We start from the raw sequence: 72089 nt of genomic DNA, 5'->3' as shown, positions 1-72089 counted from the left end.
TAGAATGCTGCTATAAGGGATATAATTGTCCAAGGATTAGAGAAATAATCAGCTATTAGCTCTGACCACCACATGTAAAACTTACTCCTGCAATATTTATTCACTTCTTTGCACAAGTGAGGTAGGAAGTCATTGTCATCTCCAACATAGGCAATGTTCAAGCCCAAACCGTTGAAAGTAGAGGCAACTTCCTCTTCAGATCCCAATGTTTGTTCAATTATCCCACTTTCATTGAGTATCGATGAGGTAATCCATGAAGATGGCATAGCTGGTGAAATATGATCCAACAGTTAGGTAACTTTGCTCCCAGAGGACCAAGTTTCTTAGCAATGATTCAGTCCTCTTGTCAATAAGTAAATACGGGATTTCTAAGACACCTCTGTAAAAGGTTATATCAGAGAACCCAGGACTGATTTTTCTGGAACTTTATTCCAGCATCTTGAAGTCTTCTAGCAGAAGGAATATGTTCTACCATCTTTTGTTTGATCGCTGGTCGTGAAGCAGAGGTTGGAAGTTGATGTGGTGGGTTTGAAGGGAAAAGAGACTTTACATTGTTGAAAAAGTCTTTCTTCAATTTGCCAGGCTTAGAGGAGCTCTTATCTGGAATGAGATGGTAGTGAAAAGTGCAGGCCCCTATTAAAAATCAGAAAATGAAAAGAAACGCCCCAAATAACTTACCTGAGAGTTAGCTTTTGATGCTACTTCGGCTCTATGCCAAAATTTTCTCCCGTACCTCTGACTCGCTTACCCACAGCAAACCAACCATCTTCTCGAACCAGTCAAACCCGAAGGCGTCTGCTCAAAAGATCTAGTAAAGATTAGTAATAGAAGACGCGCTGTTGTTAGTCTTTATCTATTAGAAAGGAAGACCTAAAGAGACATCCTCACAAAATAAGAGTAACCTCTGACTCGCTTACCCACCGCAAACCAATCATCTTCTCGAACCAGTCAAACGTGTGCGGTGGCGAAGGCGTCTGCTCAAAAGATCTAGTAAAGATTAGTAATAGAAGACGCGCTGTTGTTAGTCTTTATCTATTAGAAAGGAAGACCTCACAAAATAAGAGTAACCTCTGAGCTTGTTTACTGATTTCAATGAAGTTCGGGACAAGAACATGTAGAAACGACGGTTCTGATGGCTCCAATCTCCATTGCAGAAGTCAGTGGCTTTATGGAGCAGATCGTTCCTCATGGGCATATATATAATAAAAATACGGAAGCGAAGAAACCATTAACCCTCTTCTTCTGTCGATCTGAGAGTAAAAATATTTTACTCCTGTCGTTGCGGTTCATTCATGTGAGTCTCAAATGTATCATCTCATCGTTTTCCATTTGATTAGTCTACGAGGAAATGTATAAATTAAATTGGCAGATACAGTAGTCAAAAGTAATACAACGAGTCTTTGTTCGGTCTTAATCTATTCGGAAAAGACGTGCCAATCTGAATTTGAGTGAAAATGGGCAGGTCGGCCTTGTTTGATAGCGACTCTACATTATTCCTTTGGAGTGCGAAGGATAACCCCGGGGTCGCTTCTAACCCAGCCGAAGGTGAAGGATAACCCCTGGCTGGCTTTGAACCGAGTCAGAGCGGCTCGAGTTCAGTTCTTATATCTCGAGTTCGAGATCTGAAATCGGCTCATTTAGATTAACGAGCCGAGCTCAAGCAGAATTAGGTTCGGCTCGTCAACTCGCGAGTCGACTCGTTAATTTAATAAACAGCGATTTGGGAATCGGGGGATTTGGAAATATTTTGGGAAAGAGAGTCCCGTCTCTTCCATTCCCTCTTGGCGCCTGCGACCCATGCTTCTATTCCATTTCTATGCTGTTTTATCATGATTTTTCCACGTCCTTCGGCGGGTATTCATGGGGGATTTTGGTCTTCAAATCCCTCGTTCTCCCTCTCCCTCTTCGATTCTTCAATTTCTGTAAAGACTTCGATTTTTTCGTCCAATTTCTTTATCTTCTATCTTCTTCCTGTTCGATTTCTTCGTCCGCCAGGTACCCTTTGTATAATAAGACGAATTCCATGACTCGGAATGCTCAATCCGACTTGTAAAATCGGGACCGATGTATCAGAGACGGCTTGAATTTGACGCCACGAAGAATAAAAGAGTTCTTTCGCGCCAAGAATGGAGTTCTTGCCCAATCTCGCTTCCCTTCTCTGATACACTCGATGCAATCGTTGTCACTTTCCTCCTCATCGCCACGAAACGATTTCCAGGCAATGTCCTCCATGTCCGAATCCGCTTCTCCAACACCTAGGACCGTCACCATCTCGTTTCCGGAGCTCAAGGTATTATTTCGATGGACGAAAGAATGAAGGGTTTTATTAGCATTTTTTTTTTTTCTGGATTACCAATGCTGTTTTCTTCGAGGAGTCTGATTATCCTCAGAGTATCTTGTTCTTGAATTAGGATTTATCGGTGAAGATTTCCCTCCTGCCTTTGGGCAGAAGCCTTTCATTATTCGACTTATTATTTTTATTCCAATATCTATATAAAAATTTATAAATATTTTGACAATGAGAGATCGAGAGAAGATGGAATAGTCTGGTTTTCATATCTGAGTCTCAGAAATATAGGCATTTTGAAGACGCCCATCAGATTATGGAAATGTTTGACTCCTTTAAAAGGGCAGCTAGCTCGTTGCAGCCTTCTCAGGGCACTCGGTTTTTAATATCTTAATTGGTTTTCAACAACAAACTAATTTTACAAACTTATCTTATGTCAACTATGAATGAGATAGTCCTCTCATTGAAGATTTGTAAATTAAAGATAATCCCTAGTTACACGTTTGTATACTTCTAAGCCAGTACCCTTTCACCTATCAAAGAGTGATCACGAAGTGCATTTCGAATCACAAAAGTAACATCTTAGAAAAGCTTGCGTATTCTATGGATTTTCATAAAATGGACTCTTAGGTCTAGGCATGAAATGTTTGATGATAATCTGCTTTCAGTGATAATCCCTTCTCTTCCATGTATAAGCTTTTCAGTTATTTGTATATGTTGGTTTTGGGGACATCTTTGTACGCTATGTGGACTGAGATGCTTTTTGCTTTAATTATCTGGTAGATGCTGGTGACTAAGTAAAAACAAAGCAAATTATTTCTAGGCAATCCTCTTTCTTGATAACCATTATACATCAACTCCTACCATCAAAGAGGGTGACTAAGCTAGAAGCTGCTATCAAAAGATGAGGTTTCTAGTAAGTAGTGAGGAAAAAAGGAGAGAGCATCAACTTTGTATGGGAAAATTATTGCATAACATCTATATTTTTCTAACTGCTGCTAAAAGGTGACTAGATGTGTTTTCTGTCTTACCAGGACATTACTAGTCCAACTTGAGAGTTGCTAGTTGTGTTTCTGTTTGTGAAACTCAATGCTAATGAATGTTGATACTAGTCCAACCAAGTGTTACACTATATGCTCGATTGGATTCATTATAATCTCCATCTCAGCTAGTAATATTAATTCTAAAATATTTATACTTGAAATATTCATTATGTATTTCATATAGTATTCCTGAGAGTTGAATTCTAGAATGTAAAGTGTTCAATGGTTTTTTTTTTTTTTTGACAAATAAAATGTTTTATATTTCCTTCTAGTCTTCTTTTCATTCTGCTGGAGCCTTCACAGGTGTGGGTTAAGGAAAAAAGAAACACTTTTAGATTCCAGTCACTAGTCTTCCTTTTCTCTTGGTTGGTCCTACAGAGGGAACTTTTCTGTGTCTGATAATGATGCCCTTGACAAGATGTTGATTCTCGGTGCACTGCTACTAACGTCGATGACATATGTTATACCCAATTCATTTTTATTAGTGATGCACTGCTACTAACGGCAATGACATATGTTATACCCAATTCATTTTTATTAGTGATTTATTAAATGTTGTATGAGCATGACCTCATCTATATTCCATACAGCATGTTGTTCTGCGGCCAACATTTTTATCAGTCATTTGATGCCTAAAGTTTTAAGTTTTAAGTTAATTCAGTATGAAATTTGTTACACTTCAGAAAAAAAACATTACAATTAAATATGATTTTTTTTTATATGGGTGAATATTCTCTCTAAAGCACTTGGGCAGCTATTAATTAAAACTATCAAGCAATATGTATTAGATGTTTTTTAGCTCTGTTTTTTTTTTAAATTTTGAAATCTTTTATTTTTCCCATTTGTTTTCATTTTTGTGTGCATCCTAACGAGAGAGGCCAATTTTGTTTTCAATGGCCACTCCCAATTTCTTCACTCTACCAAAAAAGATAAAAGAAATCCCATTTCATCGAATTTTTATTTTTCTTCTCTCTAACCGAATAGGGCCTTCAAGTGATCATCATTGAAACTTGTTTTATCCTCTTTCTAGAAGTAGCTTACGCTTATTCTCTCTTTGAACAGAAATTCTTATAGAAGCAGGAAAAGATGTGGTCCACGCAAGCAAATTTGCATTTGAATTTCATGGACCCAATCCATTTGTTGCTATAATTTGGAAACCTTTCTGTCAAATAGGTTTATTTGCTGTTTGTACCAAGCAAAATCGTTTGTATTCCCTGCCAAGTAGGATTAGGGTGTCCCGATAGTTAAAGGTGGCGAATGAACACCTTTATTGAACAAAATTCAAGCTCAAATGAACTTTCAGACTGGTCAAACATCATTTATACATAGAGTATGCTCAATTTTAATTAGAGGTTATGCCTAATCGTATACATGTATTTTATATAGTTTATGCCCAATTTTATGTAGAGGTCATGCCCAATTTTATGTAAAATGTATACATAATTTTATATACAATTTATTTGATATATATTTTTTGAAAAGTTTTAAATGCATGTTGAAGCTCGAGCTCGGTTAAAATTTTTAGGCTCGAGACGAGGCTCGGCTCAAAGCTCGGTTTGAAATATTTAAATCAAGCTCGGCTCGAACATAGGCAGGTTCAGGCTCGGCTCTGCTAGATGCCACCCCTAATAACTCGTAATAGTCGTTGAAGACCATTTCTGAGTAGTGGGTAACCACCAATTCCCATTATCGAAAATGGAGGCCAAAGACCAGATCGCACAATATAAATTCTGTTGTATAATTTTTATATAAATACATGTAATCAACAACATTCAAGGTGTGGTGATTTAGAAGTTTAATTAAATATTCTTATGGTATCAGGAGTCCCTGTCGATCTCATCTCCTTTTTTTTTTTTTTTTTGCCTCTCCATTACCTGCGAGGTCTGGCTCGCATTGGAAAATACCTTCAACCACCGTCAAAGGCTCGCAAAATCAAATTTGAAAGATGACCTCCAATAGTTGAAGTGCGGAAATCAATCCATTGCAGTCTACTCTAGCATTTTCAAGGATCTTTACGACCAGCTTCACCCGATCGGTAAACATGTCGACAGTACCAACAAACTCCATTGGTTTCTTCGTGGACTTGGTGCTGATTCTCCACCTTCTCCATCACCCAAATGGCCCTCACACCCCTCCCTTGTTTCTTTGACCTCGTCTCCAGGGCCGAGAACTTTGAGCTCTTTAAAACATCTCTCGAGTACTCTATTTTTTCCACTGCTACTTTCACTGCCACGTCCTGTGAATCGGACCGATCGACCCACCATGGCTCTGGCCAAACCCATGTCCTAACCAATGGTACTAGCTGCCATTATGTCAATCGGGACCTAACTCATTCTAGACAAGGGCGCTGCCCTCCTCGGTGCCAAATATGCAGTCTTGATAGTCACTATGTTGATCAATACAACCAACATTATATCCGTAGTGAGTTCAATGAATCTCATGTTCATCTTGCTGAGGCTTTCACTAGATATGCACCCTTTGATCGGTTCTTGGACACTGGGGCTTCTGCTCATATGTCCAATAACGTACCCATCCTAGATCAGTCTGCTCTGTACACCGGTAAGGACTCTATAATTGTGGGGAATGGTGCCTCCTTACATATCTCACACATTCGTATTCTCTCTCCTACCCAAAATATTTAGTTGTTAGTGTTAGAAGATGAGCTCAAACCCATACATCCAATGAAGAGAGTCCACATATCCAAGAGGTGGCATATTGGTAAATAAAAAGACTCCTAAAAAATATGGCAAGAAGATTTAATTACTTGTTGTTGGAAGATGGGCTCAAGCCCACAAGTTCAAGGTTAGTAAGCCCAAACGTCTAAGTGGTAGCATATGGGTAAAATAAGATGTTTTTTTCATAAAGATGGCATAAAGGTGTAAATACTTGTTCTTTTTATGTCTCTTCTTTTATAAAATTGTAGCCTTAAGGGCGTTGTAAAGCTATAAATAAAGGCATTGCTAAGAGGTAGAGCATTGAAAATCTCTCCTCCTTTCTCCAAAATTCGTCCAGCCTCTCTCCTTCACTTGGTCGGTGCACCCCTCCTTCCCCTTAATCCAAACTCTCTCCTTTGTTGGTTCATCTCTTGTTCTTCTTAGTTAATCTAAGTCCTCCACATGGGATCCTAAATTTTACATGGTAACAGAGCATGGAGTTTAGGATCCAACTTGATAAAGCATACAAGCAAATATTTGTGAAGTTTGTCCAAGAATTTATTCATAAAAGGAGTCCAACAATGAAGGGATAAGTCAATTCTGGTTATTATTTACATATTCTTCCTCTATTTGATGAATTCTTGACTTCTGGATTACGTAAGTCAAGATAATCTTCATATGAGAAGTTGTGAAGATTTATCTCTTGTGACTAAGAAGATGTTATAATCTTGATCTTCTTGTACTTAAATTACAAGCTTGATCAAGATTAGTTGCTACTAGTGTCTTATCAAGATTAATAACTTGATGATTTGTGATTCAATTACCTTTATGTAACTTGGATCAATTTTCTATGAGTTGGAATTCCAACACATGTTGTCGTAAGTTCTCTCACTTGGTGTTGCTCATGGGGTCTTGTTATTTTGTTGGATGACCGTCATATGGTTAAAATTCCAGCATCTACTTCTATTATTTTGTTGCTATTTCCACTCTCTTGAACTCCAATGATTGTTTTTTTTTTAAGTTGGATTATTCCCATGAGCTGAGAAGTTTTAAGCGTCCTATCTTGCTTCTAAGACTCTCAAAGAAGATTGTGGATCTTAAGTGTTTGTCCACGATTCGTTTTGCAGTTTGGATTAAGGCATAAGATTTTAAATCTATCATCTCTCTCTTTTTCTTTTTTTCTAAAAAGGATATAAGAGGAATTGATTGATGTCTGGATCGTGTCTCCACTTGACATAAGTACAAATATTTTAATGATTTAGTGCTTTCTCTTGTGGAGAAAATTTTATATCTCCCTTTTTCATAAGACTCCATATTCTATATTATTTCCTAGTGAAGACCCTTTTTCTCTTCTCGTAAAGGTCTTTGGGTGTGCTCGTTTTGTCTATCTCACATCTCCTAAAAAAAGTAAACTTTCTCCTTGCTCTATGCAGTGCATTTTCTTGGGTTACTCTCACACCCAAAAAGTTTATGTCTGTTACAATCATACCCTTCAATGGTTACTTGTGTCTAGGGATGTGACCTTTTTAGAGGATACTTCATTCTATTCCTCGAATGATGCTCCTTCAGGTCTGTCATTCCCTCCTTCCACTCCTCATCCATTTGTTCCCTTTAATGCCAATGTCACTCCGCCCCCCAAAGCATTGGTCGACACCACACCTATGGACTTTTAAAATCCTACCGAGGTAAGTCCTTCTTCCCCTATTCCATTTGGTCCACAAGTTCATTCTCGGACTATTGCTCTAAGAAAATAACCTTGCACTTGCACCATTTCTCATCCTATATCCAACTTTATATCTCACCATCGTTTGTTTTCCGCATGTTATCAGTTCCTTGCATCTCTTTCTTCCATCTCTATTTTGTAGTCCTATCAGGAGGCCTTGAAACATCCAGGATGGAAGGCAGTTATGGATGAGGAAATGCAAGCCTTATATGAAAATCAGACATGGAACTTAGCACCTGTTCTGGCTGGTAAGAAGCTGGTGAGTTGTAAATGTGTTTTTACCATCAAATATAATCTGAATGGGTCCATTACTCGCCTTAAGGCTCGCCTCGTCGCTAAAGGATACACTCAATATTATGTATTGGATTATGAGGAGACCTTCTCTCCTATTGCCAAGTTAAATTCAGTACGTATCCTATAATCGTTTGTCACTAACTCTTCATGGCCCGTCCATAAACTCGATTTTAAAAATACTTTTTTAAATGGTAATATACGCAAGGAAATTTATATGATTCAACCACCTGGTTATGTGGTTGAGGAGGAGTCCCTATGCCGCTTAAAAAAGTCCTTATATGGGCTTAAACAGTCCCCTTGGGGCCCGGTTTGATAAATTTAGTTAAGCACTACTACTGTTTGGATTTTGTGTCGATATTTGTTAAAGATACCTCAAAAGGAAAGATACTATTGGTCGTGTATGTTGATGATATTGTCTTAAAAGGCAATGATGTGAATAGCATACAAGAAGTAAAAAACTTGGTATGTCATGAATTTAAAACTATAGATCTTGGACTTCTAAATTATTTTATGGGCATAGAAGTTCTTCAGTCCAAGTATGGGATAATATTATCTCAGAGGAAGTATGTCTTGAACCTCCTTGAAGAAATGGGAATGATGGGGTGCCACCTAGCTGACACACCTATGGATGCGAATCTTAAATTATGTGCAAGTTCTGGAGAAGATAATGATATCGGAAAATATCAAAGACTTGTGGGCATACTTATCTACCTCACGACAACTAGACCAAATATATCATATATCGTAAGTGTGGTGAGTCAGTACATGCATCAACCACAACTTACCCATTGGCAAGTCTTGGATATTATGATACTTAAAAGAAGCCTCAGGAAGAAGATTGGTTTATAAGAAAAATGGCTACTTCAACATAGAAGGTTTCCCCATACGCAGATTGGGCTGAATCACTTGATGACAGGAAGTCCACTTCTGGATATTGCACTCTTGTTGAAGGAAACATGGTTACATGGAAAAGTAAGAAGTAAAATGTGGTTGTGATATCTAGTGCAGAAGCATAATACAGGGCTATGGCTCATATAGTGAACTCCTATGGATCAGGTCCCTTCTTACCAAAATAGGATTTTATAAAGGAGGATCTAGGGTCTATATTGTGATAACCAAATTGTTATTAATATCACTTGGAATCTGGTATTCCATGAAAGGACAAAAACACATTAAGGCGGACCGCCACTTTATACGGGAGAAATTTCAAGTGGGTATAATCTCCTTCAAACATGTTTCATCACAAAAGCAAGTACTAGATATTCTTGCTAGACCGGTTACGTCTAAGATCCTATCTTTTATATGTGGCAAGTTGGGTATTTAGGATGTCTTTTCTCCTCCAGCTTGAGGGAGAGTGATAGAACATGGGCTCAAGCCAACACTTCCAAGGAAGAAAGCCCACACATCCAAGTGGTGGCATATTGGTAAATAAGAAGACTTTTTCATAAAGATAGCATGAAGATATAATTATTTGTCAATTTATATCTATTCTCTTGTAATTTTATAACCCTAAGGGCATTTTAAAAACTATAAATAGAGGCCATTGGCTAAGAGGTAGAGCATTTAGTTCTCACCTATCTTCTCAAATTCATCCAAACTCTCCTCTCCCTTCTCTTGGAAGTTGATCTCTTAACTCTCTCTCCTTTCTCTCTTATTCTCTTCTTCTCTTCTTCTTCTCCTTCTTCTTCTTCTCCTCTCCCTCTTTTGCTCGAGATCATTATGAAGGAGTCCTAAATTCTACATTTTTCACTTGGAAACCTTACTATTTAGCCCAAACTCTCCCTAAACATTGAAATTTCTCTTTCGTGTATTTTCAAGCCCTCTAAGCTTTTTACATACAATTTTAAAAATTTGTGTTTCCTTCAAAGCTTAAAAGGAAATCAAATTTAGAAATTTTCTTTATTGAGCTAAGTATCTCATAGCATTTACTTTAAATCTCTACCTAGAATATCTTGCGCTAGAGAAACTGATCATGTACTTTGATATCATAGAATTCACTCAAGCATTTGATTTTAAAGGGTCTTTTGCATAAGTATATGAACTTTGGGACCGGAATTTAAAAAATCTAAGTATTTACATACTTTTACTTTTACCTATTGATTATACTTGGTCAACTACATTGAACTAGTTCTATTGCACTTTGAAACCATTCATTAAAGTGCAGATTATTACTCATGGGTTAAAATTTTAATTAAATTATTCAATTGAGTTTCTTTGTGCACTTTCCCCTATTTGAAAAGGCAATCCCAAATCTACTTTGAACTTATATTTTAAAACCAAATCATTAAGTACTATATGAGCTATTGTTACATAGGTACATTATTGTTGTGCTTATTATTCAAGTTGTTACATAGGTAGGCACATAGGATTGATTGTGCTTGTTGTTCATTCTTGAATTGGGATATGAACCATATTAAGAGGCTTTTGTATTTAAGTAAGATTTAAGCGAGCAACCCTTATGTTGTTTGTCGAACCTTGGCAAGGCAAAATCATCTCAACTTAATTTGATCGAGAGCAACCTGTGTGGCTGAGGAGAAAAGGTGGATAAACCTTGCTTGCTGGTGGGTGACATAAGTCCTTGTGTTGGTAGGTGGTGATAAAAGTCTCATGTGCATCTAGACTGGTATACCTAGTGAGCTATAGCAAATCCTTGACTGGATCCAGGCTTATAGCCCCTAGTTAGCTATTGAAAAGCACCTTTTTGGGTCTAGGTTGGATGACCTAGCTTCTATTTAATTCATTTATGAGAGTGAACTTTGTAAATTGGCTGTTATGGTTAATCGAGTGGCTTAAGTCGCAAGTTGGGTAATAATGTAATTGGTCTGGGAGGCAATTTACAGTAAATGTCATGTGGCAATCCTAACATAGTGGATTAACTCCAAGTTAAAAAATATCTTAAGAGTGGATTAGAAATCTGAGACATTGATGGATCAGAACCACTATAAATTGGTGTATATCTATTGTGGTTGTGCTATTTAAATTATATCTTATGCTTGAATTTTGTTTTAATAATTTTATTGTACAATAAAATTATACAAGTTTATAAACACTTATAAAAATAATTGAAGAAAATAATCAAAAGAAGTTAAAAAATACTAAAATTTAAATAAGCCTATTCACCCTATCCTCTAGGCTTATTTCTCCAAAGGGCTAACAAGTGTATAAGAGCAAGTGCACTTTGAAAATTTGGTTCTAGATTTAGTATTAAAGATTCTAAGTGAGCATTAGAATAGCAACACATTTGCATTTTCCATCCTTCTCTATTGCTTGCCAACTATTAGAAGATGGGCCCAAGCCCATAAACTCAAGACTAGAAGCCCACACGTCAAAGGAGTGGCATATGGGTAAAATATGATACATTCCATAAAGATGGCATAAAGATGTAAATACGTAATTCTTTTATGTCTTTTGTTTTATCAAGTTGTAGCCCTAAGGGCATTGCAAAACTATAAATAAATGCATTGGCTAAGAGGTAGAACATTAAAGCCCTCTCCTCTTTTCCCACAAATTCGTCCAGCCTCCATCACTCTTGGTTGACGTCATATCTCCTTTCTCTAATCCAAACTCTCTCCCTCTATATCCTTCTTCTTCTCCTCTCCTTTCTCTCTTCTTATTCTCCTTCCAAGTTATTCCAAAGTTCTTCTAATGGGATTCTAAATTCTACATGGTATCAGAGCATGGAGTTTAAGATCGCTCTTTATGAAGTAGTTATGAAATCTATCCAAGAATTTGCTCATAAAAGGAGTTCAGCCATGAAGAGATAAGTTATTATGGCCCTTATTTACATACTTCTTCTTTATGTTTTTTTTTTCTTCTCGGATTTTGAATCACATCAAGTGTGGATAATCTTCATACGATATGTTGTGAAGATTTATCTTTTATGACTAAGATGATGTTATATTCTTCAACTTCTTGTAGATTAATTACAAGCTTGATCAAGATCAATTGCTACTAGTATCTTATCAAGATTAACGATTTGAGATTAAATTACCCTTATGTAACTTGGATCAATTTTGTTTGAGGTAGAATTCCAACACATGTTGCTGTAAATTATCTCACTTAACGTTGCTCAAGGGATTGTGTTATGTTGTTGGATAACCGTTATATGGTTAAAATTCCAGCACTTGCTTGTCTCTATTAATTTGTTGCTCTTGAACTTCAACAATTGAACTTTTTTTCGTTGAAGTATTCCCATGAGCTGAAGAAAAATTTGTTTCTGAGTGTCTTAATTTGCCTCTAAGTTGTCTCTAAATAACTTGCTCTCGGTTTGTATTGGACTTTGGATTAAGGCCTACGAGTTGCATCTATCCTCTCCTCTTTGTTTTTCTTTAAGATTATAAGAGGAATTGAGTAATGGCAGGATCTTGTTCTCACTTGAAAAAGAACATTTTTTTTTATGATTTGGTGTTTTCTCACATGAAATATTTTTTTTCCTTTTCCCTCTATTGTTGGTGATTGCTTTGGTCCATGGGTTCTTCAAAATACATTGAGTAATTGTTATTTGAAGACGCCCTTGCAATTGACCTCAAAATTTGCCTTGCCTCATCATGGAGAGTGGAAATACAAGTAATAAGTGTGACATACTTTGCATTACTAGGATTCCACTAAGAGGTCTCTCCAATTACCTTAGCTGGTCACAATCAGTACGGAGGGTTCTCGTTACTTGTGGCCTTCTCAGTCATCTTATCAAATTAATGAAGAAGATGAAGTCTACCACAAGTGGGTTAAAAATGATAACATGGTTATCAATTGGCTCATCAATGGCATGGAAGAGCATGTAGCTAACAATGTGGTCCACATGGAAACAGCCAAGGACATTTGGGACACATGTGATAAGCTCTATTTTAGTACTGCCTCCTTACAACGAGTATACGATGTCTTACAAAGTATGATGAATACTAAACATGGAGATAACATTCATGAGTTTTTACCCCGGTTTTGGGGCCATCTCCAAGAATGGAAAATAGTTCACACATACTCTACAAACATTTCAGTTCAAGAACGTCAATGAGAGGCCTTGGCTGCAGCTATTTGCTTGTCGAATATTAAACTTCATCTTGAGGTTGCTAAGACCCAACTTCTTAGTTCCTCCGCTCTTCCATCCTTCATTGACATTAGTGCTACATTGATATGGATCCTGATCCATCTCCTTCATCTCCTATTGATACTCCATATGCTATATTCTCCGGCAATCGGGGTACATCTTAGTCATTCCGAGGATGTGGTAGAAATATGATAGGGGGTCGAACTAGATGTGATCAAATAGGTCCGAATAATTCCCGTACTGAGTCTCGCCTTTGCACTTACTGTGGTAGTCAGAACCACCTTATGGAAACATGTTGGAAACTTCATGGCAAGCCTAATTGGGCCTCGACTAACTCAGCCTCCATTAATGTTGAGAAACGGGAAGAAAAGGTTGACTCCCAATCCAGGAATGTGACTCTCACGGCTGATGACTATGCCGCATTTTAGAAGATGAAGTCATTAATGGAGTCTTCCATTCCTCCATTACCAACTTCTGCTACCATCATTCCCTCAGGAATGCTTTCTTCTTCGTCCTCCTCTTCTTGGATCATCGACTCTGAGGCCTCTGAACATCTATCAGGTAACAAACACATGCTTCAGTCATTATCTCCATGACTTCCTCAAAAAATTGTTGCTATTGCTAATGGTACCCAAACCAAGGTTCTTGGCAAGGGTTATTCCTCTCTTACGTCTATTCCTCTTCAAGATGTGTTGTTTGTCCCTCAATTTCCTTTAAATTTGTTGTCTGTTAGTCAATTAACAAAACAGTTGAATTGCTATGTCACCTTCTCACCATCTTCTTGTACATTTTAGGATCTAACTACGAAGCGGGTGATTGGTGGCGGCCATGGAAAGGGGGGCTTGTACTACTTCACTCTTCCATCATTAGCTGTCCTATCATCCACTACATCTGAGGCCCAACTTTGGTAGGCTTGGTCATCTATCTACCTCTTCCATTTGTTATTTACTTCAGTCTTTAAAAACATTTTCTAATTTCAGTTGTGAGGTTTGTCAATTAAGTAAACACATTAGGAGTTCATATTCTTCTCATCTTACAACTACCAGTGCTACTCCATTTGCGTTAATACACTTTGATGTATGGAGACCTTTATGTGTCTCAAACATTTCTCGAGTAAAATACTTTGTTACTTTTGTTGATGATTTTACTCGAGTAACTTGGTTATATTTATTTAAAGAACATTCAGAAATTCTCCCTTTCTTTAAAAAATTTCATAGTATGGTATCGACTCAATTTGGGAATAAAATTCAAATCCTTAGGTGTGATAATGCTAAGGAATATTTTTCTAATGAGTTCAAATAATTTTGTGAGGTAATGGGCTCATCCATCAAACATCATGTGCCTATACCTCAAAAAAATGGTGTTGCTGAAAGGAAGAATCGTCACCTTCTTGAAGTTGCTCGAGGCCTCCTCTACTCCATGAAGGTAACTTACTGTTATTGGCCTCATGCTATACTTACGACATGTTTTCTTATCAATAGGTTACCTTCATTGATTCTTCATAATAAAGCTCCTTACTCTGTTTTATTTCATGGTGACAATTATTTTTCTCTTCTCCTTAAAGTTTTTGGATTACTTATATCATATTTGAGAAAGACTGACACTAAAACACTTAGATCTATGGAGAGAACAAGGAAATTAGGCTTGCTTTTGAGCTTGAGAGAGCAAAAACTTCACAAAACACGTGAAAGATTATGGGAGCGTAAAAACCACTTGAGCACTTGATACAGACCTTTGAGACAAATTAATTTACATAGCATGCATCCTAGTGTTCATAAAACTAGTCGTTATGGTTAGAAAATGACCATTCATGATGTAGTAAAAATGATTCAAATTCAACTCTTGAAATTGTGAAAAATGTGCATTAAATTTCATTTTTTCTGTTGCATATGATGGAAGGCCACTTACAAGTTTTGGGGATCTATGACTTCCAGATTTTGGACATAGGGAGAACAATTTTAAAATACAAAATAAAAATCTCTATTCGATCAATTATCAATATTTTCTTATGAAATAACAAGAGATAGTGAGCACTGACTTCTTAGTGAACAATAAGCACACGAGACAAGACAAGATGATGGATATTCTTATTAATGACACATATAGAAAGAAAATTTGAGCAACAAATTTGACAGGTTAACTACTGGGCTGCTCATCCTCCAAATTCCCTCTTCTTCTTAGCATTAGAGCAAACAAAACCATCTAGAAGATAGGAACATATACAATTTAATCATATATATTAGTATTAAAATTTTATAAAATATAACAAGTGCATTCTTTAGAAATATGATCTGAAAAAACAATGAAATCACCTAGTCAAATGTGGCAAGCCAACCTATTATATTTTTAGAAATTTTAAAGATTTTTAGTTAAGCAAGATTTTTATATTTAATTTAGAAAAATGACTAGTAGGTGGGTATTGTATTAGTCCCACATTACAAATTTTATTGGGCATTTGTTAGTTAAGAAGGTTGACTAATATACCTCATAAGTAGCTAGTCATTTTGGGATCATGAAATCGACCTCAACCATAATATGGTAGTGGGCTAGATTTTACCCCAAACTCTTCTTCATGTGCCATATATGTCCAATCTCTTTGCTCTTTTGAACCTGCATGTGAGAGGAACTTTTAGAGTGGGCAATAAACCCACATGGAAAAATTGATTGGCTATTCGTTTATAAGGTTAAGTAATAGGTCTCTTAAGTAGCTAGCCATTTTGGGATAGAACTAGGCTCAATCATTATATATACAACTATTTTATTGTAAGAAAAAGATGTCCTCACCTTTTCTTTAACCTCGTACAAAAGAATAAAAAAGATTAAAAATTGTTAAGTACCAAATAGGGTAGATTTCCCCTTGCTACATACATCTTAGGGTTTGTGAAGAAAGAAAATGCTTTCCTATGTATGGTCTATATTGGATAGTTCATTTTGACTAAACTAAAGCACACCCTAAAACTTTTCCAATTACTATGTCCATGATTTATTTTTTCTTAACTATTCATAAAGACAAAAAGTCTATCTACCATTTTTTTTTCTCAAAGTTGTGACTTTGTTAAAGAAACTCTCTTATGGAGCAGTGAGTGTAAAGATATTGGGGTTTTTATTTGGGAAAGAGGCTTCATAACTTGGCTAATCACATAGGGGTGAGCCTTGAACCCAACTTCTCATGGTAACAGACTGCATGAGAGAAATAAACTTTTTGATCCTTGTTGCTTGAGGAGGTAGTTGGGTGGAAGGAGATGATAGTGAACTAAATGGAGCAACTGATGGATCTGGTCTGAGGGCAATGGAACAACCTTCTGGTTGGCCTGAAAAAACTCCTCAAATAAATATAGGCGGAGGTCCATTAAGGAGGGGTACAGAGAGTCACGATCTAGCATATCGTAAATTTTTTAAAGGGCAAATAAAGGAATTTGACTCTGAACGAGGAGCATGTTCGTGAACAATTCATGCAATGCAGTGGAACAAGATTGATCCACTTGTGGTGTCAGTCTGTCTTGGAAAAATAAGAGTAGCACTTCAAGTATGTGGCAACAACTCAATACCAAAGCAATCAAACACTTGAAGTCTACCTTGATTTTGATGAGGTAACACTCGCTCATTCTCTCTCATTTGTTTCATAGCTGAGAGGTAACGCTCAAAAGTGTTGTTACCATTGCAGGAGAGGATTGATTTCATATGTGCTAGCATGTGAAGATTATTCAAGCTCGACCTTTGATAGAATTCATCAAAGTTCATGACGATTTCAAATTACTGATACTGATCATCGTAGAGCTACGGTTTGATCTTATAAATACGTTCTGGAACGGCATAGATGGTGGTGGTTGGGTTCCAAACAAACAATGGTTGGAACCCAGATTTAAAGTAATCTAGAAGTTGCCTATCAAAACCTTCAATTCCTTCTGCGCCAATTTCTTTTGTGCCTACATATTGGTTCATGATAAATCGCAGAAAAAAAAGAACATGTTGAGATGCTAGCACCGAGAAAAAAGTAAAAAAAAAAAAAAAAGAATATCGATTTAAAGGGATAAGAGGCGCCCGGATTTAATGTTATCCTAGTGTGGCTACAGAAACCTTCTATTTCATTTGAAGGATCTCCAGGGTCTTCCAAACAATCTCCATGGTCTTCAGTGTTTTCTGCCATGAAAATATTATATGTCATTTCAGTTCAAACGGACAAGCAGACATAAAAATACATCTAGTTGAGAAAGGAAGTACTTCATATCAAAAAATACATCATCCAGACAACCCAATAATATAGTTTGATCGAACATGAGAAAGGAAGAATTATTATACGCAAATAGCCAGCCCAGAGGAGGCAATAAGAGTAAAAGGGTCAAGGAGTTAATCACATCACAAGAAGTCAACTACTTCTGTTTGAAAATAGCAGACCTATAGTGCCAAAGGTCATAGAGTGATGAAGACCCAAAGTAAAAAAGACAAAAAGAATCAAACATATAATTAAAAAGGAGTAAAAGGAATTTCTGAAGTTGGTGGTATAGCCATTTCCACCAACGTATTTTGATTCACTCAAAAAGGTGTATGTTTGCAGAAATCAGCTTTCGTGTAGTGCTCCTTTTTCTCACTTTCTTTCCCTCGAAGTCATAGCATTTCCATCATTGAACTCTTCATAAATCTCTTAAACATACACCAAGTGTTACAATATGTTAATGCAAATCATAATTTTTATATCAAGCTGCAAGAGGATACAAAAGATAAAAATTATCTTCCCCTTTCTCACCACAAGTTGCTTGGCATTGAATATAACTGTTTGCAAGCCTGTAATGAGCTGGTTGTAAATTGATTAACGTGATTATAGGAAACGGATTGTTTCCTTGATTTTAGGATCTAAATTGATCCTAAAATCAGTATGTAATGTATTATAGATTGCCTCCGAAATAGAGAAGAATACATCGTTAGAAAATCATTCTTTGAATCTCTGTTATTGTTTTTTGGTTCTCTTTGTTTCACATGGTATCAGAGCAAGAGAATTATCTTCTCTTTTCCGTCGCCTAAATTCGGAGCTAAGTGCTCCCGTAATCGCCGAAGGAGGAAGCCGGAAAAAGAAAAAAATCATCGGAGTTGCAGAACTCTGTTTTTTTCTGCAACTCCGTATTCCAGTTGTCCCAAAGCCAAAAGAACGTCGCCGACGATCGACGACGATCACTGAAGACTGAAGATGACCGCCGACGACCATTCCACCTGCCCTTTATTGCCGCCGATCACCACTGTCGCCTAGGGAAGCCGAATTGCCGAGAAAACATAGTTCTACGACGACGATTCTGTAGCCGAAATCACGTCACCGACGACCATTCCACCTGCCCTTTATTGCCACTGATCACCACTGTCGCCGAGGGAAGCCGAATTGCGAGAAAACATAGTTCTGCGACGACGGTTCTGTAGCCGAAATCACGTCACCGACGAGTGCCGACGATCACTGACGAGCGCCGACGATCGCAGACGATCACCGACGACGGCACCACCACCCCGTTGTCGCTGCCAACCACCGTCGTTGCTAAAGGAAGCCGACGCTCCGTTGCCACTACCGAAGAAGACAGATATTTTTTTTTTAACTTAGGAACTACTGTTCCTTTATTTTTCTGCCAACCGAACCGACCCAGACCGGTGGGTCAATCAAATCGAGCCGAACCGGACTATAACCGAACCGAACCGAACCATCACTGGACCAGACCAAAATTGAACCAAACCAGATCGTACCAAACCGGACCAGATTACACAAGACCGGACAAAAAATTTCAGATCGATGGCGTCCACTACAGGCGCATCCACTGAACTTATCCCATCACCACATATTATAGTCCACCAAGATAATTCTGCATTTCCAACTGGAATTATCCTCGATGAGACCAATTATTCATTATGGTCCCAACTCATGGAGATGCGAATTGGTGCACGCAACAAAGCTGGATACCTCACTGGCGAAACAAAAAAACCAGCATCTGGCGATGGCAATCTTGGAGCATGGATTACTGAAAATCAAAGAGTCAAAAGTTGGCTTATTGACTCCATGAGTCCATTGCTCATACAGCGATTTATTTGCCTCTCCACTGCCAAGGAGATATGGGAAGCAATATCAAAAACGTTCTATGATGGATCAAATGAAACTTGTATATTTGAGCTGAACCAGAGATCTTTTTCTACCAAAAAAATGATAGACCGTTATCCACGTACTACAATGAACTGGTTGCTATTTTCCTGGAGATTGATCATAGAACTATATCTCAGGAAGGAACAGTCGAAGGGCTAATCCAGTTGCACTCTGCAATGGCTCGGCTTCAGGTTCATATTTTTCTCAGTGGACTTGACTCCGAGTTTGATCAAGTTCGTGGAGAAATTTTGCGAAAAGACCCCAAACTTGATTTGGAGAGTACATATGCATATGTCAGACGCGAATATCAATAGAGGCAGACAATGGGGAGCTATCATCCAGTCTCAGATAACTCGGCGATGTTGGTCAATCAAAACCGACAAGGATCATCAAGCAATCGGAACCCTCAATCCTCTGGCAAAGGTAACAATCGTGTATGTATTCACTGCGGAGAAAAAAGATATTCACAACACCGGTGTTATGAGATTATTGGCTATCCGGAGTGGTGGGATTTCTCGAAAAGACCCCGTAAAAAGATTGTTGGGAAAGCTATGGTGACATCCATGGAAGATAATCAGGAGCTACCTACTGCAAATGTTGCCCATCTAGGTATTCTCGATGATGCATTAGTATTTTCTTTACATTCTAAGAATATACCTTGGATTATTGATACAGGTGCATCCGATCACATGACAAGGGATCCCAGTCAGTTACAATCTATCCTACCTTCTCCACAATCTATTATTTCAACAGCCAATGGTAGTACCTCTCCTATTACTGGGGAAGGATCTGTTATATTATCCAATAATCTGACATTAGATACTGTCCTTGTGGTTCCCTCTCTTGAATATAACCTTTTGTCTGTTAGCCAAATTATTTCCACTCTTGCTTGTACTGTAACTTTTTGGACCTCATTTTGTGTCTTTCAGGACATTCTAACCTAGAAGATTCTTGGTTATGGTGTTAGACGGGGCAAACTCTACTATTTGGAGTTGACAGAGAACGGGGGATCAAAAATCAGTCAGAGAAATCAAGCTAGCAGTGAAGATAATATTCAAACAACTGTATGGTTATGGCACCGACGATTAGGTCACCTTTCCTTTGGTTATCTTAAGAAATTGCGACCTCAAATTTTTTCAGGTTTGACTGATGTGCATTTTCATTGTGACACATGTGAATTGGCTAAGAGCCACCGTATTGCTTATTTACCGAGTTTGAATAAAAGTTTCGAACCTTTTGTGGTTATTCATTCTGATGTTTGGGGTCCAGCCATGGTTACCTCTATTTCTAGAGCTCGTTACTTTGTTACATTTATTCATGAATGCACTAGAATGACTTGGGTGTCTCTGCTTATACAACAGAGTGATGTGTGTCGTGCATTTCAGAATTTCCATACAATGATACATACTCAATACCAAAAGCAGATTCGTGTTTTGCAATCTGACAATGGTACTGAGTTTGTTAATGCTTTTCTCAAAAATTTTCTAACCACTCATGGAATTCGTCATCAGACTTCTTGCACATATACTCCCCAACATAATGGATTGGCAGGAAGAAAGAATCGACAACTTTTGGAAGTAGTGCGTGCCTCTCTCTTTGGCATGAACATGTCTCGATTTTATTGGGGCGAAGCTATCACAGCTGTTGCCTACCTCATCAATCGAACACCTTCTAGAGTACTTGATTTTCAAACTCCTCTACGCAAGCTGTAATCCCTGATTTCAATTCCCCATCTTCCAAATCTTGATCCCCGAATTTTTGGGTGTACCGCTTATGTTCATATCCCAAAGATCTTGCGAAATAAACTTGATCCCTGTGTCAAGTGATGTGTATTTGTTGGCTACTTTGAATTTCAAAAAGGATATCGGTGTTATGATCCACACACCAATAAGCTCCATGTGACTCTAGATGTCTCCTTCCATGAATCAGTACCTTATTATTCAGGGGGAGTTTCTTGGACATCTCTTCAAGGGGAGAGTTCAAATGAAGAGAATGTTCCACATGAAACTAACGGAGGTGCTGAGTTTATTGAGTTAGTAGCGGTGAATGAATTTTTCAAGTGTCATGATGTGCAACAAGACTGTGATCCAGTAATTTCACCTGAAGAACCCCCAGAGTTGCCCCCATTTGCACCAACAACTGAAGAATCAACCCAGAATGTTCCACCTCAGGTAAATACGAATCCTGTGTTTGATGAGTCTAATGCAACATGTCATCCTACAGAAAACATAACCCCTAGATATCCACAAAGATTGAATAGGGGAGTTCCAAAAAAATAGTATGAACCTGATCTTGAAGCCAAATCCAAATACTCAATCAATAACTATGTGTCCTCCCATAGGTTGACTAAATCGTATGCATTTACTATTGATCAATTATCCAGGGTTTCTATTCCTAGTAATGTGCAGGATGCATTTGCTGATCCAAAATGGAAAAAAGCGATAAACGAAGAGATGGAGGCTCTACAAAAAAATGCCACTTGGGAACTTGTACCCCAACCTAAAGGAGTAAAAAAAATTGGATGTCGATGGGTGTTAACATTGAAACTCAAACTGGATGGAAGTATTGACAGATATAAAGTTCAGCTAGTTGCAAAGGGATATACGCAAAGGTATGGGATAGACTATCAGGATACTTTTGCACCAGTAGCTAAGATCAATATAATTCGTATTTTTATATCTATAGCAGCAAATCAAGACTGGCCTCTGCAACAATTTGATGTTCAAAATGTCTTCCTCAATGGAGACTTAGAAGAAGAAGTCTACATGGAACTACCACCCGGCGTAAAAAGTGGTTCTTTGTCTCAAGGTGAAGTCTGTAAATTGAAGAAGTCATTGTATGGGCTGAAACAGTCACCTAGAGCATGGTTTGGGAGATTCTCGACTACAATGAAGGAGTTTGGTTATAAACAAAGTAACTCAGATTATACTTTGTTTATAAAACACAAAGAAGGAAAGGTAACAACTTTAATTGTATATGTTGATGATATGGTCGTGACAAGAGATGACCCAGGTGAAATACAAGCTTTACAGGAGTATTTAGCCACTAAATTCGAAATGAAGGATCTCGGACAACTTAAATATTTTTTGGGAATTGAAGTTGCAAAATCTAAACATGGAGTCTTCCTTTCACAGCAAAAATATGTGTTGGATCTTCTAGCCGAAACCGGAATGCTTGACTGTAAACCAATAGAGACGCCCATGGAAATGCATCATAAACTCAGAATTCTTCCAGATCAAATCCCAGCAGACAAAGGGTGTTATCAGCGATTAGTTGGAAGATTAATCTACCTATCACACACAAGGCCCGATGTAGCATATGCAGTAAGCGTTGTGAGTCAGTTCATGCATGCACCAAGTGAAGAACATATGGAAGCAGTCTATCGGATCTTGAGATACTTAAAGAGTGCTCCAGGAAAATGTTTGTTATTTTCAAAAAATGGTATCTCTAGTATTGAAGGATATACAGATTCTGATTGGGCAGGTGATCAGAAAACCAAAAGATCCACGTCAGGTTACTTTACTTTTGTGGAAGGGAATATGGTCACTTGGAAAAGCAAAAAACAGAAGGTAGTATCACGATCAAGTGCTGAAGCTGAATTTCAAGGCATGGCTCATGGTGTATACGAGTTGTTATGGATAAAGAATATACTGAGGGATTTAGGGATTGAATACTCCAAACCGATGAATCTTCACTGTGATAACAAGGCAGCCATCGCCATTGCACAGGATCCGGTTCAACATGATCGCACTAAACATGTTGAAGTTGATCGTCATTTCATCAAGGAGAACCTAGATGCAAAAATCATACAATTCCCCTTCATTCAATCTGAGAGTCAGCTGGCTGATATGCTCACGAAGGCCGTATCAGGGAAGGCATTTCATGGTATAATTGACAAATTGGGTATGACCGATATCTATGCACCAACTTGAGGGGGAGTGTTTGCAAGCCTGTAATGAGCTGGTTGTAAATTGATTAGGAAACGGATTGTTTCCTTGATCTTGTAATCTATTCCTTGATTTTAGGATCTAAATTGATCCTAAAATCAGTATATAATGTATTATAAATTGCCTCCTAAACGGAGAAGAATACATCGTCGGAAAATCATTCTTTGAATCTCTGTTATTGTTTTTTGGTTCTCTTTGTTTCACAATAACAAGTACGAGATAGGCAGATACCCTCCAAACATCACAAACGTCTACAATTTCTTCATATACTTAACCTTTATGTGATTATACCTCTTTGAGAAATTGGAGGAGAGAGGACTTTTGCGTCTTCAATTGCATATAGGCTCTTGAGGGCACCATATGCACCAACAATGCGACGGATTATTGATTACAACTTCTTGTGGAGAAGAGGTTTTGTCTACAGTTCTCTTTTCTTTTTCTTTCAATGGCAAAAATTGAACGCTTAAACATGAACTTCTAAAACATAATGAAATTCATGAACTGAAATGGAAAACATACCTTTTGTCATGGTGATCAATTTCCGGCAATGTGCGGAATGTCTCGTCTACTTCAAAGGCTCGTCGATGGCAACGTCCAGAAAGCCCTCTACTAGACCAGATCCCATTTACTTAAATTCCTCCTTTCCATGAAAGGAGGAGAGGTTTTAACCGCTACCAATTACAACCAATGACTATACGACCATTCAGGGAAACCATCCAGTGAATGGGTCAGTTATGGAAACTATCTACTTGACCCATTAGCATACTTAATATATATCATTGAATATTGATACATCTTCAAGAATATTTCCCATAGATATACTATCCTTATACCCAAAGAAAGAATATTAAATTACATGAATCATGACGGTAAGTCCTTTAGAGCAAGTATTACCTTCCACGTATTACAATGCAACTCTCCTTTGAATGAGAACTTTATGTGCCACATATCTTTATGAATGAACTTCCAAATGCTCATTCGAGATCATCTTACATTGTCATTCTCTAAACTTTATGTATACAACCAAATAAGAGAAGACAAAAATGAACTTATGGGGGGTTAGTCAACATTGAAGTTAGACTTCAAATTTAAGGCAATGAATTGATTCAACTTCAACTCATCCGTGGGTGTTAGTGTAGACGAGTTCAAGTGCACTGAAAAACAGATTCCAGTGTTTGTACCCCAACATAGAAACTGTCATTGACCCCCCTGAATATTCTAACTTCAGAGACCACCCATTGCCTTTATACGTTATCCATAATGTTGAAAATTTCATCTCCACCATTCCTATTTCTTATTTCTTCAAATTTGGAGTATTTCTTTTTTTTTTTTTCACGGTAACTCTAAACTAATCACTCCTTGTTTTTCAGCTTTCATCTATTTCTGCAGAATAGCGATCCTCTTTTTACTGGATTCCTGACACATTGGTAAAAAAGGTAATTTCAAACCATGGAACAGATTTTTCATCACGAATCCAACTTTTTTCTACTAGAGATAAGAATTGGTCTAGCACATAATCATTTCAAACCATGGAACAAATTTTTCATCACCATAAAATAGGTCCATTCACAGTAACAAACAATTGAACAATGTAAAATACAAAGGGGCTACATCCAAAATGTACACGAGTCTACTAAGGCCATAAGATGCCCTAATTCACAAAATCATAAGCAAGGCAAGTTGCCATCTCCTGCCTGATATATTGAAAGAGCTAACTTTCATGGGTGTGGCCACCACCAGCAGGGCCTCAAAGGAGTTGCTGACTGCAAACTTGTCGTGCATGAATCAACTATCAATGATGTATTCATCCTTGGGAACGATCATGTAATAGTAAAAACTCTTTAAGCCTTCTTGGTTCTGGTAGCATCTGTGATTGTTGTTCTTCACTTGGTTGAAGTTCCAACTGATACTGAATTTACCCACTGTGGCAACTAGGTGAAACACACTCCACTCATTTTGAAAGGCGGAAAACTAGCCCAACATAAGGACTTAAAAAAGAAACTACTCACTTTTGAAGGGTAGCTCAAACACAAATCACCTCTTAGGTGAAGAATAAATGACTTGACTCAAGTTGGATGTTTGACACACTCCTATACATTTTAGGTAGAGGTTCTAGGAATTCCTCCGAAGTAATAAAAACACAATATGATAAACTAGAGAAATACTTGATGAAAACAACTTTAACCGGATGGAGGCGACTATGCACCACTCATACTTCCAAAGTAAACCTTTTTTTTTTGGAATACTAGGGGAGACTATAATGGTAGAACTTAATAAACTTGACCAAGTACAACTTTTTTTGGGGTGAACGCAATTTTTCTGAGTTAACTATGAGAAAGATATACACCCAAATAACAAAAACACAAACTTGAAAACAACTTTGATGCAAGATATTCCATATCTTGAATGAGCACATCATTGAGTGATTAAGTTTGACAAAAAAAATATCTGATTAGAAGACAAATTTGGCTAAAAAAATCAGATTTTACGAGAAAAGCAAACTCAAATCATGTCAATGTTTGGAGAGATAATAGAAGGGAAAATAAGGGAAAATGAGAGATTTTTGGCAGAACTAGACTTTGATACTTCTGATATTAATATCTCCAAAAATATAGCTCAGAATCATAAAAAGTTTGTTGATTAAGAAACTAGACTCAAATATATTTAATTTGATATGTAATTTGACATAAAAATATTCGTTCTAGGATCTTTTATCACCTCTTGATTCTCTTCATTATGTAACTTGACCATTGTCAATTGCGATACGAATATCTCCTTAAATATTGATCAAATTGACATAAAATTTTATCTTTATGAACCTAGAATTCAATATATTTCATCCAAGTATAACTTCTCTTTATAAAATATACTTATTTTGAGATAAATAAGCTGATATAATTAACAAATTTGTAATCTGGTCGAACTGAGTACTCTTTTTTTTATGGCCAGCATGACTATTGACTCTTCCAAGATTGATATCTCCATATAGAAAACTCTGATTGAGAATTGGTTAAATAAGTAAGAAAATAGACTTGAGTATATTTATTTAGATATATCTCTCTCCCTGTAAAGTCTCATTCTTAATGGCATAAGATGGCTAAAAAATCGAAGCTTTCTACTGCTACTCGAACTTCTCTTGTAGTCTAACCTTTGCTGCTTCATATATCTATTTATCTTTGTAAAAAACTCAGATTTCAAAATTTATTTTTGTGATGGAAAGTAGACTCGAATAAATTTCTTTAAATATATAATTTATAATATTAAAAGCACAGTATGGAGGTGCAAATGCGAAGAAAACATTAGGATTTGGAACTGAAAAAAGAAAAACAAGATAGAATATGAACCTAAACTACTAGAGATGAGAGCTCATAAAAGGATCATATTATCTTTGTGGGTTGACCGAGTCAACTCATAAAACCTGCTCTGATACCATGTTGAATTTATGCAAAAGAGAAAAACTTCATAACTTGTTTTAATCTGAGTACATAAGCCCTTATTTATAAGAGAGGAAAGTAATAGAGTCCAATTATAATTAAAGTACCCTTGTCCCAATTACACCAAAAGTCTAACACTTAAAGATAAGTCCTAGCATAATTAAATAACTTAAAATAGTAGAAGACTAATATAACTAAATTACCTTTAAACTTAGACTCTTCTGTAAGACCACCTTCTAAGAGACTCTTGTAAGACTCCACCATATAAATTATAGTTTTGTGAGACTTCTTACTATGAGAGTTAGGTAAGAGTCTTCCATATCTTCTCTTCAACAACCATTGACCCTTGCGAAATGGATATCTCCCTCCAAAAAACTCAGATTCAGAATGGTTTGATAAGGTAGAAAATATATGTACATATATTTCTTTTAACATATAAATCTAAATATAATGTCTTGTTTTTTATGGCTTAAAATGGCTCGAAAAGTGATATTTTTTGCTATTGCTCGAACCTCTCTTGCAATCTAACCTTTACTACTTCAAAAATTGATTTCTCATTGTAGAAAACTTTGATTGCCAAAATTATTTTTGAGTTAGAAAGTAGACTCGATGATCCGTCAATATATAATTTGTATTATTAAAATTTTAGTATGGAATCCAAGAGAGCTAGGGGTACTGGAACAAGAAAGAAAGAAAAAAGATTGAATATGAACTAAAACTTCTAGAGATGATTGATCAGAAAAGTAACACATTATCTTAGTGGATTGATCGCGTCAAATGACGAAAGCCGCTCTGATACCATGTTGAATTTTTGAAAAAAGAGAAAAACTTCATTTACTTGAGTACATAAGCCTCTATTTATAATAGAAGAAGTAAGTAGAATCCAATTACAACCACACTACCCTTGTCTCAATTTCACCCAAAGTTAAACACTAAAAGATAAGTCCTATAACAATTGAACCACTGAACATAAATAGAAGACTAATATAACTAAAACATCTTTAATTGAGACTTTTTGTGAGACCTCCTCCTGTGAGACTCTTGTAACACTCCACCATATTAATTATACCTCTGTGAGACTTCTTACTATGAGAGTCATATAAGACTTTTTCATACCTGCCCTTCAACAAGGTTATGTTAGGAAGGGCGCCCGTATACAACTCATAAGGAGATTTTTTTAAGAAGGCACCTTATACAAACTTGATTTATGATATGGCAAGCCGTATTTATGGCTTTGTCCCAAAATTTATGTGGCAAATTGTATGCATGTAGCATAGTCATTGCCATTTCAATTAGGGTTCTATTTATTTTCTCAATAAGACCATTTTGTTGAGGAATTTGATGAGCTGAAAATGTATAGTTATATCATACCAAGTACCATATTCCTCGAAATTTGAATTTTCAAATTCTCCTCCATGGTCACTCCTAATTTTCATAATGCTACAATGTTATTCTTTTAAAAGTTTCTCACATAGCTCTGTAAGGGCAGGAAAGCATCATCCTTGTGAGCTAGGAAATCTACCCATGTGAACCTAGAGTAGTCATCTACAACCACTAGGGTGAGATGTTTTCCATTCAAGATCAAGGTTCGAGTCAGTCCAACTAAATCCATGTTGATTAGTTGAAGAGATCGAGAGGTTGAAAGTGAATTCTTAGCTTTGAAAGAGTTTTTGTGCTGCTTTCCAAGTTGGCAAACATCTCAAGGTTTCTCCCTTAAAATTTTCTGATTTAGTAGTGCTCTAACTAGGTTTTTCTTTACTAATTTATTCAAGGAATTCCTATATGGCCTATTATGCCATAACCAGACTCATCAATATTTTCACCCAAACAGATGGTACTAGTTGAGGGTAAGTCAACTATGTTCAAAACATAGAGATTAATATTTCTATGTCTCACTAGAACTAGTTCATCATTTTCATTCTTTACTTAGCATTTGTGCTTTTAAATAGAGGCTTTATGCCCTTCATAAAAAATTTGACTAATACTAAGTAAATCATGCATCAACCCTTCGACATAAAAGACATTGGATATGAAAGAGTTGGGGGTATCTAAGTTACCAATTCCTTTGATGGTACCTTTGCTATTGTCTCCAAATATTACATGACCACCGTCTTTCAATGTGAGTTGTATGAACTTCTTCTCATCACCGATCATGTGCCCCAAACACCCGCTATCTATGATCCATACATACTTTGGTGTCTTGGCTCAGAAACATACCTACAACATGAAAAAGATAATCCCTTAGAGATCCCATTGAGGTTGGATCCCTTTGGGAAAACGCTTGGTCCACTAGATGATTTGCGCATCCAAACTTGTTTGCCTATGGATTTGTGGGTTACCACAACCCTATTGATTGTTTTAGGCACCCAAATTTGTTTGATGCCATTGAAATTCTAGACTTGGCAAATGTGGGCATAGTGGCCCAACTCATTGCAATAGTGGTATCTAATGTTTGGAATTTGAGTAAAGTTTTGATTTTGTCTTTTCTTATTCTTCCCAATTTTCCTCCTACGTGTGTTCTTTTATGATTGGGTTTTGAGTTGTTGTTCTAACTCAATACTCTTCTTCTCAAAAGTCAATCTATCACAAGAGAGCTTATCGATCACACCGCTTTGCCTTGATGCATTAGCCACATGGCTTTCATTAGCTTTTTTCAAGGAACCGAGCTCACTTTTGAGGTTTACAGTCTCATGTCTTAGAGCATTGTATTTTTTCTCATATATATTTACACTATGAATTGATTTTTCTAATAAAAGTTCCAATTCATTTTCATAGTCCGAGTCATTTACCTCTTCCAAAGTAGTGGACTTGTCATCTTCAATAGCCATGAGACCCACATCTGTCTTTTCTTCCTCAGAGTGGCTGGACTCTTCTTCCATTGCATCCCAAGATGAGATCAATACTTTTTTCTTCTTGTTATTTGGATATTTACTTGAGGATAGGATTGTACCTTCTAGATTTGAGTGTTTGTTTCTTCTATGCCCTTGTTTTCCACACTCATAATAAACATCAGACATTTCAAAAGATTTATCATTTTGGTTCTTGAATTGATCTCATCTAAAAAAATTTCCTTTTCCTATGCATCTTTCTTTTGCTGAAAAAAGTTCTTAATAAATGGAAAATTCTTCATCATTTGTTCTACCTCTTTCTTGAATACAGAAAAATTACCACAACATGTGGGAAAAAACACCTCTTTATTGTACTTCTTCATCTACTTCTCCCCTTCAAGTGGGGGATAAAAAGGACATAAAGACCCAGTTGGATAAAACACAATGTGGGAGAATAAAATCACTTCTAGCCATACGACAAAGCTCCATACATTAGTCGAAATAGTCATAGTCTAAAATACACTTTGCTCAATTTTAAAGGTGTAAAAACGGCCCAACTTTAGGGCACAACAAAAAGGCTACTCACTTTTTAAAGGTAACTCAAACACAAATCACCTCTAGGGTGAAGAACAAAAGAATTGACTTAAGTTGGTTGTTGGGCACACTCCTATTCTTTTTAGATAGTGGGTCTAAGCAATGCTTTGTATTGGAAGATGGGCTCAAGCCCACAAGCTCAAGACAAGAATCTCACACATCAAAGGAGTGGCATATGTGTACAATATGGTACTTTCCATAAAGATGGCATAGAGGTGTAAATATGTGTTCCTTTTATGTCTTTTGTTTTATCGAGTGGTTGCCCTAAGGGCATTGTAAAACTATAAATAAAGGCATTTGCTAAGAGGTAGATCATTGAAGCCCAATCCTCTTCTTCCATAAATTCGTCCAGTTTTCCTCTTTCTTATTTGATGCAAACCCTTCTTCCCTTAATCCAAACTCTCTCCTTTTACGTTTTTCTTCTTCTCCTTTCCTTTCTCTCTTCTTCTTCTTCTTCCTTGTTGATCTAAAGTTCTTCTCATGGGATCCTAAATTCTACATTGTATCAGAACAAGGACTTTAGGATCCCACTTGATTAAGTGGTTATGAAATATGTCCAAGAAGTTGGTAAAAGGAGTTTAGCCATGAAGAGATAAGTTAATTCTCTTCTTCTTTATGTTTTTTCTTCTTCTTATTTACATACTCCTTCTTTACGTTTTTTCTTCTTCTTGAACTTTGAATCACATTAAGTCAAGATAATCTTTATATGTTGTGAAGATTTATTTTTATGACTAAAATGATGTTATAATCTTGATCATCTTGTAGATCAATTACAAGCTTGATCAGGATCAATTGCTACTCGTGTCTTATCAAGATTGATGTTTTGACATTCAGTCACCTTTATGTAACCTGGATCAATTTTAATTGAGGTGAAATTACAGCACATGTTGCTATAAATTCTCCCACTTGATGTTGCTCATGGGATTGTGTTATGTTGTTGGATGACCGTAATATGTTTGATCAAATTCCAACACTCACTTATCCCTATTATTTTTGTTGCTCTTGAACTTCAACAATTGCATTTTTTTACGTTGAAGTATTCCCATGAGCTGAAGATAAATTTGTTTCCAAGTGTCTTGATTTGCCTCTAAGTTTTCTCTAAATATTTTTCTCTCTTAGTTTGTGTTGGAATTTGGATTAAGGCCTAAGCGGTTGAAGCTACCTTCTCCTCTTTATTTTCCTTCAAGAATATAAGAGAAATTGAGTGATGGCAGGATCTTATTCTCAATTGCCAAAAGCATAATTTTTTTGATAATTTGGTGCTTACTTTTGTGAAGAAATTCTTTTCTCCTTTCCCCTCTATTGTTGGTGACTGATTTGGTCCACGGGGTTTTCAAATTACATTGAGTAATTGTTATTTGAAGAAGGCCCCTGCCCTTCTTGACCTCCACATTTGCCTTACCTCGTCATGGAGAGTGGACACACCAGTAATAATAAGAGGGACATACTCTGCATTACTACGATTCCACTAAGAGGTCTCTCCAATTACCTTAGTTGGTCACCATCAGTATGGAGGGTCCTCATTACTCGTGACCTTCTAAGTCATTTTATCAAAATCCTTCCTCCGATATATGAAGAAGATGAAGCCTACCACAAGTGGGTTAAAATGATAACATGGTTATCAGTTGGTTCATCAATAGCATGGAAGAGCATGTAGCTAACAATGTGGTCCACATGGAAACAACCAAGGACATTTTGGACACTTGTGCTAAGCCCTACTCGAGTACTGCCTCCTTACAAAAAGTATATAATATCTTACAAAGTATGATACATACTAAACACGGAGATAACAGTTATGAGTTTTTGGCCCGGTTTTTGGGCCTTCTCCAAGAATGGAAAATAGCTCAGTCATACTCCACTGACATTTTTGTTCAAGAATGACATCTTGGCAGCCGCTATTTTCTTGTCAAATATTAAGCCTTACCTTGAGGTTGCGAAGACTCAGCTTCTAAGTTCCTCCACTCTTCCATCCTTCAATGATATCAGTGCTACATTACTATGGATCCCTGATCCATCTTTCCCTTCTCCTATTGATGCTCCATTGGTTATGTTCTCCAACAATCGGGGTACATTATCCTCATACAGAGGACGGGGCAAAAATATGAGAAGGGGCAGAACTATGAGGAGGGCAAAAAATAGAGGTGGTCGAACGGGTCCAAATAATTCCTGAGCTGAGCCTCAACTTTGCACTTACTGTGGTGGTCAGAACCACCTTGTGGAAATATGTTGGAAACTTCATGGCAAGCCTAATTGGGCCACAACTAACCCAGTCTTTGTTAATGTTGAGAAATGTGAAGAAAAGGCTGACTTCCAATCCGAAAATGTGACTCTCACTGCTGAAGGCCATGTTGCATTTCAGAAAATGAAGCCCTTAATGGAATCCTCCATTCCTCCATTATCTACTGCAGCTACCACTATTGCCTCAGGAATGTTTTCTTCCTCTTCATCCTCTTCCTCTTGGATCATCCACTTCAGGGCCTCCGAACATCTATAAGGTAACAAACACTTGTTTCAGTCATTATCTCCTTGTCTTCCTCATAAATTTGTTACTAATTGGAAGATGTGCTCTAGCCCACAAGACCAAGGAAGGCCCACATATCTAAGAGTATTATAAGATGGGCCACATGACCAAGGAAGGCCCACAAGATGTGCCCAAGCCCATAAGAAGTAGGACCCACCATGATTACCATGAGTTGGCATCCTTATCACATATGTTGGAAGATCAAGAAGCAATCACAAAGGTATCTTTATCTTATGGTCACATCCTAGAAGATTTATAGTTTGAGTTATGTTTGTCTTTTATCGATATTGAGTTATTTAATTATCCTAGGACTTATCTTTAAGTATTAGAGTTTGGGTGTAATTGGGACAAAGGTAGTGTTATTGTAATTGGACTCTACTACCTTCCTCTGTTATAAATAGAGGTTCATGTACTCTGATTATAATAAGTTAATGAAGTCAATGAAGTATTTCTCTTTTCCATAAATTCAACAAGGTATCAGAGCGGGTTCAATGAGTTGACTTGGTCAACCCATAGAGATAATGAGATCATTTTTTCTAAACCCTAAACCCTAAATCTAGGTTTGTAGTTATTTTTTCTCAGTCCCTACACCCGTAGTTTACTTTGCATTTTTCACCTCTATACTGAGATTTTCATATTGTAAATTATATATTGACGGAAATATATTTGAGTCTAATTTCCAAGGAAATAATATTTTTTCCAATCGGAGTTATCTACAAAGATAAATTGATATTTGAATGAGCGGAGGTCAAATTGCAAAAGAGGTTTGAGTAACAGCAGAAAGCTTGAAATTCCGAGGTATTTTATGCCATAATGAACGAGAATTTATATGGAGATATATATATCAAAATAAATATCTATAAGTATATTCTTGTACATATTAAACCAATTTTCAAATGGATTAATCTACAAATATAAATAGATATTTGAAGCAGCGAAGGTCAGATTGAAAAAAAAATTCGAGCAACAGCAGAAAGCTTCAACTTTCGAGGTATTTTATGCTATAAAAAAAGAGACTTTATAAGGAATATTATATATAAAAAATCATATATGTAAGTCTATTTTCTTAACTTTTCAACCAAAACTAGATCTGATTTTTTTTACAATAAGATATTGATCTTGGAAGAATCAATGGTCATACTGGAAAAAAAGGTGAAACAGTACTTAGTTCGGCCAAATGATAGAGACCGAAATCTATCAGATTATTTATCTTCTGATAATCATATTTTATGAAGATAATTTATAATTGTATGCTATTGATTTAAGTCTAGTTTCATAAGGAAAAAATTTCGTGTCAATATGATCTATATTTTAAGATATATTCGCATTGGAAGAATCCAAGGTCATGTTGGTGTCCTATTGCATTGAAGAATCCGAATTTAAGCCAATTTTTTTGCGTCACTGTTTGAGTTTCTATATCAGGAAAATATCTCGCTTCTCCCTGGTTTAAGGGTTTATTACTACATCTATGTTATTTGGGCATATTGCGGCATCTATGATATTTGATTCAAGCTGGGATCACTGCCATTACCTCCCACCTTGAGGGGGGAGAAGTACGAAGTACAATAAAGAGGTATTTTATTCCATATGTTATGGATAGGTTTATGTAACCAAAATATACAAGAAAGATGGAGCACAAAATATGAAGCTTATGCATCTAAGAAAACATATTTATATCGGATTATGATTATTTCATCTGTCCTTCTACAAGGTTTATTATTTTGGTTCGTGTTATATATGTTGGAAGATGGTCGTGTTACATTACAATTGTTGCTATTATGTCTATTTGAATGAGACATTATTATTGAAGAAGAGGTGGCCTTAGTACCTTTTATCATACCAAAATTTATTTGACTCTTTCAAATATCACGATTGGGACACCATGAGAGTCGGTGTCCAGATTGGGACACCATGATAAATTTAACTCTCAAAAATATCACGGTGGGGATACCATGAGAGTCGGTGTCCAGATTGGGACACCATTATAAATAAACCCACTACCCCCACTGTAATGGCTTTTATTACTCCTACCACTTGACAGTCGTTGTCCTGTGGAGGGACACGGTGGTGGACACTTCAGAGCAATGCCGATAGACACACTACCTTTGGAAGACAGAGTGTGCCCTACATCCAGTATTAGGACTATAGTTTGGAGCAATGTCTTACCAGCTAGGAGTGATTTTTACTCTCACTTATATTATGCCAGCAGGGCCTCATGGAAGGACGCAACAGTGTGAGGGGGAATGTTGGAAAATGAAGGCATATTGGAAGATGTGCCATTTTATACAAAAAGATTCAATACATCATTTGCAGCAAGCTGGGAGTCCATGATGTTCTCTTAACCCCACCCCCCGCGCTTGAGGGGAAGTGTTGGAAGATGGGATCTAGCCCACACAACCAAGGAAGGCCCACATGTCTAAGAGTATTATAAGATGGGCCACAAGACCAAGGAAGCCAACAAGATGGGCCTAAGCCCATAAGAAGTAGGACCTACCATGATTACCATGAGCTGACGTCCTTATCACATAAGTTGGAAGATCAAGAAGGACTCACAAAAACATCTTTATCTTTTGCTCACGTCCTAGAAGAGTTCTAATTTGAGTTATGTTTATCTTTTATTTATATTGAGTTATTTAATTATGCTAGGATTTATCTTTAAGTGTTAGAGTTTGAGTGTAATTGGGACAAAAATAGTTTTATTGTAATTGGACTCTACTACCTTCCTCATAGAGGTTCATGTACTCTGATTATAATAACTTAATGAAGTCAATGAAATATTTCTGTTTTCCATAAATTCAATTGGTACATTATCAAAAGAGTAGAATTAGTCTGTCACCTTCTCACCCCGTCTTCTTGTATATTGCAGGAGTTCACTATGAAGCGGGTGATTGGTAGCAGCTATGAAGGAAGAGGGGGGGTTGGTGGGGGGTTGTCTCTCTTCCACCATTAGTTGCCCTATCATCAACTACATCCAAAGCCAAACTCTGGCACAACCGGCTTGGTCATCCGTCAATTTTTTCACTTCGTTCTTTGCTTTCGTCTTTAAAAGTACTTTCTACTTTCAGTTATGAGGTTTGTCAATTAAACACATTAGGTGTTATGGACCCAATAGTGGGTCGAATCAGGCTGAGACACCGTGACCGAGTCAATTACTCTGACTGAGTTAGCTATGTAGCCATTTAGTTTATTTTCATGTTAAATGCCTAGAGGGGAAAAATTGTAATTCTCTCTGAAACCTTAGATCATGAGTCCTATTTAAGGGACGTTAGGGAATGAAATAGGCAAGTTGAATTTGAAACAAAACGGGTCAAGGTTCTCCTCCGACGAACCAGGTTACGGCTTCCCACGGAGCCGGGTTATCCATCGCCGTTCTTCCCTACGATTCTTCTCATCTTCGTCTCTTCTTCTTCGTTATCCTCTCCAATCTCCCAGGGAATCTCCGTGTTGATCTGGACCATAACAGTTTGGTATCAGAGCAGATTCATGATGAGCTACTCTTCGTTCCCAGATGAAATAGCCGCAGAAATAATCGCAAAAATGATGTGAAACCTCGAAGCCTTCGCACAAAGTTAAGATCAGCAATTCGGGAGGAGATGAGTGCCAATCGCACAAAAATAATCTCCGGAGCAGAGCAGATATTTCAGCCTTACAGTAAAAAGCCTAAGAAGGGGGCCGAAATCGAAGCTCTTCGGGATAAAGACTCAGAGCAAAGAGTCGCCGTTGCAGAAGAAGATGTTCGACCTCGAATCTATTCGGAAAAGCCCGATTCCAAAGTCGTTCAGCCTCAAACCTCTTCGAAAAAGGCCGATGTGGGTTCACAGGTCTTCGTTCGACTAATTCCTCCAAACGTGGAACTCTCGAGCTGAAACCCACCGTCAGGAAAACTAAAGTTGGGGAGACTGGCAATTCCCGAGCCGAGAAGCTCCACGACAAATCTCGGCCAAAAACCTTTGCTATTCGTCGGCGGACAAAGCCTCCAAAGGTCATGATGTTCGGTGCCAATGGTGCTAAGCAGAGCTCGTCGCTAAATCGATGGGGAGAGTACACATATGAGAACAGGAAAGACCAGAAATCCAGAAATTTTAATTTTGAATTGGAAATGGTTGCTGTGGCGGAAGATGAGATTCTTGAGAAACTGAAGTTTGGAGTTGGAATCATGGGTGGGGGTGATGCTCCGTCCACTGCTGGGCTCCTTTCCGACAAACTCATAAAAGAAATTGCATCCAGCGAGGCTGAGGTTCGGAATAAACTTAATTTCGGGGCCAAGCTGCTTGAGGGTGGAACTGCTCTTCTCCACGAAACCCAGACAAGAAGACCACTGCGGCACAGGGTTCGGGTGCTTTCGATTCACGAAATGCCGATCACGACCGGCAATGTTCATTCCGTGGATGACATTTTTGTTCCGAGACCAAAAGAATTCGGTTTCGCCCAGCTGTTGGTCCCTGCTGTGGTCGACGAGTTGGTGGCAGCAACAAACACTGATGGATCTCAGGCGCAGGAGTTGCACAAAACGAAGCAAAATGATGCCCGAACTGCGGAACTCGTAGCGAAATTCCTCCAGGTATGGCGTCGACACCCTTCCTCTACCCAGCGTGTACTAATTACTGCAGTGCCTACTCTGTTCTAGAATGATATTGGGGTAGACACCGCTCCGCTAATCTCTGTCTCGCCCTGTCCAAAGCTGCGAAACAGGGGATGAATTCATTGTTCCAGCTGGGTCATATTGATATAGTCAACCAAATTATGGCATTAGCAGATGCGGGTGGGGCAATTTTAATGTGTGGGAGTAGGAACCATAAGGTTCAGCCAAAGGAAAATAATACACAGTCTCTTTCATGTCTTGTTAAGATATATGATTCTTTGGAAAGTGATCTCAACCTGAATGATGTTGTTGAGTTCGTTGGAGTATTCACTTGTCACCCAGAGCTTGTTGTTCCTAAGACTGATATAGATGAGCTCATGGATGGCCTTTGTGATTATGCTTTGGCTCAATTGCCTCCTAGTAAGATTCCAAGGCTGCATTGTTTAATACATCGAAAGTTTGTTGTTCTGGAATTCCTTATTGGCTCCCCTATCACTGAGCCAAAACCCAGTTTGATAAGAGGGATTCGAGCAACATTGCTTAGACATCTTACTTCTGTTCTTAGCAATGATGGTGTAGTAGCTCAATTCATGGTGTTGCATCTTCTGTCCAAGGTCCATGCTAGAGTTGATTCTATTGCTGAGGGGAAGTTGTCATTGAACCTATGTGGTCTTAATGCTGAGAGTGTTGCAATTTTTGTTAGCCAACTTCATCTTGTGATCCTGAGTATTCTGCCATTTTCGCAAGGTATAACCCTCACTGTGGAACACCTACACATAGCCACCCTTGCACCCCACACAGATTATCACAGTAATAGACTGCTAACTGGAGCATTGCAACTGGTGAGAGGGTCCCACTTCACATTTGATGAGACAAGGTTAATTTCAGGAACACTCAACTCTGTTGGAGTTGCTAATGGGAGACTGCTCAACAATCTTATGGAATGTCACCAGATTGAAAATGAGTTTGATTCCTATAAGAGGGAGATGCCTCCAGATGTTCAGTTACTAATCTTGTCAGAAAGTATCTCTAGCATCTTACCTACTGATTTGGTACTGCCATTCCGACCAGTTGGTGTCACTTATGTCAAAAGCCCCACTGAAGAAGACTTGAAATCGTACACAAAGCCGTGTAATTATACAAATATACAAGCTTTCTCCCAACTCATGTTATCAGCAGCAGGCTACATGCTCAAGACAGCATTCAGATTTGGGGCAGTTATGGGCTTTCTACTTGCTTCTAATGGTCTTTTGGTGCTTCTCATTGCCATAAACCTCTTCAAGCTGTATTATGAAGATGACTGAGATGGCCTTTTTGAACCAATTACTGGTTATGGCCTTGGTGGGTCATCCATGGCTCTATTGGGGAGAGTTGGGGGAGGAATCTACACGCAAGCTGCAGATGTTGGTGCCGTTCTTCTTGGGAAAGTTGAGAGAAAAATTCCCAAGGATGACCCAAGAAACCCTTCTGTGATTACGGACAATGTTGGAGACAAAATGGTCAGGACATTCGCCGCCGGTGGCAACTGGAAATGCAATGGGACTACAGAGGACGTGAAGAAGATTGTCACTACTCTGAATGAGGCTCAAGTCCCTTCGCAAGATGTTGTGGAGGTGGTGGTAAGCCCTCCGTTTGTGTTCCTTACCCTTGTAAAAAGTTTACTGCGTTCTGATTTTCATGTTGGTGCACAAAACTGTTGGGTGAGGAAAGGGGGCGCATTCACAGGAGAAGTTAGTGTTGATATGCTTGTCAATTTGGGAATTCCATGGGTTATTATTGGCCATTCCGAGAGAAGAAGTCTACTGAATCAATCCCATGAATTTGTTGGAGACAAGATTGTGTATGCCCTTTCTCAAGGTTTAAAGGTGATTGCTTGTGTTGGTGAGACATTTGAGCAGCTAGAATCAGGACGCACCATGGAGGTGGTAGCTGCACAAACAAAGGCCATGGCAGATCGTGTGAAGGACATGGACTAATGTTGTTATAGCTTATGACCCTGTTTGGGCAATTCGAACTGGCAAGGTTGCCACTCCTGCTCAAGCTCAGGAAGTGCCTTATGAATTAAGGAAATGGCTTCATGAAAATGTTAGTCCGGATGTAGCAGCAACAACCAGGATTATTTATGGAGATTATGTTAATGGCGCAAACAGTGAGGAACTAGCAGGACAGCCTGATGTTGATGTGTTCCTGGTTGGCGGAGCTTCTCTTAAACCTGAATTGGTGGATATCATAAAGTCTGCCACAGTGAAGACAGCTGCATAAATGGAAGGGAGGTAGGAGGTGTGTGTTGCTTACATACTCAGAATTGATTGCGTTTAGACTTCTGATGAATCCTTTGTACTTGCGGAGATCTGATCTACTGCTCTTTCCTAGAGCTTAAATAAATTGTTCCAATACTGAAATTTAAAAAAAATAAAAAATAAAAAATAAAATTGTTTCTTTTGCAGGTGGAACCAGCAGGACCGCTTCGCACCCCACAAAATTTACGACGGACATAGTTCAAGTGGGTGCTACTTGGGTTGATGTAGATCAAGGTCGGCAAGCCTACCCTACCTTCAAGCTCACGGACAAGCTCGTTCTCCAGGAGGGATGTGATGTTATGAACCCAATAGTGGGCCGAGTCAGGCTGAGACACCGTGGCCAAGTCAATTATTCTGACTGAGTTAGCTATGTAGCCATTTAGTTTTTTTGCATGTTAAATGCCTAGGGGAAAAATTGTAATTCTCTCTGGAACCTTAGATCATGAGTCCTATTTAAGGGACGTTAGGGAATTAAATGGGCAAGTTGAATTTGAAACAAAACAAGGTCAAGGTTCTCCTCCGACGAACCAGGTTACGGTCTGCCTCAGAGCCGTAGGTTACGGTCTCCCTCAGAGCCGGGTTATCCATCGTCGTTCTTCCCTACAATTCTTCTCATTTTCGTCTCTTTTTCTTCGTTATCTTTTCCAATCTCCCTAGGAATCACCGTGTTGATCTGGGACCATAACATTAGGAGTACATATTCTCTTCGTCTTACAACTGCAAATGCTGATCCTTTTGAGTTAATAAATTTTGATGTATGGGAACCTTTATGTGTCTCAAATATTTCTCAAGTTAAATATTTTGTCACTTTTGTTGATGATTTTACCTGTGTGACTTTGTTATGTTTATTTAAAGAATGTTCAGAAATTCTTCCTCTATTTCAAAATTTTCATGCTATGGTATTGACACAATTTGGGAAGAAAATTTAAATCCTTAGGTCTGATAATGCTAAGGAATATTTGTCTAATGAATTGAAATCATTTTGTGAGGGTAATAGGCTTATCCATCAAACATCATATGTTTATACCCCTCAACAAAATGGTGTTGCTGAAAGGAAAAATTGTCACCTTCTTGAAGTTGCTCAGGGCCTCCTCTACGCCGTGAAGGTGCCTTATTTTTATTGGCCTCATGCTATACTTACGACATGTTTTCTTATTAATAGGTTATCTTCATCGGTTCTTCATAATAAAACTCCTTACACTATTTTATTTCATGGGGAAGATCCATTTTGTTCATGTTACTTCCCTACAAAAAATAAACTTAGATCCTCGGTCTATGAGGTGTATTGTTTTTTGGAACTCTCGCACCCAGAAAGGTTATGTCTGTTACAATCCTACCCTTTGAAGGATGCTTGTTTCTCGAAATGTAACTTTCTTTGAGGACACCTTCTTCTACTCCTCCCATTATTCTCCTCCAGGATAAACATTTCCTTCTACCACTCCGTGTCTGCTTGTGCCTTTTAATGTTGATATTAATTCACCCCTTGATGCACCGGTCGTACCTTCACTTGTGGAGTTGTCGGATCCACCAGAGGTAAGTCCTTCTCCTCCTATGTTTGGGCCTGAATTTGATACTAGGCCTATTTCTTTAAGAAATGAACGTCGTTCATGTACTACTTTGTATTTTATCTCAAATTTTATGTCTCACCATCACTTATCTTTCGAGTGTTTCAGTTCTTTGTTTCTCTTTCTTCTACTTCCATTCCACAGTCGTATCAGGAGGCTCTGAAGCATCGAAGATGGAAGATGGCTATGGATGAAGAAATTCACGCCTTGTATGAAAATCAAACCTAGTCCTTAGCATCACTCCCGAAAATTAAAAGACTGGTTGGTTGTAGATGGGTGTTTTCGGTGAAACATAACCTAGATGGATCGATTGCTCGTCTTAAAGCTTGACTAGTTGCTAAAGGTTATACTCAGTGCTATGGGATAGATTATGAGGAGACCTTCTCTCCTATTGCCAAATTGAATTTAGTACGTATCATCTTATCTATTGTTGCTAACTCATCATGGCACGTATATCAATTGGATGTCAAAAATGCCTTTTTAAATGGTGATATACGTGAGGAAATTTATTTGGTTCAACCACTTGGTTATGTGGTTGAGGGGGAGTCGGTATGCCGATTAAAAAATCTTAATATGGGCTTAAACAGTTCCCTCAGGCTTGGTTTGATAAATTTAGTCAAGCATTTCTACGGTTTGGTTTTCATCGATGCTCGGTAGATCATTCAAAATATTTTAAAGATACTATCAAAGGGAAAATATTATTGGCTTTATATGTTGATGATATTATCTTAACTGGTGATGATGTTCATAACATACAAGAAGTGAAGAATATGATATGTCTGGAATTCAAGTCTAAAGATCTGGGTATGCTTAAATATTTTTTGGGCATAGAAGTTTTTCAATCCAAACATGGGATAATATTGTCTCAGTGGAAATATATCTTGGATCTCCTTGAAGAAACAGGAATGAAGGGTTGTCGACTAGTTGACATACCTATGGATACAAATGTAAAATTGTGTGCAACGATTGGAGAAGATATTGATATTGGCAAATATCAAAGACTCGTGGGAAAACTGATATATCTCACGGTAACTAGGCTGGACATATCATATGTTGTAAGTGTGGTGAGTCAATTCATGCACAAACCACAAATTACCCATTGGCAGGCCTTAGAGAGAATATTACGATACCTAAAATGAGCTCTTGGAAGAGAATTACTATATAAAAAGCATGGTCACTTCAACATAGAAGGCTTCTTAGATGTAGATTGGGCTAGATCACCCGATGATAGAAAATCTACATCTGGATATTGTACTCTTATTGGAGGGAACTTGGTTACATGGAAAAGTAAGAAGCAAAATATGGTTGCAAGATCTAGCGTCGAAGTAGAATATAGAGCTATGACCCATACAGTTAGTGAACTCTTATGGATTAGGACCCTCCTTACCGAATTAGGATTTTATAAAGGAGGTAACATGGGTCTGCATTGTGATAACCAAGCAGCCATTCATATTACCTCAAATCCAGTCTTCCATGAAATAACTAAGCATATAGAGGTGGATTGTCACTTTATACGGGAGAAGTTTCAAGCAGGAATATTCTCCCTCAAACATGTTTCATCTCAAGAGCAAGTAGTTGATATTCTCACTAAACCCACTACATCTAAAATCCTATCTTTTATATGTAGCAAGCTGGGTATTTATGATATCTTTTCTCCTCCTGCTTTAGGGGGAGTGTTGGAAGATGGGTTCAAGCCCACAAGCTCAAGACAAGAAGCCCACACGTCAAAGGAGTGGCATATGTGTAAAATATGGTACTTTCCATAAAGATGACATAGAGGTGTAAATATGAGTTCCTTTTATGTCTTTTGTTTTATCAAGTTGTAGCCATAAGGGCATTGTAAACTATAAATAAAGGCATTGGCTAAGAGGTAGATCATTGAAGCCAGCTCCTCTTCTTCCACAAATTCGCCCAACCTTCCTCTTTCTTATTTGACACAAATCATTCTTCCCTTAATCCAAACTCTCTCCTTCTACGTTCTTCTTCTTCTCCTCTCCTTTCTCTCTTCTTCTTCTTCTTCCTCGTTGATCTAAAGTTCTTCTCATGGGATCCTAAATTCTACACTTTGAAATGATAAAAACACAAGATGATAGACTGAAGAAATACTAGAATAAATCAATTTTAACCGAAATGAGTCAACTATACAACACTCATCCTTCCGAAGTGACCTTTTTTAAAAAAACGTAGGGGAGACTATAATGGTAGAACTTAACAAACTTGGGGTGACCATAATTTTTCAAAGTTAACTATGTTGTAGATACAAAAACAAGTAACAAAAATGAAAACTTGAAAACAACATTGAAGCAAGATTTTGCATACATTGATTGAGCACATCATGGAGTGATTAAGTCTAACCAATGCTCTCTGATTAGAGAAATTTGTCCAAAAAACTTTCATTTTATAAGAAAATGAAACTCAATGCACGTCAATGCATGGAGAGAAAATAGGAGAGAAAATAGGGGGAAAAAAGAGATTTTCTGCAGAACTGACATTTGGCACTTCTGATATTGATATCTCAAAAAATATGGGTCAGAATCTCAAATGGTTTGTTTCTAAAGAAATTAGACTCAAATATATTTAAATTAGTATATTTTTTGAGCTAAAAATATTCTTTCTTGAATCTTTTTTTACCTCTTGATTTTCATCATTTTGTAGCTTGACACTTAACGACTCCAATGCAAATATCTCCTTAAATATATATCAAATTGACATGAAGGTTTATCCTTCTGAAACTATAATTTGATAAAATATATTTCTTTTGAGAAAAATAATCTAATAGATTTTGGACTGTGTAATCTAGCCGAACTGAGTACTTTTTATTCTTTGGCTAGCCTGACCATTGATCCTTGCAAAATTGATATCTCATCTAGAAAAACCAGGTTGAGAATTGGTTTCATAAGGTAGAAAATAGACTTACATATATCTATTTCTTTTGACATATATATCTCCATATACAGTCTCATTCTTGATGGCTTAAACGGATCGAAAAGTGAAGCTTCCTACTGTTGCTTGAACCTCTCTTGTTGTCTGGCCTTTGTTGCTTCAAATATCAATTTCTCTTTGTAGAAAACTCCAATTTGTCAAAATTATTTTTGCGTTGGAAATTAGACTTGACAATATTTTCATAAATATATAATTTTCAATATGAAAAGTTCTTTATGGAGGTGTGAAACCAAGAAACCAATAGGTATTGGGATATGAAAGAAAGAAAAAAGATAGAATATAAACCTAAACTATTAGAGATGATAGATAAAAAAAAACGATCACATTAAATATGATAAAATGGACAAAAGAATTTTTTTTGGGTGTTTGGGGGGAGAAGGGGCTTTCTCCTAGTGAATTTACCTATTTCATTGGGAAAAGTCCCATAAATTAGAGTATCTTGCTTGCAAAAGAGAAGAAAGCACATGGATTTTAGAGTTCGCATTTATATGTTGCAAGATAAGTCACTGTGTTACTAGGTTGGGTAGTCGAGGGAAGAGTCATAAGACCATAAGTTTGATTCAGCATAATTATAGCAATAATATTAACATAATGTCTATATGAGAAGATCATTCAATATAGAGTCAAAAGATAAACATAATGTTGTGGACTCAATAGCACACCGAGTCACACAACGAAGGAGACAACAACAACTCACTCAATAGGATTTATTTCTTATATTTCTTTGAGTAAGATTTATTTCTTATATTGTTTTAAGTAGGAGTTATTTCTAATTACTTTATATGTAAGGGCATTATGGGGAATTATTGTAACCCTAACCCTAAAACTCCTTGACGTGACCTATTTAAGGGAAAGGTATGAATGAAATAGGTAAGCTTTGAGATTTTAGAATAACCTAGTCTAAACAGGTTGAGATCACCTCTTGATCTCGAGTTTAGGGTTTACTCCAAAAATCCAACCTATCCTTCACCCTCCGTTGCCATCCATCTTCACCCAAATTCATCCCTCATCATCCATACTAAGAAGAGGAGCTTCCTGCCCCTTTTCCGAGCCCAAAGAGACAATCTTCTCTCATCACCAGCGTCAACAACAAGTTGGGATCTATTTCCCTCTTGACGTGCAACAAAAGAGGAAGAATTCTGGTTCTTTCACGTGAAGGGTTAGAACAACTCTTCTTGTTGGAAATTCATCACAGAAACAGAGCAAGGACAGCCATCAATGTGAGCCAAGGCTGTCCCCCCAAGCTAGGCCTTCAAGTCCTATAACGAGCTACATCAAATCAGGGTAGAAACCCTGATTAACGTGAGCAAGAACAGGTATTCCTCCATTCTCTCTCCACCTGAATTACTTCCATTCTAGCTATAACTTTAACACTAGAATGAGATCATAAAAAGGGAGATTGATCACTGGTGGAAGAGTACCCAAAGAAGGGATATTTAAGCCTCCTTACCGAGTCCAGCAACTCAGTACCAGTGCTGGATTCACAACTCCCACGCTGTGTTACTCGATCCATGACCCGGGACCGTAACACATAATGTGTATAATTATTACCATAATAGGAATTTTAATTTTTTTAATATGAAACTAAGATAAAGCATAGTTTGAAACCAATCATAAGGGTAATAAAATGTAAATCTTTGAGCATAATATGAAATGATAATTCAAAAATTTGTGCATAACAAGTGAAATACTCGGTAGAACTTTAGCTTAGGTAATTGGAGATTTGCAATATGAGTCTTTTCCTTGTTCATAGTCTAATGAATTCCCACAAATATATAATGTTATGTATTTAAATTGTTTGATTGAAATGTGATTGTCCGTTTAAGACATTGTAACGTATATGCTATCAATATAACATGGAATCACAAACTCAAGTGAACAGTTAAGTAGATGTAATCCGGCAGCTATAGTTTGGGACCTCTCACTCCTAGAATTAGGTGTCATAAAGTAGAGTACTCTCCTGTATAGTAGATCATTGTTGATGGCTGATTTGTGGGTTTATAAACATACTTAGGCTACCACCAGTCTCACGTCATGTATCATTGATGTTATTATTTTTATAGAAATAACATTGTTGATGTTATAAATATACTCCATATGCATGTTTATCTGATACCATGCCTCCTCATCCACCTAAGCTACCACCAATCACATGCATGCATCATCCGAGGAGATGCTTTTGTAGGGGGATGAGGTGGGGTGGGCGATTGTGTCCTAGAGACCGAAAGTATGAAAGTCAACTCATTATTATCACTCTTTCATGTTAAATTATATTTTTCCTATACTAATTTAGGTTTTGTATATATAGATATATCCACACCATCTCCTTCCACATCATCTTCTTTTACATCGTCTCCATTTGATTCCTCACTGAAGAGGTGACCACAAGGCCCAAGCGAGAGTTCCAATGTTGATGATCTGATGAGAGACCACAACAGGAGGATCCCAGAGGAGTTTAGACATTTTTATAGGAGGGCATCAGGACCCTATAGCCACTTTCACTGATTAAGTGGGTCATATCCTGAGGATTCATATGGAGGTGAATGTGGAAAAGTTCAAGCTTACATCGAAGATTAGTTAGCTTGTGTATATCCCTATATTGAGGTAAATATTATAAATTATTCAATAATAATTTTCTTTTATGTTTTCCAGCTTACTATATTAAGATTGATAATTTTTTATGTTATAGGAGAAGTTTGATATTGATATGAATAGTGATGCATTAGTACAAGTGTGCATTCTATATTAGGTGTTGTATTTTGACAGTACCAAAGTGTTATGCTCGCCTGGCATAGACAATGAGGAGGTTACCCCGCGACACTGTCCACTCCTTATGGAGGGGTTTCCCTTGACGACTAGCAATGGCTATGTGTGAATGTGTTTTGGAGGGAGGTTTTCCAGGTGATTAGATCTCTAAGGATTGTGTTCTAAAATCTCAATTATTTTTTTACTAATGTCTAATTTTTATTTTTAGAAACATTCCCCAGTAAATGTCAAAAAAATTAGCAAACAAAATGTTTGATATACTATGGGTTCGAAGTCTTCTATGTGTATCAGAGAGGAGATGGTGTGTATTTAACTTGGAGTATATTTTCTTTAAAATGTACTACTAATGTAATACATTTACATGCATGTATCCTTCTAAATGTGTAGGGCACAAATTGCTCTTATATTAAAGAATTTTGGATTACTCATGTCTTAGTATGGGTGGACTTAGGGGTGGCATCGAACAGAATTGGTTTGTGAGTGGCTCGAGCTCAGCTCGGTTCCGGCTCGGTTCGATTCAGTTTATCTCCATCTCAAACCAAATTTAAGATCGAGATAGGGCTCATTTAAGTTAACGAGCAGAACTCGAATGAACCATGGTTCGGTTCCGAAGCTCACGAGCTTACTCATTAACCTAACAAGGACCAGAGCAACGGAGTGACTTCTTCGGGTTTCATTCTTCGGAAATAGAATAATCAGAATTCGGCAACAGCAAGTTCGAGGGCGAAAATGGGGATTTGGGGGCTCGGGAAGATTGGAATAAAATCGACTACTAGCAAGAAAATCGGAATGCAATCTGCTCCTTTAGGTAAGTTTTGGTTTTTTATTCGATTTCATCTTCTTATTCTTCGTTGTTCCTCTCCGATTTCTTCCTCTGCGATTTCTTTGTCAGATCTTCTATCTCATCAACGGAAAAAGAATTGAGGTAAGTTCTTTTATTCTTTATCTTCTTTTTTTTTTTTTCGCCGACGGAATAGTGATCTTTTTGCATTTTTATCTACTCTGAATATGCTGTATTCCATTATTTTTCTTCAATCTCACAATAAAAATGATATGGATGAACGCCTCATGTTGTGTCAGGAGCTTCTTCCTACTCATTTCTCAGAGATAATGGCTCTTACCGTTCTATTGATTTTTTTTGTTTTTTTTTTGCTCTTACCATTCTGTTGATTTTTCTAATTTTCCATTGTATTGATTTTTTTTTTTTTTTTGTGTATACACCCTTTTCACAATACTTATCTAACTTGATTCAGTCAATTAATCGAGATGCCTTGCCCTTCTTACTAAGAGGGCAACGTATAGCTGCAATTGTTTGAACTTGGGCTTGCATATATTGGTCGTGGGGTCAGAGAGTGTTTCATTTATTTTAGCCAATACTTGATTTTCTTTTTTGTTGTTCTTTTTTTATTCAATACAAGACTAACTATTTGGTATGATTGTTTTGCACATGTAGAATGTTTTACAAGCAACTCAGTTATTAGCAATTGATGTAGCAGCAGCAATGGGGCTGATCAGGAGGGCACTCATAGGAGATGAACTTATCGAGATAGAAAAGACTGTGTTATAAGCTCTTTTTTGTTTGTATTGTTTTGTTTGTGTATACGTGCTGTTCTATTTTCATGTGAATCCAACTTGATTACTTGGAACCACTGGTCACCAAGAGCTTCATTTTTTTATATACAAAAAGAAACACATTGTGATATGTAAACAATGTGCATGATGGGTTAAATACACACTGTTTAACCCAATCTCATATGTAAACAATGTGCATGATGGGTTAAATGCATAGTATTGATTGATTAAGTTTTCATTTTTCTCATCTCAGCCACTAGTTGCTACTCTGTGCTCACATTTGATATCATTTTCATGAACTTCCCATTGAGCCCCTAAGTCTGTATCTCTGTAAGATGTGCACTTTAGCTAAAGTTTTTATCAAATAATAATGAACCCCAGAATTCTCTTACCATAATTACTCTTTCCAAACTGGTATTTGAACTTAATTTATGCATTATGAGATATCCCATTTCTGAAATCTTTATGGTCTTAGTATCTAATTGCTTTATTTTTTGAATTTCTTTGCTTGGAATGTCTTGGTCCCCATGGAGAGGAGGTGTTGAGGCCACTGATTTATTAACTATATTTTGTTTTTTTGGGTAAGTACCCTGTTTGTCAATATGTTGGTTTATTGGAAGAAAGGCAGGCAACTTGATCGGATTTTTTGTTTTGATGGTGGTATTTTTGCCTTGGAGATATCGGGGTAGAGGTGGTGGAACGCGAAAGTTTTAGTTTGCTTGAATTTTCTGGTTGAAGCTTCGAAGCTGAAATACTACTCGTTTGAAGGTATTGACTAACTTTTTAAAAGGATCCTCATTTTAGTGATCAAGAATCAAGATTTAGGATAGTGTGCACTTATGAATTTAAACTAGAAAGAATAACTAGAAGTTTTCAATATTGATCGGGTTTTTTGTATCTATCTGGTTCAATTGGGGCTTAAACCCAGTTTTCATGGAACTACTAATGTTGTTGTTGTTTGGATTGCTCTTTTTTTTGTGTTTTTAATTGGTATTTTTTTTGTAGAAGTAAGAATGTCAACACCTCTTGATCAATTGACATTAGTAGTTAACAGTAGTTCTATTGTGGCCGTAGACAATGACTCAACTCCACCAGAGTCATATCCCTCTAGAACCACTAATGTAATAGAAGTGAGCTTAGATGAAGGTACCCTAAATGAGGAAGAAGGCGACTCTATCCATAGTTCTAAAATACAAAATAGGTCTCATGTTTGGTTGGAATTCAAAGAAGTTTCACTTATAGATGGTACAAAAAAGGCTCCATGTGTTCATTGTAAAACCAATTTGAGTATTATTAGTAGTGCAGTATGATTCAATATTTGAAACATTGTCCTAGTAGAAAAGTTTAAATGAGAAAACAAACAAACATAAATTTTAAACCATTGGGGTCTACTGTTGACCAAAGTCCATTTGGACTTCCTTTTAAGGATTTTGGAGGCAAATACTTTCAAGCTAAAATGAGAGTACTCATTGCTCATTGGATTCTTATGCATGGTCACCCATTCATGATAGTAGAAAAGGAGGGATTTAATTTTGTAATGAAGATGGCAAATGTGAATTATGAAAAATATCCCGTAAGACCATTAAGGAGTGTACGGAGGTGTACGAGGTAGAGAAAAAAAATTAAAAATTTTATTAAAAGAGATTAACTAGATTAGTCTTACCACGAATCTTTAGAAGTCCCAAAAATCAAAAGATCGCATACATAGTTATTACTGGGCATTTTATTGATAGTAATTGGAAGCTACAAAAATGAGTCTTGAGTTTTGTACATGTTCGTCTTCCATGTCGTGGTGTTGACATAGCAGATGCTATTTATAAGTGTTTGAAAGAATGGAAAATAAAAAAATAAAGTATTTAGTATCTCAATTGATAATGCTGCATATAATGATGTTTGTGTAAGATTTTTGAAAGATAATTTTTCAAGAAAAAAGAAATTGGTTTATGGTGGGAAGTTATTTCATGTGCATTGTTGTGCTCATATTCTGAACTTATTAGTCCAAGATGGTCTTTTTCAGATTAATGATATCATTAAGAATGTGTGTGAGAGTGTCAAATTCATAAATCTGTCTAAAGTTAAACTTCGCACTTTTTTTGAAATTGTACAACAACTACAACTAGGTGAAAAGAGGTTGTTAATTATCGTTCAACTCGTTGGAACTCCACTTATGACATTTTGTCTTCTGCATTAAAATTCAAATATGCATTTCCTTGATTTCAAGATAGAGAACCAACTTATGATTGCTTGCCAAGTCTTGATGAATGGGAAAAGGTAAAAATGGTGTGTGGGATTCTAAAAGTTTTTAATGTAGTCGCTAATATAATTTCTGGGGATGACTACCCTACTTATAATTTGTACCTTAGTGGGGTATATAGGGTAAAAGAAGTTTTAAATTTTCATTCTACAAATGAAATGTTTTCATTAGGACAATGGTTCCTAGAATAAAAGAAAATTTTGAGAAGTTTTGAGGTGAATGCAATTTGTTGAATGTTGTTGCTTCATTTTTGGATCCAAGGATCAAATTAAGGTTGATCGAAATATGTTTTCTAGAGATATATTCTAAGGAGGAAGCTACGATGAATATAAACTTAGTTCAACGGACCTTATATGAGATTTATGAGAAATATGTATCCATATATAATGTTGAGATTAGTAATGAAGGGATTGCTTCAAGTATTAGCTCTACGGGTGTTTCCACAAGTCGTAGGTCACATTCTTTATCACGTTCAAGTTGGTCAAAGTTAATGACATATGTGAAACAAGTGGAAGTAGTGAATTCACCAAGGTCAAAATTAGAAAATTATCTTGAAGGTGTATATATTTGTGAGAAAACTACAAAATATGATTTTCATGTTTTAGAGTGGTGGAAAGTGAATAATTTGAAATTTTGGGTATTATCTAAGATGGTAGCAGATATCCTTATCATTTTCATATCCACAGTAGCTTCAGAGTCTACCTTTAGTGTTGGTGGTAGAGTAATAGACCCATATTGTTCTTCTTTGGCATCAAATACAAGGCAAGCTTTGATTTGTGGTAGTGATTAGGTTCGGGCTCTTCACGGTGTCAAAAAAAATAAAAAGGTGAACTAATTTTGAATAATTATTTATTATGATATTTTTAATACATTTTTAAGTTTTATTTATTAAATTTGTGTTTGATGATTACAGCCTAAGAAGAAGATTGTGGAGATAATACTACCAATTACTTGATTTTTCATCTTTTTCTCATCTTCATAATTTTAATATTTTTCACTACATTAAGTAATTAGTAGTGGAAGAGTTTTTTTTTATCAAACAATAATCATTTTTATTTTATTTTATTTTATTGTTTGTCATAGGTGGAGATTTTTCTCATGCGAATGGAGACTTTGTTTATTGTTTTTTAGCACGAAGAGAAAGAGATAGAGATTATAAATTTATACTGGATATATAGTTTTTATTTGGGTGATTACATATTGATAATGATATTTCAATGATGTTTTTGTGTTTAATTATTGAATAAAGTTTATGCAAAATATTATGCAGTTTTTATGATCAATTTTATGCAAGGTTTATGTATAGAGATTATGCCCAATTTTAGGTAGAGGCCATGCCCAAATTTATGTAAAATATATGTATAATTTTGTATACACGTTATTTGACATATACTTTATGCAAATTTTTAAATATAGGTTGGAGCTCGAACTCGGTTATAATTATTGGGCTCGAGCTTAATTACAATTTTAGGCTCGAGGCTAGGCTCGGTTCGGGCTTGATCACGAATTTGAAATACTTAAATGAAACCCATTTCGAACATAGGCAGGTTTGGTCTCAGATTGATTCGATGCCACCCCTAGTGGATTGATGGATTTGAACAACAATATGTAGGTATAATTGTAATTTTAAATTTCTTATAAATAATATATTATTTTAATAAAAAATAATAATTATAATTGTGTTATGTTATTTTTCACAAGAGGAGATGTAGTGGTTGGTACAAGAGGCACAGGAGGCTGGTGAGCAGGTTGAAAGGTGCCATTGAGTGTCAGGATCGTGGAGCAACCTTTGGGTACGTTAAGGAGTTGGGTTTAGCTCAACCGCCTATAGTTAGGATGGCCTAACCAGAGTTGGTATATAGTTTTTTTTTTTTTGTATAATTTATAAAAAATTGTAATTTTAAAAAATGTATAAGTTATAAAATGTTTGAGATGTTATTATAGATACTTTTTATATATTGTTAATTTTATTTTTAATTAATTAATTTAATGAATTTAATTTTTAAAAAATAAAAAATTATATTAGAAAAGCTTCATCCTTTGCCGGAAAAATTCATCTCTGCTAGGCTGGGGTTGCAACTCAGTAGGGCCCCTTTGCCAACGAATTAGAGAAATTCGCTGGCAATGGGTGTCTCTATGCCAGTGAATTGAGAATTTTGCTGACATAGATTACCTCCTCACAACCAGCCTGATCATGAACACTTTGCCAGTGAATTTTGAGATAGATTTGATAGAATGCCTCTCCCAGCAGAAACGCGACAATGTATGTTGCTAGTGAATTGACATCATGTAAAACTTCTCATTCCAGTATCAAACCCAGTTGAAATAGTTGACAGTTAGTTGTGTAATCAATTTCATTAGTCTCTTTGACAAAAACTGGCTTTTTAGTAATGCAAAAATTTTAACTTATATGTCGTGATTAACTTCTTTGGTTTGTTATGATCACAATTATTGTTATAGACCTAGTAACTAAAAACCATTTCTTGAACCCATAATCCATTAGTTAACTTGGAAGTTGACACAATTTTTAGTAACTTAAAAGATTAAATTTTATAAGCCCTATAAGTAAGAACCAAGGGTGTATAATTTACACAAGGGGTATATAATTATCTTAGAAAGGTAATTAAGAGAAAAGAGGAGGTCAATGCTGGCTGTAAGAGAATCATTTGCCTCTCAAATGGCAATAGGCAAGCAAATAGAAGAGTTCTTTGTCCTTTACCCTTGAAACTGAAAGGGGCTAATAAGTTCAGAACCATTTTAGAAAAAATCATTTATGTCGAAATCATACTCTTTTATGTTTTCAATTACGAGATCCCTTGTCATATACATGGTTATTCACCATTATCTTGGGCTTTTTTCCCAGCCAAATCTTCCAAAGTAAGACTTACAGTGTCTAGAGATCCTTTCCTCACTTGCTCTCCTCTAGCAGCCAAGATTTCTTCAATAGTCCCAGGTTCTCCAAACCAGCCAAGATGATCAGCGATTAAATGCAGATTACTACATCCTCCACAACGGGCCACCACCACTCCTTTCTCATATGATTCTTTGCAAACTGTTTTTATAGATCTTGTTTCGCAGACCTTACAGGTGAAAATCATCGCAAGATCATGGCGTGCAGACACTTTCAAACTGGAAGAGGCTTTGCACTTGATAGAAGCGTCAGTTACATCTGGGTTCATTTCAGCTAAATTTGACACAGGTTTTATATCCTGGTCCTTGGTAGCTTCATCATTTGACCTGAGAACAGGATCCACCAGCGTTTGGAGACCTTTTCTGTATGAATTTACCTGAAAGTATCTGCTCCACGAGTTCTCCTCTGGAGAAGGCCTTAGTATTTCTACAACAAAAAGTATATTAGCATATTGAGTGAGAGAGAACTAAAAGTCAAATTTGTTAAAGTGATAACGGCATATCTGGTTAAGTGACATATTTTATAATTATTAAGTGTTTCATATTCTTTTTGCTCATTATCATGTATTAGGATTTCTACCCATCATTATAACTAAGAAGTGTTGGGAGGGCATGCTCGTAGATTCAAGCTCCTCTTCGTGAAACCCTAGCTCTCTCTCCCTTCTCTTACTTGTGCTCTCCTCCTCTTAGCTTCTTCTCTCCTTTTTCTCCTCCTCTTTCCTCTTCTATTCTAAACCCTTTTAGAAATGAAACCCTAGAAGCTAACATGATATTAGAGCAAGGATTCTAGAGTTTTAATTAAACTGCTCAAAAGTTCAGCAAAGAAGTATGCAAGAGGGCGCCTACAACCAGCCATTGAAGGAAGCAAGTGCTGAAAAAAATTCCATCAAAGCTCTTGATCAAGTTCATGTTTTTAAGCCTTCATCCCTTGTGTTTTTAGTTCATGAAAATCTCAGAGTTAAGCCCCTCTGCCGGTTCTTCAATTAAGTTTTGTTTCACCTCATAAAAAACCGTATTTGGTGCTTATATGAGGACTGAAAGGTAGCATTTTTTGTTGCATGGCTATATGCTCTCAAAAATCAAGTTTGTGGCTGCCATAAATTCCCCTTTTATGTATTTGAAAATTCCTTGTTGGCTGTTGATCTCAAGTTGATGGTGCTTGTGGTTTTTTAACTCTTCAAAGTTCTTCGTTTTTTTTTTTTTTTAACCCTAAGTTAGGGTTTGAAGTTATTGGCTGAATGAAAAGTCTTTCTTTTGGAGTGTTTACACCTCACTAAGCTTCTCAATTTTTTTGTGGGATAATTCATGAGTTTAGTTTCTTCAAGTCATGCTTTATTTCTTCAAATCATGCACGTTGGGGTTTGAATAGAGTGCTGGAATTTCATATAAAAATATGTTTTTCAGCACTTAGTTGGACTTATATCTTAAGTTCTTGATTCTCCTACACGTTCCAAATCAAATTGTGTTAGCTCCTTAATTTCTTAGGCCCTAGAAAGTTTATTTTTTGTTTGTGGCTGGTCCAATATGACAGAAAATTCAAGTAAAGTCTCCTCTTCTTATGCTGAATTCAACAAACATGATTTTTTGAAAATAATTACTATTCCACTTAAACGTCTAAGTAATTATTCATCATGATCTCAATCCTCAAACGATTTTTTTACCAGAATAGACCTTACTGGACACTTGAAACAGCCACCACTACATGAAGATGACTTTTCCTACCAAAAATGATTGATTAATAGCTTGGAAGAACCAGTTGCTAATAATTTTGTCTACCTGGATACAGCAAGAGATGTTTGGACAACTCGTTTGAAATTATATTCCACTCCTGACAGCATTAAAAAAAAAATTATGATATCTTTCAAAAATGTACCTGACAAAGTAATGTTACAATCTTCATGAGTACTATGCTAAATTCTAAGGCCTCTGACAAGAGTAGAAAGTAGCACATCCTTATTCTATTGCCGCCCAAGAGAGACAGAGAAAGTACTTGTTTCAGCCATATGTCTTGCCAACTTGAAACCCTACCTACATGTTACAAAATCTCAGGTACTTCACTCTTCTGCTAGACCTTTTGGTGATGTTAGTGCTGTCATACTCAGGATTCCAGCCAAAGAACACACATATCAGCCGGATCAGGTGAAAAATTCTGCCATGTTCTCCCAAGGAAGGGGGAGTGGCATCTACGTAGAGGAAGAGGAAGAGGAAGAGGAGGTAGATATTGTGGTAAAGGCAGTGCTAGAAGTAGTGACTACAATTCTTACTCCTCCTTTTGTGGTCAGAACAAGAAATATACTTTTTGTAGCCTCAATAATCATGCGATTGAAAAGTGCTAGAATGTACATGCAAAACTGAATTATTTCAAGGCCAATCATGCATCCACTGCAGCCACAGAAACCAGTAAAGAGGTAAGCTCAAACCTTTCTAAAGGGAAGATGACCATCAAAGAGGAGGACTATGAAACTCAAGACACTAATGTTGCTACTTCAAGTGCACCTACATCGTTGCAACCACTAGTATGTACTCTTTTGCTTCATGTTTCAGTTTGTCACCAAGGATCATTGACGCTAGAGCCTCTAAAGACCTTACTGGTAAACTTCGCAACTTAAACTTCCTTATCTCCTTGTTTGCGAACTGATTTGTATCCATTGCAGATGGGTCACAAACCAAAGTTCAGAGTACCAGTACTTCTCATATATCCTCTTCTCTATCACTTAACAATGATTTATTTGTTTCATAGTTTCCATTGAGCCTCATGTCAGTTAGTCAATTGACCAAGAATCTTAACTTTTTTGTCACATTCGTTTCTTTTAATGTGTTTTTTAGCATATCAAGACGAAACAAGTGATTGGTGGCGGTCATGAGAGAAGAGGTCTCTACTTCTATGACTCTTTAATTTTGACGGTTGTAGCAACAACAAATCCAGATGTGAAACAGTAGCATAAGAGGCTTAGTCATCCTCATTGGTTAATTTAAAAACATTGGTTTCATCCCTTAAATCTCTTACTCAGTTAAGTTAAGTTTTGAGAGCTTGGAAAGCATCACATGTTCGTGTTTCTTCCCAGGCTCGATAAAGTAGCTTCAAGTTCTTTTTTTTAGGTTTTGGGAGTCTATCCATAGCCTGAGCAGCTTTGGAGCGATGAGGCGACACCCAAAGGAATGTGAGGAGGAAACGTCGTCGCTCGAGAAGAATCTACACCCGACTCTCTCCTTGGCAGAAGGGGGGCAGGAGAAAGACTTGCATCGACCTCCTCTCCCCGGAAAAGCCGACACAGTGGAGAATCCCGTTATAGGGACTCATTAGAGGCAAGAAGACTGCGGCAAATCGCCGGTGACGGAGGAGGATGGCCCCTAGAGCACGGCAAAAGAAAGATCAGCGGGAAGGAAAGGAAACTTCAAGACGGGAGGTTCATCATGGAGTTACGGTGATTCTGAGATCACACTGACCCTAAAGCAAGGGCGAAATGCCAAGGTAATCCGAATCACGATGCGGAACGGGCGAAGAAGCTCCTTCATCTCGATCCCCTTGGCCTCTGTCTCGGATTTCACTCGATGCCTAGAGGAGGGAGATTCCGGAAGTGCTCCGAGACTGCGTGAAATCAGAATCGGGAGATCTCTTTCTCCCTTTCCGTATTCAGAAAACAAGGGATTAGAGAGCTCAAGATAATCCAGCAAAGAGAGCTGACAATCATGGCGCGCGTCTACCTACTAGAAACTCTTGGGCAGTCTCAATGCTGGAAAGAGTTGCGGAACTCGATCCCGGCCATCAGGGAGAAGTATGCTGAGTTTCCCATGCCGATAAATGCAAAAACTCATCCCCGTCCCAAAAAAGACCTCCGACATTCCCCCACCCCCTTTCAGCTCCCATCTCGAAAAGCCCAACCCCAAAATCACCACTCTCCATATCACCCCTCCAGAAACTCTAGAAAATACCCCAAACGACTGTCCAAATCCCGACCATAACCTTACCCCCGACATATTCGAAAATGGGAAACAAAAGCTCAGCGCCGGATTAATCGTGGAATCCTCCTTTGAAAGATGGAACAGCACTAGCCTCACACTTTGGTTCGGCGAGTCCTTCATGCTTCATCCCATGGTAGCGTGGATGGAACCTCAGAAATGGCTGGTTCTCCCCAAAACGAAGGAGGAGACAGAAGAAATCTTGGAGAATAGGAAATGGCTACAAGAAGAAGAAGAATTTGTATCGAAGTGGGAAGAAACTCCGGTATGCCAGCCTCTCGGCCAATGGGTTTCAATCCGAGGTCTCCCGATTGAGTTATGGTCGAACGAGGTGCTCAACAAAATTTTTAACACATTCGGAAGAATCATTCAGTGGTCGGACACCACTTCGGAGGGTTCAAAGCTCGACGTTGCGATGGCATTTATCGACCCAAACTCCCGTTGGAGAGAGCCTCGTTTTCAAAAATTAATTTTCGGTGGTGATTTTGTGTGGATAGAGGTGTCCTTTAGAGAACTCTGTATACTGAGACCACCAGAATGTCGTCAGACGTGAAAGAGAAGCAACACGCCGAAGGACATAGCTTACGCGAGTCCCGGACGAGTTAACTCAGGGGACACTAGACAGAATCCCTCCCGCTCAGGTGAGTCCACGTCACTACCGAGTTTTGACTCAGACTCAAACTCGAAGGTAAACTCAGAGAGTAGTTTTTCAAAAATTATTTCTATCCCGAGAATCGAGGCGTGCATGTCAGAGGCTTTTAAATTAATCCCGGATTCCCAAGCTGGGAAAACAGGGTATGTGTCAGAAATTTTAAAGCCAGTTCCAAATTCCCAAAAAGGAGAAGATGGTAGTGTTTCCAGCCTACCATCCAGCCTGTCCGTCACGGTCTCCAACGTGAAATCCACTCAACCCCCTTTCAAAATATCTCAAAAATCAAATCTGACGAGCCAGGAGTATATCTCGAGGTCTGATCTCGTCTCAGAAATGGAGTCTACCCCAAATTCAAATTTAAAAACTCAATCCCCATTCAAAATATTTCAAATCTCAAATCTGAAGAGTCATATGTGTATCCCGAGGTCTGACCTCGTCTCGGAAATCGAGTCCACCTCTATCTCAAATTTAAATTATGGCGTCCAAAACGAGAGTGAGTCAGAACCCACCTCCACTTTGCAGAACTCCAACACTGACTCCTCTCGTACTACGGACAGTCCCTTGTCTGGAAAGTCTACTCATTCAGCTTTTTCAAACCCCGAAAATACTCTCCCCTATTTCCACCTCATTCTTCTCATCTTTTCCCAAACCCCTCACAAACCCCCTGTCTAAACCTCTCCTCTAGAAAGGCCCTCCCAATGTTTCTACCTCGTATCAAGAGACAAATGCGCAGGTTCTGAGGCTATCCGATGGCTACAAGCACACTGATGATTTCGAAAACAAAAAAAGGCAAAAGGAGAGGTTTAATCTGAACCTCGAACCAAGCACCTCGCATGTTCGTCAGCTCGAGGACACAATAATCGTCTCGGGTCTGAGACCTCGAGCACTGAGATCACAGGGAGTGATCATGAAAATGGATCTAACTCTTGTCTCTTTTGGGGAATGGACTGAGCATATGCCCGGAGCCGCCCTCACGGATTTAAACCTTCGCCCTACTCCTGTGGAGCAAGACTTCGTCCCTGCAAGAACAGAAAGGCCGATGGACTCCACCCCACCCGAGTGCACTCACATGGAGCCTAAGCAGTCGGACCTTCCAGACCCAGAAAAATCCCCCCCTCATCCACTCCTAGTCTCTCTACCTATCCTGGCTACATATCAAAGAAGAAGATGGCATTGGAAACTGATTTACCGAAGAGAGAATCTACTCGGCTTGCTGAGAGGAAGAATATGACCCCCCCCCCCCTTCCAAACGACAGATCTACTCGTCTTGTGGAAGAACTCCAAGTGGAGCGTCATAAATATGACGAAGATGGCAAAACATGATGAGATTGGCGCGCCTTATGGGTGTTGTTTACCAAGGTCAGCTGCCTGGGGACAATATTGCATCGGGAGTCCAAAACCGAGGTAGCAAATGATCTTGCTATCTTGGAATGTCAAAGGAATTGGTGTTATCCAAAAGCGCGGCATGATATCAAGCTTCATTTCTCAATTCAAGCCTTCTATAGTTATCTTCCAAGAAACAAAGTGCCAAGAGATGATAGATGCCATTGCCAAGGAGCTCTGGTCGTGCCCCTCAATTAAGTGGGTAGATGTGAATGCTATTGGCCACTCCGGAGGTATATTTGTAGCCTAGGCCTTGGCTAATGATGACTCTATTAATATCATTGAGGACCGGTTTTCGCTGAGTATTCAATTTAGAGATCTCTCCTCTGGCAGAAGTTGGTGTGTGGGCAGAGTGTATGGTCCGACCAGATATAGGGATCGGAGCCTTTTTTGGGAAGAGCTCAATTCGCTTCAGCAGAATTGGAATCTCCCGTGGATCTTTGCAGGGGATTTCAATGTTATCAGATATTGTCATGAGAAGAACCCTCTGTCAATCCGAATTTTGGCCTCTATGCGAGGCTTCTCAGATTTCATTGGCGGGTGTGGGCTGGATGAGATTCCCTTATCCGAGAAGAACTACACGTGGACTAATGGCCAGCAGCAGCCCATACTATCAAAATTGGACCGTTTCTTGGCTTGCCATGATTGGTTGCAGATGTTTGAGAATGTCACGGGGAGAGTTCTCAATAAGGTAGGTTCTGACCATTAGCCTATCCTGCTGACTACCGCTTTCGAAAAATGGGGGCCCTCGCCTTTCCGTTCTGAAAACTCATGATTAATGGAGGAAAATTTTGAAGCTCTTATGGATGATTCGTGGGATGCGGGTCTAAGCTTCGGTAGAAGGGAGTGGGCATTCCCTCTAAAGCTGCGATTCTTAAAAGGAAAAATTAAGGAGTGGGCCACTAGTCGCCATGCCTCTATGGTTGCCGAGAAGGGCTCTCTTCTCTCTCAGATCGTGGCTCTGGACCTGGTGGAGGAACAAAGGCATTTAAATTCTGACGAGTTTTCGCTCCGAAAATCTCTAAATTATAAGCTCAATTTTATCCTACATCAAGAGAAGGTTCACTGGAAGCAAAGAGCCAGATTTAAATGGCTAAAGGAGGGAGATGCAAATACAAAGTTTTTCCATTCCATCGCCTCGGCAAAGAAGAGATCCAATCGAATTACTTCATTATGCATTAATAATGAGGTAACGTCGTGTCGGACCTCAATTACTAATGAGTTGGTTAAGTTTTTTTACAGATTTATATTCGGATGAGTGTACCAATAGGCCGAGGTTTCCGCACATTAGCTTCTCTCGTATCTCCACAGCAGCTGCCTCACTTATAGAATCTCCTTTCTCTTCGGACGAAATTGAGCGGGCCTTCTTAGGCATGGAAAGTGACAGGGCCCCGGGCCCTGATGGTTTTAATGGAGACTTTTTGAAAAAAATTTGGGCCCGTCTTAAGGAAGATATCAGTGCTATGATCGATGGCTTTTTCATAAAGGGTATAACATTCCGCAGCATCGGTGCATCATTTATCACTTTGGTTCCAAAGAAAGCAAGTGTAGAGAAACCGGAGAATTTTTGCCCTATCAGTCTGGTTACGAGTGCATACAAAATTATTGCGAGAATCCTAGCTCACCGTTTAAAGGTATTGCTCCCCATCGTCATCCACAAAGGGCAAGGCGCTTTCCTCAAGGGGAGAGAAATTTTAGACTCCACAATGGCTGCGCATGAGCTTATGGACCACTTCAGGCGTAACCAGGACCCGAGAATCGCCCTTAATTGATCTTGAAAAAGCTTTTGACAAAGTTAATTGGATCCTGGTTGATGAGACAATGGAAAACATGGGATTTGGAGAAAAATGGCGATTTTGGATAAGAAACTGTGTGGGCTCAGCATCCTACTCCCTAATCCTCAACGGTTCGGTATGTAGATATTTTAAAGGAATCAGGGGAATTAGGCAAGGTGACCCTCTCTCTCCGCTCCTATTCAACATAGTCGCAGAATGCCTCTCTACTATGTTTTATTTGGCGGTTGACCTTGGATGGCTCTCCCCAACAAGCCCCCACCAGACATTTAATATACCGATTTTGCAATATGCGGATGATACTATTATTTTTGGAATCGGTGATATGGATAGTGCAAAGAGGATAAAAGCAGTATTGGGGCTTTTTGAAATAGCATTTGGGCAGAAAGTTAATTGGGGGAAGACCTCTCTCATAGGATTTAATGTGAGCCCGGAGAATCTTGCAGAGATGGCAAATTTATTTGGTTGCTCTACGACTACTCTTCTAGCGAAGTATCTTGGCCTCCCACTCTTTCATGGGCGTATCTCCCAAAGTTTATGGAACCCAGTGGTCGAAAAGATTGAATCTCAGTTAGCAACTTGGAAGGGGAGCCTCCTCAGCAAGGCGGGCAGACTACTCCTCCTTAAGTCATGTAATGCTGGCATCCCAAACTATGCTTTATCCTTTATGCCTTGCCCCTTCTATATGCAAAGCCATGGATAAAATGAAAAGAAGATTCCTCTGGAGAGGGTCAAGTGATTCTTTCAAATATCACTTGGTCAGATGAGATGAAGTATGTCTACCTAAGAGATTGGGTGGATTAGGGATTCAAAAATCAAAAGAAATGAACAAAGCTTTACTTCTTAAATGGATATGGAAGTTCAACACAAATTCTTCTAATCTTTGGAAGGATATGGTTCGGGCCAAGCTGGGTTGGAATTCGTCATGGCGGATGTCCGGAGGAAATCGGAGAGGGTTATCCTCAATATGGAGATCTCTTTATTTGCTTCTTCAGAATTTCTCCTCAGCCTGTAGATTCTTTGTTGGCAGTGGCAGATCTCTTAAATTCTGGGATGATTGGTGGACAGGGCAAGAACCTTTGAGGAACTCTTTCAGGAATCTTTTCCTTCTCTCCACACAAAGGGAGATTTCAGTAGCCGATGCCTTTGAGGGGGGTAGTATGAACCCGAAGGGGTCTGTCTGATTCGGAGGCTATAGAAGCAAGCAATTTATTGGATTCTTTGAATCATGTCAGAATAAGGCTTTCCAATACAGACAAGCTCATTTGGTGGCCTGACAAAAGCGAAAAATTCTCAGTTTCTTCGGCATACAGATACATTAATGGTTGGGATTCGATGCAAAGTGAGCATGATATTTACTTCGTTTGGCGTCTCTTTGCCCCTCCAAAGATAATATTCTTCATGTGGGGTGCTTGCCAAAGTAAAATTCTTACGGCAGATGTGCTCCAAAGAGGAGGTCACCCATCTATAGACCCACTATGTCCTTTTTGCAACACTGAAGCCGAATCCGCCCGCCATACTCTACTCCTGTGTCAATTCTCATGGAATGTGTGGACCTCTGTTTTATGCAAGTTGAGGTTGCAATTCTGTATATCTGCTGATCTGATCGGCTTTTGCAAGTCGATCATTGGCTCTCCCCTTCCTGATCTCGGTAAAATGATGATCTCAGCTTGTGTCAGTTTCGTTCCATGGGGCCTTTGGAATGAACGGAATAGAAGGCGGTTCGATGCTAAAAGTGAATCTAAGGCAAGAGTAGCAGAAAGTGTGACAGGGCAAATCTCCACCTGGCTTCTGACAAGGAAGCCTTTTTGCTCTTTCAAGGGCACCTCCATTCGAGATAACTGGAGCAATTTGGCAAGGATGCACATTGGGACTAAGGTTCAAGTAATGAAGGAGTGGACTCTCCCGGAGGTTGGTTACTTATAATTGAATTTTGATGGCTCTTCTCTTGGCAATCCAGGGATCGCTGGTTTTGGGGGTGTGATTTTGGATTCGTCTGGAAATCAGTGCTTCTCTTATGTTAGTCCATTAGGCATCTCCGATTCTACGTCGGCAGAGTTATATGGCCTTCTTAATGGGTTGCGTGTGTTCAGAGACAACTGCAGTGGTCCTAATCACATTGAAGGGGACTCCAAGGTAGTAATTGGTTGGTGCCAGCGTGGTTCCCTTCCGCCATGGAGGCATTGGGACATATTTTAGGAGATTTTAGATATTGTATCATCATTTTCTTGTATTTGGTCTCACATTCCGAGATCTAAAAATTCGGCAACAGATGTGCTTGCCAAGCAAGGAGCTTCCCTGCAATCTCTTGTTGTAAAGGATCTGCTCCCTCTTCCTTTGTAAATTTTTCTCTTGTTAATATAAATATATCTTTTTCAAAAAAAAGAAAAGTTCTTTTTTTTAGTTCATTTTGATGTTTGGGGACCAGTTAATGTATCAGATATTTCTCAATCCAAGTGTTTTGAGGTTTTTGTGGATGATTGTTCTAAAGTAACTTAGCTTTATTTAATGAAGGATAGATCGGAAGTCTTTTCCATATTTGAATCCTTTTGTGCTATGGTTGAAAATCAATTTAATATGGAAATTCAAATTTTCAGGTCTAATAATGTTGAGTATTTTTCTTCTCAATTTTAGTCTTGAAGTCAAAAGAAGGGCATCATTCATCAATCCTCTTGTACTTATACACCCTAACAGAATGGTGTTTCTGAAAGAAAGAATAGGCATTTTGTTGAAGTTGCATGAACTATTAAGTTGTTCATTAACGTTCCTCAATATTATTGGCTACATGTTATTCTCACTGCTTGTTTTCTTATTAACCGGATGTATTCTAGTGTCAGACAAAATCATACACCATTCTCCAAGCTATTTACCGATTCTTCTCCTTTTCCATTACCCCCTCGTGTGTTTGGGTGTGTTTCTTTTGTGCATAGTACCGCCACCATTTAGAATAAATTCAGTCCCATATCTATTAAATGTTTTTTTTTTAAAAAAGAAATCTCAAATCTATTAAATGTATCTTTCTTAGTTACTCCAAAACTCAAAAAGGATATGTTTGTTATTCTCCTTCTATGAGGAAAACATTTATTTCAGTAGATGTTACATTCTTCGAAGATCAACCCTTCTATTCCAGTATGTCCTCTAGGTTTTTAGCCTCTTACAGGGATGCCAAGACCTTTTGTTCCACCACACCAGCCTATTTTACATGATGAGCAGCCTCCTAAGATCTCCTCTCCCATTGCTGATTACTCTTCTACGGAGTCAACTAATGTTCCAAGGCGGTAAGCTCCCAACCATCTTCTCCTCTTGTGTTTGGCACACCCTGTGACACTAGACCTATTGCCCTCCGTAAAGAACCATGCTCCTCTACCTTCCCTCTTGCACCTTTTTTACCCACTCATAGATTTTGCTCTAGTTGCGTTACTTTTTTGGCAGCCTTGTCTTCCTCTACTATTCCTAACACTTATAAAAAGGCTTTTGTGATCCAAGGTGGAAAGCTACCGTGGATGAGGAGATGCAAGCTATGTACCACAATAATACTAGGGAATTTTCCTCCCTTCCTTCTACAAGAAAAACAGTGGGATGCATATGGGTTTTTACTTTAAAATATAATCCAAATGAAATAATTTATCAATATAAAAACAAGGTTAGTGGCCAACGGGTATACTCAATTATATGGTATTGACTATGATGAAACTTTTTCTCCAATGGCTACGCTGAATTTTGTACGTGTTCTACTTTCCCTTGCTGCTAATTTTAAACAGCCAATGTTTTAACTTGATGTTAAAAATATCTTCCTTCATAGTGATTTATTTGAGGAAGTCTATATGATTCAAGCCCCTAGTTATGTGGTTGTGGGGGAGAAAGTATGTGGCCTCAGGAAGGCCATTTATGGGCTCAAACAATCACCTCGTGCTTGATTTGATAAATTCACTAAGGTTGTGGTACGATTTGGTTTTAAAAGACGTGAGAGTGATCATTCCGTTTTATTAAAAACTACATAAGGCATGATACTTATGGCTGTTTATGTAGATGACATTATCATCATAGGGAGTGATTCTGTGGGCATCCAATAAGTTAAGGAAAATTTGAATAAGGTGTTTCAAACCAAAGATCTTGTTAAAGGGATGCTCGGTTATAAGCTAACTGATACGCCTATGGATCCAAATGCTAAATTTTGTGTTGAATTTGGGGATAATGTGGATGTTGGAAATCTTCAAAGGTTGGTTGGAAGACTTATTTATCTCACAGTCACAAGACTAGACATATCTTACTTGGTCAATGTTTTTTCCTTTTTTTTTTTGTTTTTAAATGATGTTGTTACTTGGTCAATGTTATCAATCAATTTATACATCAACCACGACAACTTTATTAGTTTGCATTAGAAATAATCTTTCGGTACTTAAAGAAAAATTTAGGTCAAGGCTTATTACATAAATGTCATGGGCACACTAATCTTGAAAGACTTGCATATGTAAGTTTGGCTAGTTCACCTAATGATAAGAAGTCTACTTTCAATTATTGCACTACAATAGGAGGTAACTTGGTCACTTGGAGAAGCAAAACACAAAGAGAGGTAGCTAAATCCAGTGCTAAGGAACTTCCCGATTACAATGTATGTGGAATCATATTCCTAGATACGCTAATCACTTAACGGATAGTTAGGCTAAATCAGGTGTTTTTCTCCAACATCTTGTTGTGGAGGAAGGTCATGTTTAGTAAGGTTTGTATTCTTTTCTCTCAGTAATATATTCACACCTCTTCTCAAAAAAAAAAAATCCAGTGCTAAGGCAAAATATTAGGACAATAACACATACAGTAAGTGAATTATGTGGTTAAGGTCCCTTATGGCAGAACTTGGTTTTCCAATAACTAAGCCCATGCAAATCCATTGTGACAACCAAGCAGCTATTCATATTACAGTAAACCCAGTTTTCATGAAAGAACAAAGCACATCAAAATTAATTATCATTTTGTTCGAGAGAAGTTACAAGTTGGTGACATATCTATGCAATGCATTGCCTCCAGAAACCAGCTAAAAAATATTTTCACAAAGGTAATATGCAAGTGGTCCACTCGCTACTACTTGCTCAAAGTTTGGAGTATTTGATGTTTTTTGCACCAACTTGAGGGGAAGTGTTGAAGTAGTAATGGCATATCTTGTAATTAAGTGGTTATGTGGCATATTTTGTAATTACTAAGTGTTTTAATTTTTTTTACTCATTATCAGGTATTAGAGTTTCTACCCATCATTATAAATAAGAAGTGTTAAAAGGGTATGCTCATGCACTCGAGCTCTTCTTTCTGAAACCTTGGCTCTCTCTCCCTTCTCTTACTCATGCTCTCCTCCACTTACCTTCTTCTCTTCTCTTCTCTTCTTCTCTATTCTAAACCCTTTTAGCCATGAACCCTACAATCTAACAAAATTATAGCATGGACACATATATCCATTGTATACATATTCAGTATATCTAAGAAATTGTGGAGATCTTTTTCTCTTTTCGTCAAATAGCAACTCTAAAGAAATTTATTTCTGACCTTTTTATCAATATCAAAAGGAAGGCCTGCAAATGTTTTCCCTAGCGAAGGCAAATTGCATTTTATTTTAATAAGGCACCATTGGTAAACATTTGCATAAGCTGTGTATCAGTATGAAGGGAGAATTAAAAAAAAAAGTGAATAAAGTGAATGTTGTGACAGACAAATAGTTTATGACAAAGATGAATTACCTAAGTCAAGGATTTGAAGGATGGAAGACAAAACAGATACTTTAATAACAAAGAGAAGTGGTAATACTACAATGGCCACATTCACTTTTACTTGACCTGCTGACCACCTAATAGCCCGGGTTGTAGTTTATAAGATCAGTCAGACCTAATTATCTACAGCCTTGCAGATAACCAGTAACATCATACCAACAGCCAGTTTCTTTTGTCATCAGAGATTGATGTAACATGATAATTATCATTCAGCTACTAAAAAAAACAGCCAGCAGTAAACTGAAACAAAATAACACCAAAGTCATTGATGATTGTCAATCCAAAAATATGCCTTTCACACAAGTTCCAAAGAGTGAAATAGGAGAGAATGATGGGTATCAAAAGTTTTCTCAAGGAAGAAAAAGAGGAGCCCAAATTTGATTTTGAGCAATATTAGTAGATTTCTTTTTGACAATGGCATTTTAGCAGATTAGGAACTAGAAATTAAGAACTTACTGGGATCTTCTTTGCAACTTATAAATTTAGTATTTATTGTTTGGGCAATACTTAGTTGGGCCTAATTTGAGTTAGATATAGGCCCATTAAGGTTTCTTTTTAATGCTTTAATTCTGGCCCTTAGACTTTAGTCATTCTTATGTTCTATTCCAGGTAATGGGATTAGCTTTTTAGTCTCTGCGATGTTCTAATGCAGGTTATTTAGGGTTAGTCGCTATATAATGGCACTAACCCTACAACAAATAAGTTGATGAATGGAAATTTCAGAGAATTGCTTTTGACATTGGCAGCAAAACTCTTCAGAAAGGAACTTCCAATTAACTTCCTAATCTCTTAAAAGGAACAAGTGAACCCTCTTTCTTTCCATTCCCAATCTTTTCTTTTGTTGATCCCTTTCTATTCTCTTTTACATAACTTCTTATTCTTTCTCTTCTTCGAACTTCAATCCTTTTGGTTTGATGGTTAGAATTAAATTGGTTACAAAATTTTAAACCCTAAACCCGTCTCCAAAATCTTTACCAAATCAAACAATCTCAAACCTATTTTGAGGTGGAAAAGAATTGATGAAATAATATGTGAGTGACATTCTCACTCAGAAGGGTATTCTTGTTTTCTTCTAGTATCATTTTAACTGTTTTTCGTTCATGTTATAGGTTCTTGAAGTTTAAATTGACTTCTACAGGAGTAGGCAATAAAATTAATTTGTACCACAGCCTAAAAAGTATGTTGGCATCAGTCCATGTTTTCAGCATAATGTATTTCCCTTGCTGTCCCGCATCAGATCATTGTCCAAACATAACTGAAATTCAGATAAGGAGAATGCCTCTTCATCATATCCTTCAAACAAGGTCATTGTCTGCAGAAATCGCTTTCACAAAAACATTTTGATGAAAGGAAACCTCTTACAAAGAAACAGTGGGTTAGATTAAAGTCATTTTGACAGGCAAACACCAGAATAAGTTAGTTACACTCCTAAAACCGCCACTTTTGACTGTACGTTGTTTTCTTTTTTTTGAATATTGATTACACACACAGATGCCCCCTTGTCCCCTAGTGAGACTTAAGCCCAAGACCTCACATTAGGAACACACCGCCCTCTGCGCCCCCCCCCCCCCCCCCCCCCTGCATGACCATTGAGCCAAAGGCCCAAACAATACCTTTGATTGTACTTAGAAAAGCACTGGCAGTTGAGACAGGCTAAATTGTGCTCTTGAGGAATGGGTGATTTCTCTATTGCCCTCCAAAAATATTGTCACTGCATTTCTTTTGTGATGTATTTTCACATAGGAATCTCATCAGATCTGATAATCCACAACTCATACAGTACCAGATGGGATGATAACTATTTTCTAATCCAGCGTTGCAATAGAGAAGCTTATTTTGAGAAGCAAGATGTACTAGAGCAAGAAGAAGCTTCTCTTCTATACACAAAACATTCCATATTAACTGATAGAATTTCTTATTCTATGAGCTTAAAAGGTCACCACAGTTTCATTCGTTGACATTCATATCAAAATTTTGAACAGTGAAATTTGAGGAATGATTTGCATATATTTACTGATATAGAAAGAACAAAAACTTTGTTCCCACTCTTACCAACACAAGTCTACACCAAGAAGTTTTCCTGGAGCTATTATTTGGAGCTACAGTTTCCAAACCAAAAGTCTCATTTCAGAAGAGACTCATGTGATACTTAATGGCTCTTCCTGTAGCTAAAGTCAACATCATTTGGGGTGGATTACTCAACTCAATATTATATTGAAGACCTACAAATTGTCTTCCTTGTCTAGCTAGCTGAATTAAAAGCACTTCTTACTCGCAGAATTGATGGTTAAAAATAAAATTTTGTTAAGGACTGCATTTACTACATCAGTGCCCACTCTTTCTTACTAATACTTTTAACCTAATACAGATATAAGGATGCATTAGGACATATAATTCTTTACAAAATCGTCTTCAAATATGGAAAAAGTTCAAGTTCCTTAAAAAAAGGGAAAGCTCTAGCACGAAAAACTTAAAAAGGAAATCATAAAAAAAGGCAAAGAATTAATTCAAAACAGGACATTTTGCTTGTTCCAGAAATTCATATAGCATGCCCATATCCTCATAGGATTATAGTAACTCCATGGATGCTCTAATTCTAGCTAAAACTTATCAAAGCAGGGAACACATAAACACGTTAAATGAATGAAAACACTCTAATAAACTTAATCGGACCAATATAGACGTTCAATTGCTTATGGTGCACTTCATTAGGTCAAGCATCAATATCATTCCGAAATACATGATAACTTGAATCTTTTGCATCTGTAATTTTCAAGGCAAAACAAATCAACTTTTCTAACTCTCTTTTGGTTGTGAAGACATTTTTTCTTTATTATATATTCTGTCTTGTATTTCTACCCTGACTCTTCGAAATTAGGACACTTAGTTTTTAAGGTGCTGGTATTTCAACTTGCATGATTTAGGCAAATAGAAAAGTTTCTCTCTGAGTAACTGCCACACTTGCAGAAATATCCGCTGGTAACTCAATACTGGCTTGTGTTAATGAGCGAAAACGAGGTGGATTCCCACAGCATGAGAAATTCTAAAGCAAGACAAGAGTTACCTTTGGAGGGAGTGCCTTGAGATTGAGCTAGACGAAGATAGGAAGCAAGCCGCCTCTGCAACAAGCGAGCAGCCATTCCAGGTTCTTCTTTGGGGAGCTTTCTTCTTTCGTTAGTTCTTTGGAAATGCTCTTGTTCAGATTCCAACCACAGAAGACCCGCGAATACCAATAAAACCGTGCTTAGTGTACTTGCAACGTCACAAGTTATATGACGTGGTAGCTGATATGGACGCTTTTACGGAGGTTTAATATATGGCGTGTAACTTGACAAAACCTTCGTTTTTTTCTTGGAAAATTTACTGATTATTGATTAAACAACACTAAAATAACATTTCTTCGACCAAATATGACAATTTATCGACTTTGGATGAAAATGTCCCTGATTTCAGGTTAACGTTACTATTCCATTTTGACTCTTCTTTTTGTAACCCAAGCATTCAAATCCACAACCTCATGAATCTCAAAACATCATGCCCATGAAGTAGAACTCCAATGTTTCCTCCCACTCCCCTCTTCATGACTCATCCTATCTCTTGTCTTGAACCCTTGTTCTCGCCTTTACCCTTGAAGTTTGCTCTAATTGCTCTTGTTCTTGCACCCTTTTCCAACCAAAAATTATCACCAAGATATAGATTTACTCTTGTCAAGATTCAGATTTACGTTTGAAGCTCTCAGTTTCCAAGATATCCCCCATTCCTCTTGCCAAAATTTGGTTGCTTGGGGAGGATGAAATCTAGTAAAACTTGAAAAAACTTGTTCTTTCTTTTCCTTTCCCATTTTGTTTCTATAATTCAACTTCTTTGATAATGGATAAAAGGAAATTGATTGGAGTCTGAGGAAAAATATGAAGAGAAAGCCTCTTTCATCATCCCTGCATCTAGGGGTGGCATCGAGTCGAGCCGAGCCCGAAACTGCCTATGTTCGAGCCGAGCTTGATTTAAATATTTCGAGTCGAACCGAACCTCGTCTCGAGCCTAAAATTATTATCGAGCTCAAGCCCAAAAATTTTAAACGAATTTGAACCGAGCTTCGAGCCGAGCTCGAACTTCTACATATATTTAAAAATTTTCAAAAAATATATATAAGATAAATTGTATATAAAATTATGCATATATTTTACATAAAATTGGGTATGACCTCTATATAAAATTGGGCATAACCTATATATATAATACATGTATAAGATTGGGCATAACCTCTACTTAAAATTAAGCATAATTTATGTATATAATACTTATATAAAATTCGGCATGACCTCTACTTAAAATTGGGCATAATCTATATACATAATACCTGCATAAACACTCCATAAACACTCCATAAAATTGTCTATACATTCCATAAACACTCCATAAAAATAGTCTAAACACTCCATACACTACATAACATTATGAATAAACTCCATACAATAATCAAACACAACAAAATTAAATGAAATATCACTATCAATTTATAATCACCCAAATAAAACCTATAAATCCTTTAAATAACATCCTATTACTATTAGAGACTTACTAGAAAATTAAAAGAAATATTTTAAATTTTTCTTAGGAAAGTTAAATGGACCTCTTATTACCTTTTCTAAGGAAATAAATAAAAATTAATAATTAATCCAATATATTATTATACTTATCGATAAATTTTTAATCAAATAAAATGTCAAATAAAAAATTTCTATGAAAATTGCCTCATGCTAAAAAGATTATATCATCAACTGTCAAATACTTATTCAAAATTTTTCTATACGGTTTTCTAGCCCATCTTGGCAAGAAAATCTTACTTAGAAAATTATATGATTTTTTAACAAGAATTTATAATTAGAAAAATATTTTCAAAAAACATGAGGCACTAATTGTCCCTATATTTCTACTAAAAATTTCTTTTCAACATTTATTGAAAAAAACCACTAATAGTCTCTAGAACGTATTTCTACTAAAATATCTTTTCAATTTCTTCAAGAGCCATGAGGAAGGGACAAAGAGTTTTTTTTTCCCTTGTTTATGATCTCGCACGTAGGGGTGGTTTCGAATAAATTATATATAAAATTATGCATACATTTAAAAAAAATAATGATAGGGAAGGTTTGGGATTGAATTTCAATAATGGAT

At 37.5% G+C, this 72089-nt stretch overlaps 2 protein-coding genes, 1 long non-coding RNA gene and 1 pseudogene across 3 annotated transcripts; 2 read left to right on the top strand and 2 right to left on the bottom strand.

Annotated features, from left to right (window-relative positions):
• Positions 1–579: 579 nt before the first annotated feature.
• LOC137938639 (uncharacterized) lies at positions 580–950 on the bottom strand. The gene is made up of 3 exons (XR_011109889.1): positions 922–950; positions 679–795; positions 580–600 (listed from the first exon to the last, which is right to left on the bottom strand). It is a non-coding gene; the product is annotated as an uncharacterized lncRNA (long non-coding RNA).
• Positions 951–37176: 36226 nt separating this feature from the next.
• Positions 37177–38367, top strand: LOC137938305 (mini-chromosome maintenance complex-binding protein-like). The gene has a single exon (XM_068783285.1). It carries the CDS (start codon positions 37177–37179, stop codon positions 38365–38367), a length of 1191 nt encoding a protein of 396 aa, XP_068639386.1.
• Positions 38317–40144, top strand: LOC137939208 (triosephosphate isomerase, cytosolic-like; annotated as a pseudogene).
• A 12980-nt stretch (positions 40145–53124) lies between these two features.
• Positions 53125–70499, bottom strand: LOC137938304 (uncharacterized). The gene is made up of 3 exons (XM_068783284.1): positions 70432–70499; positions 69982–70169; positions 53125–53800 (listed from the first exon to the last, which is right to left on the bottom strand). Exons 1-3 carry the CDS (start codon positions 70497–70499, stop codon positions 53295–53297), a joined length of 762 nt encoding a protein of 253 aa, XP_068639385.1. The 3' UTR covers positions 53125–53294.
• Positions 70500–72089: the final 1590 nt, after the last annotated feature.

The sequence above is a fragment of the Aristolochia californica genome, unplaced genomic scaffold, assembly GCF_029961685.1.
Source record: "Aristolochia californica isolate CCGP_79_NKW_82.1479 unplaced genomic scaffold, dmAriCali1.0.hap1 SCAF_8, whole genome shotgun sequence".
NCBI classification, from domain to species: domain Eukaryota; kingdom Viridiplantae; phylum Streptophyta; class Magnoliopsida; order Piperales; family Aristolochiaceae; genus Aristolochia; species Aristolochia californica.
The sequence above is the reverse complement of the archived record's forward strand: the minus strand, read 5'-3'. Positions and strand labels throughout refer to the sequence as shown.

Bases quoted from the DNA above. Each gene is read 5' to 3' on its own strand.
- LOC137938304 (XM_068783284.1), bottom strand. From the start codon at position 70,499: ATGAAGAGGGGAGTGGGAGGAAACATTGGAGTTCTACTTCATGGGCAT. The intron at 70,170-70,431 runs GTTGTGGATTTG...TGACGTTGCAAG, and splicing joins GATGTTTTGAGATTCATGAG to TACACTAAGCACGGTTTTAT. The intron at 53,801-69,981 runs GTAACTCTTGTC...TTTTTGTTGTAG, and splicing joins TCAAGGCACTCCCTCCAAAG to AAATACTAAGGCCTTCTCCA.
- LOC137938305 (XM_068783285.1), top strand. From the start codon at position 37,177: ATGAATTCATTGTTCCAGCTGGGTCATATTGATATAGTCAACCAAATT.